This window comes from Sprattus sprattus, assembly GCF_963457725.1.
Source record: "Sprattus sprattus genome assembly, chromosome: 13".
In the NCBI taxonomy this organism is placed as follows: Eukaryota; Metazoa; Chordata; class Actinopteri; order Clupeiformes; family Clupeidae; genus Sprattus; species Sprattus sprattus.
In genome coordinates, this window is record NC_137911.1 from 6,351,583 (window position 1) to 6,423,671 (window position 72,089).

Sequence of the window (72,089 nt, forward strand, 5' to 3'; positions counted from 1 at the left end):
TTCCAGAATTATTAAAAAAAGCTATGAGAAGTTACAAGTGTAACAAGATATGAGAGGTTACAGGTGTAACAAGTGCATTTCTAAATTCATATGATAATCTAAACCTCATCCAATACCTATTTTAAACAGCATAACAAGAATATATTGAATATAAAGAAATACAATGCATAAAAGCCAAACATTCCCCTCAGCTCCAGAATGGGATCAGAGCCTTTGAATGCATTTTAGCCCTGCCCAATGAGGAAGTCAATGCATATAGTATAGGAAGGACGGATTGTCTTTGTTATGTTTGGAAACAAAAATTAGAGATTCAGTGGGAACAGGATCCTCAAGAGGAAAGCATATGATTCAGCACTTTTCAGCTGCAGATTTACCATGGACGAAACCTGCCAACATTCAGGCTGGTTTGAAAGCTACATTTTCCCAAGTAACTAATGCACGCTCATTCAGACCTTGATTTCTGGAACAGAAATACCACTTTTCTGTCAAATTTGAGTGAACACATTTAAATTAATTCATAACCTCCCCCTCCTGGAACAGTGCTAAAGAGTTGATGCTGCGTATGTATGTATGTTTCAATGTCATACCTTTCAGTTCCAGCTCCTTTCCTTCAGTGGCCAGTGTTGGCACAGGAAGCAGAGGGGGTGGAATCATAGTCCTTCTTGTACCTGTAAAGACCATCAATACAAAAATTAGATCAAAAGCTTTAGGATCTTTTCCTGTTATGATCGTTTTGCATTTATTACTTGAACATTTCCTTTGACATGTAACAGAGTGTGCAGGAGTTGGAGTACAGTCTTCTCACCTTTGCAGCGGCCACGATGTGCAAGTGTTAGTGTGCGGTCCTTGCACTTCGCCCTTTGAAGGTCACAGCCAGTTTCGTAGCTTTGACCATCTGAGCCACACACCGGCTTGCCATGACTTCGGGAGCAGATGATGCCACAGTGGCTCTCCCTGTCACCAATCAGCCACTGTATGGAGGCAAAGCACCATCAGGACGGAGCTCATGACATGAGGGATTTTTAAAAATTGTAAAAAGACAATCCGAGGTGAAAAAACAGTTACAGTCTTCATTCACTGAGTGTTAACCAGTGAAGCTCAGATTTACAGTAGGAAACGGCACCATTTCTCCTTTGCTTATGATACATCACATTGTGTGCCATTGTATTTACCAGTACTATCAACAAATGACAACAAATCATTGACATAGTTTTTTTTGCTTCATAGCTCTGCTTATCCTAATAATAGTAACCTTATGAGCATAATGTGTACCCACTAAGCTGTTCCACATCCAATACTTTGAATGCTGGCCCTTCTCCGTAGTGTATATATGCCGCATGCATGTTTTATCCTGATGCATGTATGTCCCCCCTCTTTTCTATCTCTCTTCTCGGCTGGCCCCAAGCACTTGGGTACCCCCTTATAAGCTGGGTTCTGCTCAAGGTTTCGTCCTGTTAAAAGGGAGTTTGAATGTGAAACGGTAGCCAGCGGGTACAGTGCCCTAGGGCCAATGTTATATCCCATGTTATATGTTTAGGTGTACATAGGCAAAGTAACCGCAATTTTTTGGAATATATAAATACATTCTACAAATATAAAGGCTTACATCCGCAAAAGGCACCCGCATAGTACACTGTCAACATTCAGCACAGCCCATGATGTTTAATGGGATGTTTTAACATGTCACCTAAACAGAGCCAAGCGACAGACATTAAGAGTGTGTGCGTGTGCCCAGAGGATAGAACAGACACAATGGACAAGTCAAGGTTGTTCCCATCACTCCTGCGATTAGAAACAAATGCTTACCGCATTGCTTTAAGAATGAGGAAAACTCTGTCCTTGTTTCAAAGACCACTAGAGACCAGAAGCAGCTATAAAGTTTGCTTGTTTGAAGCCTGCTGGGCTTCAAAGCAACTGTCAGACAAAGTGAATACACAATAGGCCGTTCTCCTCAGCTCAGAGTTAGAGCTGGACTTTCTCTCCCTGGAGTAGCTTCACCCTGACAGGCATAATGATTTGAAATAGTTTGGAACTCTCTCTCTCTCTCTCTCTCTCTCTCTCTCTCTCTCTCTCTCTCTCTCTCTCTCTCTCTCTCTCTCTCTCTCTCTCTCTCTCTCTCTCTCTCTCTCTCTCTCTCTCTCTCTCTCGTCAGCCATATTCTAACCCCCCAATCACTGGCTTCACAACTATATTGCATATAAGTCTCCAGGATTTCAGCAAGGCACGAAAGAGAGAGAGAGAGGGAGAGGGAGAGGGAGAGAGAGAGAGAGAGAGAGGGAGAGAGAAGGAGGGGGGAACGGGGGGATTCTCTTGTTTTCTACAAACACATGGGGGAAGCAGTGAAACCGAATCAGGGTCATTTTCCCAGAATGCCTATCCAGCATTAGCATGGCAAAAAGACCCTCTCTGAGAGAGACAGGAGAGAAGGTAGGTGCCATACATTTGGAACTCTACAGAGGGAAGGGGGGCCTGGAAAAAGAGACGAGGTGTCAGCCAGAAGCACAGGGCACAATTTCCATCCTCCCTGAGCCAACTCCTATCAGCAGTACAGACCTGACCATTCTTTAAGCAGGCAGCTCCAACAAACGCACACACGTACACACACATTGCTGAGCACAACAGAGTTACTTTAGTGAGTAAGAGGTCTGAAAGCAAAAGGCACTGCAATTAATTAGCCCAGCCGAACACCTTGTGGTGCAGCTATGTGCCAGAGCGATGATGTCACTAATGCTCTGGAGCGCTGCTGAATGACCCAGGAAATCACATCATGTGTCAGCACTACAGAACTCAATGCACTTCCCACGAACACACTGGGTGTTGCTACCTTAAGTTATTTAATCAACGTGCGAACAATGACCAATTCATATCGCCTGAGTGAGCACTTACCCACAGAAAGACACAATGGCCATGAGAAGAGAGAGAGGAGGCTCCAGAGGAGACGCAAAAGGAGGCCACTGACTTTAAATCAATTAATGAAAACTAAAAATTAAAGAAGAAAAAGAATCAGAGAGATTTTACTCATTCCTCTACAGCAGAGGGCCTGCATTTTTCTTTGCTTTCACATGAAGCATATGCTCGTCACTTTGATTCTGTGACTCCCAGAAGTGACAGCAGATATTCTTTGAGTGATACACAACGCAGATGACACAAGCATCTACCTTTCTGCAGGTTAGATGGATGACAATATGGAAAGAAGAATGAAAACATCCACCTCCTAAAGAATCTGCCAGAACATCTTCAGAGCAAAATCTCAGAGGACAGCACATCATGCTGGTGGACTTGGGAGTTTCTGCTTCGACTGGTTATAGGGTACGCATGCTGCACAATGTAGCCATCTGCCAATGTACAACACCAAAAGAACACAAGATGATTAGGGAGGACATTACACTTTTATCATTTGAATTATATTCCCTTTTCACATCATCAACAATCTGATAGCAGCTGTGTTTTTCCCTTGAATTCTAAGTAATCCTATTCATAGGCTATGAAATCACCATGCTGTATGGCTTTAATTACATTCTTTCACCACAGTCAAAAGAGCCTATGTTGGTTCATTGACACTCGAATATCTGCCGGTGTTGATATCCTCAGCAAACACACAAGCCCAAGCTGTCAGTTTCAATTGTAACACACACTCACACACAAAAAGAGTATCAAAAAGAGTGTATTTTTTTTATAACCTCTTTTCACACAGCACATTCTTGTGGAGCAGGCCAAACATTGCTTGTAGATCAGCTCACATAATGAGTAATGACCACATTATTGATTGAGGTCTTTGGCTCAGATTGAACAGTAAAAAACAAGTGAAGGCATAAATGATTTTGAAAGATATGTCACTTTAACATTTGTCCAACAAAACACCCAATCCTCCTCATTGTCTCTGATTTACTCCCTGTGTGAATGATGAAACTGGCCTTGAGGTTTCTTGCATGAGATCAGTTCCATTTGATAGAAATATGATCTGCGTTTCAAAAGCCTTCCAGGATATTTGTCCTCTTCCTAGAAAGACTGCTTTCTCCATAAATACAATGAGCTATTTTTGACGGAAATCTAATAGTGAATAATAATAATAATAATAATCACAATTATACCTAAAATATTGTTATAGTATTATAATAATTTCACTCATGTCTAAAAGTTCTTGTCATCATACTCACTCTATATACTGTTTGAATAGACAATATGTGTGAAATTTCTTGTCATGGTTAGCCTGTGCTTATTTAGAGAAGTGATTTGATCAGTGCATGTGGATGGTGGTGACAAATGGACAGAAATAAGTAGGTAAAAGTGACTACTGAAAACAGACCCACTAAAAAAAGGAATTGGTGAAAAGCTGCAGATAGTTTTTATTTTTTATTTTATATCATCCTCCTTGTTTTGGCAGAGGAAATAACCTCTCTATAAAATAGCATGAAAGCAAACTGAGAAAGTAGTTTGGGGCAGGCCAAACTGCTCTGGCAAAAGAAGCATGGTCTAAACAAGGCAATGAAAACAGTATCCAAAGCAAGCTTTTTAAAGGTGATTTAAAATGCTCTAAAGGCTCCTCAAGACCAACAACACTGTCTGCTTTTGTCTGTCTGGACCAAGAGGTGAAGATTGCAAAGGCATAACAGCAGGAGAGGAGGACAAGGTGATTCGAAAAGGAATGTGTGTGTGTGAGAAGCCGTCATAGCCATAATAGTTTTACAGCTATGGGCACTGATCCCTTTGGGCTAATTAAGTGCTGATTATCTAGTGTGAAAGCCTGATGCCTATTCAGCACCATTCCCTCAGGGCTGGAGGTAACATGGTGTGGCTAGCCGAAGGGAGAGACCATAGGGACACTAATCAGCAGTGACAAGATGTTATGAGATACCCCAGAGACCGATCATTTGGAATCAGCATGGCCCAAAACAGCCACCTAAACAAGGGGGAAAGACCTGACCCTGGATGATCATGAGCATTGACAAATGAGGGTATTAAAAGGCCAAATAATATTAAAATTGTGCAGGTTGAAGTCTGCAGTCTTTTCATTAGCTGTAGATGAGTCTGCAGAGTGCATTGCCTGCAGATAGTGTAGCTTGAAATTCAGCCGAGCTCCAAAACAACCACCAAAACCAAAACGTTTCAGGCTGCCACATGTGGTACTGGTTTTTATCACAGAACCATCAAATCCTTTTTTTCTCTCTGCTCATCTCCCTCATTAAACATGGATCGAGAAGGTCTGAGAAATATTGCATGAACTCTATTTCTGCAAACACACTGCTCTAGACTGCAGGAGAGCTCTGGCTGAATATGAAAAGTGTACCTCAAATCCAAAAAGATTTGCAAAAGTTCAACCATAGATAATACAGTTTTCTTTTCAGAATAGGAATTGTAGGAAGGAACCGTGTAGCCAGATACTCTCCTGCTGACCAAAACTAATTAGCTGTGTGTTATTCAACCCAATTGTGAAACAATTACCATAGAAACAACCTTTTTTTAATAATCACTGTAAGGGAGTTTTGTTGACATTTCGTCCCAATTTAGTTCAACAATGACTCATATGAGACTGAACACTCTAAAACAAATAGTTTTTATGTCTGTCTTAAAATGCTGCACAATGGGGCAAATTGTCTCAAGGGGCGTTTAAAAATAAATAAATATTATTTAAAGGTATTCATCTTTTTGAAAGCTTCCAAAACCACATCACAGGTGTCGACTGGGTAATAGTTCTTTGAAAACAGTAAAAGTGAGCTTTCCAATTGATTTGAAACACGTTAAACCAGGTTTGTTTCTCTGAATCGCTTTCTTCAAAGGAGGTACAATTCACAGTAGGTGAAATCCTTTATAGCCTGGTCATCCATGATATAGTCATTTATTATGGTTTTAGTACTGGCTTTCAAGAGCCTGCATGGGTGATTTTGCCTAACATAAGTTCCAGCTTACTATTGGAGAGCAAATGGAATAAAAACAGCCAATTAAATACGGGCAAACACAAAAGAATGAAAGGTCACTTTGATCATAACAACTACAGGAAAAAATGTTTCCATGACCTTACACAAAGATATCATACAATATGCAAAACTCTCAAAATAATGTAACAGAAGTGATTGGATGAACTATATGAGCATGATGCAGTGAAGCCCTACCTGCTCTATATCATAGCCTCAGGTGTTGTATGAATGTGCATTATAGCTTCTGTTGCACACATTGATTGATTTACATACAGCATGTATTCTTTTAAGTTTGCCTAGTAACATCCAAGGGGTGAGAGAGTACGCTGTGTTCTTGACAAACACCTCACCATGGGAAGCAGGTGCCAGCAGTGTCCTAACGTGTGAGGGAGTCATTACCTATGTCCACAACAGGAAACAAACAATAACAGCAACACAAACCGCTTTTTTGATTCAACCCTGACATGAAAGAGGTCACTGGCAAACCTTGTGAGCGGGAAGGAAAATGTCCTCCCTAATCAGCCATGGCATGATTTCACCACAAGGGAAAAAGGAGAAAACAATTAAATGCTGCAGAGGAGAGCCAAGAAGAAACACGTTTTCTCCTCATGGACACTTAAGAGAGTTTCTCAATTCCAGCTCTAATTGTATACAGTATGTAGTTTTAACAGGCCTATGTAATTACTTTGGTTCATCGATAAACATTCTGCTTTAAGGAAATCTATAACATAAATACCGGCCCTCTCACTGTTTCAATTAACACTCTTTACTGAACTCTGTCATAAAAAGCGGGAGGACAGAAATAGGAATGCTTGGATAAGCTGAGCCCCCTTCTTCTCAGTTAAACATAATTGGGTTCATTTAAAAAAAAAAAATGTAATTAAAGTTGTATGTTATATGCCTAAACACCCATCTAAAATAAGAATGCAGGCTATGCAGAACGTTACACAGAAGGTGTGAAAGATCAGGTTCCCCAAGAGCTAAAGACACAGAACCCGTGATGCTGCATTGGTACTGCTACCATCAACCTGAGGCGTAGTGAAGTGAAGTTAGTTGTAGAATGCTAGATCTCAGGGTGAAGAAGAAAAGAATCCCCTTCATAGTTTTTCATAATCTTTTCCTGGATTAATGAAGAAAAAACTTCCTAACATTTCCGTGGAGAACGGAAATCTTATTATCGACATTCCTGGTTTGTCTTTAATGCCCCATCCTGGCTAGGGAACAGTCACCTCGGTTTGTCAAAGGCACAGAACCCATTTTCCCATCCTCCAAGCTGCCAGGTAGATATCATGGGACTCAGTAGAAAGAAGTGCCATGCAGAGTCATAAAAAGCATTGCAGAGCTTGTAATGTTTAATGTAAACTACAAAGGGCAAGCATTGTACTTCAAATATTGTATGTTTTTTCTACTGCCACTACAATGCCAGCCATTCAGAGAGAGGCAGAGAAAAAATAATTGGAAATACAGAAAGAAAAATAAAGAAAGAGCTAAAAGACAGGGTTAAGTATGGCACGCCAGAACTAAAGCAGTCCTGTGAATAAATATAAGTAATATTCGCGAACCATGATTATCATGCATCTGCAGTACAGGACAGAAAAGCTGTGCCCTTGCAAATGACAGTGGCCCCATACCAGTGCTCTCGGCTGCACTTAGTTACACTGATTAAAAGAAACTAAAATGAACCGTGAAATACATCTGTTTCAACTGTGCAACCATCACATCAAAATGGCAGCCACTTTGATTGGCCATTGCTGCGGCCACAGGAACTTGTGGCCTGTGGAATGTGGATTCATATTGTATGTCCTGCATGCTCCAAGAATGTTGCATATGTACAAGAGAGTACTTGGGCAAGGGAGTGTGTATGTGTGCTGATGCAGACATTTGTATATGTGTGTGCCATTTTATGTGATGTTTGCATGCTAATGTACGCGTGCGTGCGTGTGTGTGTGTGTGTGTGTGTGTGTGTGTGTGTCTGTGTCTGTATGTGCGTGTGCGTTGTTTGTTCACTGAACCATACTAATCCATTATTTCTTTTTACAATGGCAAGGCCTACCATACTCCCTTTACATACTAATAAATATCTGTTTTGTGAGGATGGAAGAAGCTGTACTCACGTGGTCTAGTTCAGGGTACTAGTTAATTTAAAACTCTGGAAACACTTCACTGGCAGTGAACCTCAAACTAACAATTTCCTTCCCACAATAATGTGCCTTGAAGATGAATACAAGTGTCAGATTTAAGGGCTTAATGTTCGTTAAATGTGGACACTTGCTCTCGGTTCATTGTTACTTTGTACTTTTATTTGAAAAGCTTGTCTTAAACAGGAAAGGTTGTGTGTATTGAAGAGAAACATTGTCACTGTGGTTTAACACAAGATGGGTGTACTTCTTTTATCACATTTTAATGAAAACCCTAGTAGTCTGCTAGTCTGTCATTCTGGTAGAATGTGCGATATCACTGGATGCTGATACACAGCGCTATCTCTCTCCACTCAAATGCTTTCCTTCTGACCCGGCACACATTCCCTTGGTAAAACAACTCTCCCTTATCCAAATCCCAGCTGTCCTACAGTACACCCCGCTCAAGGCTCTGCACAGCCCACACATGCAGAACTCCCTCTCTTTACACTCCGACTCTCTGAGGGACTAAGCTCTAACCGCCAAGTTGCAAATTAAGTCCGTATACGGTAGGAATGCTTAGACACACATGAGAATCCACACATTAAGCACTTCTCACATCACAATACATATGTACGCTTATAAGCACATATACAAACATGATGATACACACCCTATGTAATGACTCATACGGAGAACACCACTTTCATACAGCACATCTGAGTAAACACACACACACACACACAGATCACTCACACCTGCACCTAGGGTGTGATCTAGGCCTGGGCTAATAAAAAAGCCAGAGGGGAGAGGCTCAGATGTGAAGCTGCAAGATGGCAGTCTTGGCATGCATGCTCATGTTTGCTGTTTTACATGGCTTTATGAGGTTGCTGTGATACCCTCAACCAGCTTTGCCATAAGCCGTGCATCTGATCTGATCTCATCTTGTGCTTGTTCAACCCCTCAGCCCTCTCAGCCCAGCTGTGCTGGAGTTCACCTCTGCAGGACAGCCACCATCATACACACTCTACAGAAACTCAATGAATGAAAATGATTAAGTAGGAAGGGTTCAGAGGTTAAACAGTAAGTTTCCACCCCTGTAAGGCCTCATGCCCATACAAATATACAGTATTTGTAATTATAAAATGACTGCTTTCGTTTTAGAAAATAAAGAATTCATTAATAACTACATATCACAAAAGGCTGCCTTACAGGCCCAGAAAGCTATACACAGAATGTTGATAATATTCAATTTAATATCTGTGTTACTCAACTTATGAGATTATTATTGTTTAGTTGTTACATAGAGGTATGCTACACACAAACCTCACAAAGTTTAAGTAATGTCTGGAACAATAAATAATTAAATAAGGAAGTGCAGCACTCCCTTCTCAGTCTTTAGAGTCCCTACACATGGATTTCCCAATGCTTTGTCATGTTAAAAGCTTTCACACGCCAGCAAAGCACAACTTCAAAGGACAGGAAATATTAAAGCATTCCCTACATTTCATCTGATGTTTTTTTTCCCCCTTTCCTCCTAATGGTCATGTAACAATACACTAATGAGAATGGTGTCTTAAACACTGCACTACTGCAGAGCTCACAGTGCCTTTCCCTAGATTCTCATAGCATTTAGTATGTGTTTACACCTTATATTCCTAATTAGTGAATAGTAATGATTCTCACTTTAAGCATCTCATTTATACATCTCAAACATGGCATTCAATTGAACTCTAAATGTCTTCACTTACTATGTCTATAAGTTGCATTATTGTTTGTTGCCACAACACAGTAAGGGGCATCCCTGTTAAATCGTGCAGTGCAACAGATGCATTTTTTTCTCTAGTAGACTAATCAACAGATGCATAAATTCAGCACAGACTTTAACGTTGAAATATGGAAGTGTCGAACACATATTTGCATGCATCTCTCTAGACATGCGACATGAGCAGTGTGATGGGTTTTTCAGATGTCTTTATCTTGGCTGTGTGAAGTAGTTTAGTGTTATTCATTTTACAGCTGGATAGCTACAACATAGCAGATGACTCATTGTGGGTAACAAGGTTAGGGAAGCACATCCACGATTTATCTTCTGAGATGAGGAGGAAGCCGTCATATTTTCAGACCAAGGACATTGCCTCCTATCAGTGCAGGACATACTGTGTCTTTGCTGTCATTCTTACACCACTTACACAGCAATGTTGACTATCAATGGCCCAGAGTTCAGAGACAGATGAAGTGGGATGTCTGACTGTCAGTTCAGCTGAAATCAAGCAAACACTGAGAGGTTTCCTCTGAGATACTACTGAGGTATTTGTATAAAAAAATTCAGATCACAGAACTTTTTTATATTATATGATGAGTAACTTTCATAGTTGGCCCTTTCCCCTGTCGGGCACCGTGATAAGGGTTATGTTTGTATAGTTGTGAAAATAAGTCAATAAATGGGTTAGTTCACATGTGCTCAGTTCAGTAAGAAGAGCAAAGGTTGTTCTAGCACAAAGGAAATGCTATGGCTACTGTCTGGCTCACTGTCTTATTTCATCTTCACAGCCTTAACAGTGTTGCTATGTTTAATACTGAACAAATTCAATTCAAAATTTTGCTGAGAAATGGAAAAAATATATTTAATTAAATGTCAGAAACAGGTATTATCTAAATAGCTTCAGCACCGCTGAAAATACAAAACCTTCCTCTTTTACTATTACGCCTGTCATGCCTAAATAATTATGAAAGCATATATTACGTTATGATGGAAGATAGATTAAGTCTGATTAAACAGGGAGGGCAAACTGTACATCTGAGATTTTATTCAATAGAAGGCTATTTTTCAAATTAGCAATACTTCGTCAGAGAGCTGGGATTTTCTGGAATATTTCTCCAGCAAATTCCAGAGGGGAGGACACTTCTTCTTTTTCCCTTCTTGTTACTGGAATTTAATAAATGTAACTCTGATCTTATCTTAAACAGTGATAGCAGGTGCAATGCTGCTGAGGGATATTGTTGCCTCTGATTTCATTTCAAACGGTTCAGCAGTAGCCTATGCAAGCATATTTCATCCCCTGGAGAGGCCAGAGTCTGCCATGTGCATGTGGTCATATTGACTAAGGACTCTATCCATTAGTTCCTGGCAAGAGAAAATTGGTGTGAACTACGTAAAGAGAAAATTAGGGTTTCCATGACAGGAATTATGGCACCCAAATCCGATTTGTCAGACATGTGCACATACACTAACTTATTTTTTCTGTTTCTCTCTCTCTCTTTCACACACACACACAAACACACACACACACACACACACACACACACACACACACACACACACACACACACACACACACAAACACACACACACAAACACACACACACGCACACACTAACACACACACACACACTCACACTCTTTCTCTCTCTCTTTCTCTAACACACACACACACACACACACACACACACACACACACACACACTCTCTCTCTCTCTCACTCACACACACACACACACACACACACACACACACACACACACACACACACACACACACACACACACACACACACACACAAACACACACACACACAAACACACTTACACACACAATTACTGGGGGTACTAACAGACAGGATTTGTAAAATAGATATACATTCACAAAAACTAAAACATGGATTGGCATTGCCGGCCTAACAGCTTTTTCACATACACACATGGTGTGTTTACTTATAATAGGTTTAATGTGTGAGCATCAGTGATTCATCTTATACTGAATCATCCACCCCCTCAAGACCACAAATATGACAGTCCTGCTGTGGTTTCAGTGCTTTCTCTCCCTCTCTCTCTCTCTTTCTCTCCCACTTTCTCTCTCACTCTCTCCCTCTGACTCTCTCTCTCCCTGTCTTGGTCGCATAATTACTGTATTCCCCTCTCTCCCAGCATCATTGACATTTACTGAAGGAGATGTTTAGCCAAATCATATTTGTGGCCAATTTTCTGTCAGGTAGCCTACTAAGAATGTTTCTGCGAGTGGAAAATGGTAATTTTGCCATTTTCATAAAATCAAAACAAGAATTTAAAAAAGACAACTGAAATAAAGCAACTCGTCTTAGAAACAGACGAAAAAGATGAAGTGAAAGCTCATCACCACCACAGACACTGACATCCACTTCTTCTAGTGAGGGCAGCCCTGCAGGGACACCATGACGTTTGGTTAAGGAACAAAAGCCACAGTTTCAGACTCACTTATCCTGGGGATAACAAATTCAACTCAGCCTGCATTCAGACCAATTCTGAAGGGGGACACACAGAAAAGACAAAGTTGTCTTTGTTAAAAACTAATCAAACTGCTCTGGTAAAGCAGGGGGTCTCCTTTTTATTTCAACATGGGGGGTAGGTGGGGGGGGGGAGTGAAACAGAAAAGAGCTCTATGAAAAAAAGCCAATGACAGATTCTCTGACATGCTCTCTTGAAGAAGGACAACTTATCTCATTCATTTCCCTAAGACGCCAGGGTTTATTCATCCACAGACGTCAGGTCTAGTTCAGCTGAAAGCATATTCAAAAGCCATTTGCCTTTATGATAAAAGTTAGTTCAACGTAAAAATAAGAGTTTGTTTAGGCAACGGATTCATTTGACTTCTTCCACATAATGGAGAACACTTATTTAGAGAAAACCTTGAGATAACGTTCTACAGAGCCCAGCTGTGTCTAATAAACCAGCAAAGGAAATAGGTTACAATGCACCAACACGTTAAATCTGCTGTGTTGCTTACCTTCAGTTAAGTAAAAAGTATATGCACCTGACGGTCAAAGAGCAACTCTTAGCGTACCTTGCGTTACTGACAGCTTCAGTGAAGATGTTGCCGGCGTAGATAAATACAGTTTTAAAATACAACGACCAAGAGTGTAATAACTGAGATGTCACATATGAAATGTAGCCTACGCGATACACAAGGCACATCATTTTAACAGCCTGTAGTGTGTCTCTAAACAACTTCAAAGCCTGAGTACACTAACTTTAAGGATGGTGTCATGAGAGGAAACAAATGCGTAAGTCTCGTGAGGTGCATGAGATGTCAGAGAGAGAAGGGAAAGACTTACCCTTGGACCAGTCGATTTCTGAGCGGAGATCCGCTGCGGAAGGCTCATCAGCACCAACGTAAGAGGAAGTAAAAGGATAATGTTTTTTGAAAACATGTTATCTTCAGAATTAACACTCAACGGTGAATATAAGGCGTGCTCAGTTTGATTGCCTCTCCTCAAAAGTTGTTAATTATTTCTGGTTCCAATATTTCCTAATGACAAAAGTCCCGTTGCAATCCAGTTTCTCCTTAATTACATATGAATTTTAATTAAGTATATTCACAAAATGCCAAATAAAAGGCCTGACTTTTTTTCAATTCACGGTGAACATAGTGTCAATGTTGTATCCACTATCGCGTTGCTGCCTACAGAACCCGAAGACAGCCACAGGTTGAATAGCTCGGCTTCCATTTGAACACATTTTAAAAGCCGTGGAGGTGGGTGAATTAAAGGCGTCTGACAGCAGGAGTGGCCAATGGCAGGCTCACAAGGGGGAAAACGTCAAAACTGCTCTATGAAATATCTACGCCACAAACGTTATTGTGGCTAACTAATAGTAACTAGGGAGTGAATGGAAGCCCTTCTGTCATTAACATGTGTTTACTTAACATTGCTGTATTACCTGATGAAAATCAATAATTAAGCAATAGAACTGCTTAAAATGGCAAAATCTAACATTGTTTAATAACCTATTCATCTATCAGCATGAGGAAGATTTATTTCTTTAGAGAACACATTTTACCATTGGATTTGCATGTCATGTATGCTTCCATAAAGAATGAACAGGACTCAATATATGTGCCTTAAGTTATAGCAGATGATCATGCGGGCCATCTAAACCGTTCAAGTTAACCGCAACAACCCTGAAGAGGTCATATTGTGTATTCCTTAGACTTTGTCTCTCAACTCTCATTAAACAAAATTATGACCTGTATTCTTAACTCTACAATTACTTTGAAGAAAGTAAAGAATTATGTACCAGTACAACTCTTATAACTGACACTGACCCAAAATGATGTTTACCCAAAATCTTTGTATTTAGTAAGTGCAGATTACTATAACTGATACACAGAGATTTCTATTTATCTGGGAAATGTGATATTTGAATCACTCTCTTGCAGGCCCGCTGTGTGTGTGCCTTGGGCCCAGGAACAAGATGAACTCCAAGCCCCCCTAGCCCCAAGGGACTGACTGCTGAATGCACACCCAACGCAAAGATAGCTGACTGTCGATTTGTGCACAGCAATGCACACAGCGCATGTACCATTTACGTATGTCTAAACAGCTGTCCTCTCCAACACCACCCCCCCCCCCCCCCCCCCCCCCCCCCCCCCCCCCCCCCCCCCCTTTAATCATGGACCCCTTCGGCTTGGGGTCATCTGTACCCTTTGACCCCACGACACCAGCCGGCTTACTTGTTCTCTTGTTTTAGGCTGTAGCTACTGTCTACATTAATCTCAACCTCTAACATATTTTATTTTACACACTTTTCAACCATTGTATATGTCATCGGATCTCCTGCTGTTACTGAAAACTGCAAGTGTCAAATATTTCTTGCTCACGTTGCCAGTATTTTAAAAAGCTGAGAGGGGATGTTCAGTTTTTGTTCAATGTTAGACCATTGCCATACCGACCCCCCACCCTCTTGCTTGTGTCCCTTTGGATATTATTTAATTGTTGGCTATGACAGTTCAGCGGCTTTTTGAGTAGCCCAGTGTGGTGGCTTCTAATTAGAGCTATTGAGTGCTTTGAATTGGCACAATTAGGGTCAGCATTAATGATTACTGTGTGGCTGTTTCAACAGTGGAGCTTTTTTCAAAAAGGGATGAGAGGGGGTTTAAAGAGGGAGGTGGTGAGGGTGGATAAGGTCAAAGAGAAGGGGACAAAGAAAGAGCACTTAACAGGAAGGAGTGAACAAAAAGGATACAAAATATATATATTCAGGAGGAAAAAACTTTATGCTGTTAGTGTAGAATTTTGTGTTAGTATGCTTAGATATGCACCAAAGATCCAAATCTTAACTCACTGATGAGGGACTTCAACAATGATACTACATCTGCATAGGGGGGGGGGGGGGGGGGGGGGGACCTTTTCCAACACTTAACCCACTGCCAGCTGGTCCAGTTGTAGCACGGACTGTGCTGGGGAGGGGGTGGAGGGTGGGCAGGAGAGTCTCATGGAATGTTAACGAGATCACTTAATGTCTTGCATCCATTTTCTCCCCCATCTCTCCAGCTACGGCCCTATCCCCACAACAAAGAGAAAGCGCTTTCTGGGGTGTGAAAACTGTTGTAGGCAAAACGTTGCCTACTCAGAGGGCTGCTGTCATTTGGCTGGGTTTGAAATGCCTGCTTGTCAAGGAATGGAAAGCAAAATGGAATAGTTGAACAAACTGAAAAGGATTGTGCCGTCCAATTACCGAGGCGGCGTTCCACAGATCCTCAATAGACATCCTCTGCCAGTTTATACCAAACACATCAGAAGGAAAATTAGCAGGTGTCTGTAGATAGAACCAGGCCACTGAGGCCAGCAGGCTGCCTAGCCATTTGTGCCAAACCAGAGAAAAGCTGCAAGCACTCTGCACCCCTAAATGATGACAAATCTGTCAATTAGGGAGGGCCTCCCTGTTCATGTCACTTTTGTAAATGGAGGAATTGACCTTGAGGAGTAGCATATTTATGAAATGATTATCAAGAAAACTTTAAAAGAGTTTGAAAAGTGTATAATTTTGTCTTATACTGGTATGTACAGACTTAGTTGTAATATTCTGTAGTCTTTTTTTCTTATGGTAACATGCTGTATTTTGTAGTACATTGTGATGATGCTTTTATGGAGGTTTTATGGCGTTTTATTTTTTATCATATAACTTTGAACACCTTCAAAAAATAAATGATCACTATTCAGAATGAATTACGTCAACAATGTCAATCCTTTCCCCTTTTTGGTCAACCATGCTAGACCTGTTGGGAAAAGAGCACACCAGTGCAAGGAAGAGGTGGAGAGAAGGAGGGAAAGATGGACAGAAAAAGGACTTCAAACGGAAAAATGTGAGGTCAGATGGAAAGCCCTCTGCCTTTAAAGTCCCTCATCTGGATTTCATTTGATAAATTCCACATCTTTTACATGTACTGGCTGCAATTTTCACTAGCTCCTGAATGTGCGGAGCCACACAACATCATGGTTGGCCAAATGATCTGGCCTGCAGTCACAGCAGCTAAGCTTCTCTTTATCTCTTACCTGCACATACTCACAAACACACAGGCGTGTGTGTGTGTGTGTGTGTGTGTGTGTGTCCTGGTGCGAAATCAAGAAAAAGAGACAGGGAGTGTCTGGATAAGAGAAGTCTCCAGAAACAGAACATTTCAGAGAGAGGTACATCAGCTGTTCAGGCAAAGATCCCTTGACATCTCTCTCTCTCTTCCCCCATTCTCTTTTGTCTATCTCTCTCTACATGTATAAGTACTCACATGCACATACACTGAGAAAAAACAGGCACACACAGGTGGCAGCCACACAGTCATACAAACACACTAAATTGCCTAGTTGTAGCACCTCTCATACAAAGTAAGTAGGCATGGACGTAAGAGTGACAGAAAACGAAAGAGACAGAGAGAATGGGAGACAGAGAGTAAGGGAGGACGGGTGTGAAAAGGGCCATTGAGACCGGCCTGGGGTGTCCCGCACCTGCACTGCCTATTCACCCTACTGTTTACACACTGTCATCCACAATTAATGCTCTTCCCAGGGGCTGGGTTGCCTGTCCTCTTCAGGGCCCTGGGACCCGTCCCAAAGCCCTTATGGATGCCTAATTGAGCATACTACCCTCCTGATTGAATTAACAGCTTGCTCCCTGAGACCTTTCCCCCTGCTATGAGGGAGGAGGGATGCCTCCACAGTCGTGTTGGACTAGAGTGCCATCACACATGGAGAACTGAGAGAGGGATTAAGGGTCAGGGGAGCAGAGTTGTTGAAACTGTCAAGAAAATGTGTCCCATTTTGTTGGCAAACCAACGCTGGAAATGTGAACTAGGGGCAATGAGAGATCCTTGTCTCCACTGCACTGGCCTTCCTGGAAATCACTGAGTGTCCTCATTTAAAAAATCTGGCAGCTTTTTTAGAAATAAATGGTCGGTTTTATATGGAGCAAGTAAAGAACAATAGAGGTAGAGAACATTGTCCCCTAGATACAACTATAGATCCAGGACGACGCCTCCACAGTCCTCATCTGCAAGTGTTTCTGTCCAAAAAAGGGTGTATGGCAGCGCAGATATGGAAAAGTTGTAGGAGGAATAATGGGAATGTTTGTGGAAAATTCAATCATATTTTTGAAAGGCCAAGTCATTGGACTTGCAACTGTGTGAAACAGTTATTTTGTTTTTAATCTGAGTGAATGTATTAAAAATTGTATATTGACCAACAAGTGTTTTGATAGTATACGTCACTATCTTTAGAAAAGACATACCTTTTGAAGTCCACATTTCTATCCTACAGTAGGTCACATCCAATCTTGAGGAGTGCTTGTTTGATCTCTTTGACAGACGACCAATCACTTGAATGAAAAGGAAATGGACATTTGTATGTAGTCCATAGTCAAGCTGTTGGTTTTGAGACAACACCATGCCGCTCACCTCTCTATGACCCCATAGTCCAGCTTTGGGGAAACATACCCATGCACCAATGAACTGTGCAGTTAGCCATCCCATGCCCCCGCTTTTTTGTTTTACAAGCAAGCCAGCACGTTCCCTGTTGTCACTTTTTACCCATTGCTCTGTTGATATGGTCCATGGGTGGGGCCAATTAAACTCGGACTGTTCCTCGGGCAGGTCAAGAGTTTAGTGGGTCATCCCTGCAAATTCTTGTGAAAATTAGTTATCTAATCCTGTACTCTGCCCTCTCTTCCTGTTCATAATCTTTTGGGGTGCCACTCTAGGTGGCATCCCATTTGCAGACTGTCATGTGCCGTTCTGAAGGTCTCTTACAGGATGAGCAATATGCTGAGCTGGCTCTTTACTGACAATAATGATCAGTTTAGTGGGATACAAGTCTTCAAAAACAGAAACCATGACTATAATTCAGACAGATATTCTATAGATGATACAGATACAAATTAAAAAAAGAAACAAAAATAACAATTGGATTCTCTTTTTTGTGTATTACAATCAGCTACTGCTGGGTTATATTTTACATGGGTGAAAAATATATTTGGAGCGACTGTAAATAATTGGCACTGAGATATTCCCGGACAGTCGGCTTATTCCTGAGATATTCCCGGACAGTGTACTGTAGAAAATGTCAAATCTCAAGGGTATCCCAAGTGGAGAAAGTTCTCTTTTGTATAAACAGTAACCTTGTGTTCTGGAAAAAATGTTATGTTTAAAAAAATATTTACACTTTTTCATCATTGGTGGAATAATTTTGTAAGTGCCTATTGTAAAGATAGAAATGTCCTCAGTTTCCCCTCACTGTCTTGGTTTGAGGCAACTCTGAGGAAAAACTGTGAGCTCATACTAGTTGTGCAAGGAAAAAAACGAGATTGGAGTTCAGATAATAATAAACGATGATGCTGAAGGAACAATACATCCATAACTTTGTATAAAATTAAACAGTCCAAATAATAACCTTTAGAGAAACAGACCTCAAGAACTTTGCAAATGCAGCAATATATGGATTATTAAGACAATTGCAGTATGCCTATTGTTTTGCATAATTATGATCAATTTGTATTAGTCTGGGTGTAGGGAACAGAGAGTATATAGACTCAAGGCACAAGGCCAAAGAAACACAAGTAACTCTCTTAAAACAAAGCCAAGCACATCAGGCATTCAAGACGACTGCTTATTCTTATCAATTGGGCTTAGATTATGAGGCTATTAGCTGTACATGAAAAAAGTGAATTGAACCCTTACAGCTAAAAACAGTGTGCATGTAGCACAACCTAGTGGATTCTTCGATTCATTACCACTGCAGTTCAGAAAAACTAAAATCAACGTGAAACTTAGCGCCTCACCTCACAGTCATTGAGGCTACAACGTCATTGTTATTACTACACATTTTTAAAAAGCTATTTGTTTGCTGTTTGCTCGGTGGGCTAATAACAAACAAACGAACGAGTTTTTAGAGGGGAACGTTCAGTCCAATCAGCCTTTGAATTGCCTATTTGAAACTGAACTGTCCACCACTCACTGCTCTCAGATGGACATAGACTGTGCTAATGGCATATTTCTCTTTACAATGTGACGTTTTGCATGTGAATCTGAGAGCAGAAAATAGAGATGCAATGTATTTCGTAGGCTACATGTGAAAGGCCACGGACAAAGGCAAAAGTGAAAGATATTTTTAGCATAGCCTACTATACTGTCACATAGAGGCGGGGCTTGGATGCTTGAGAATCAGGGATGCGAGCACCCAATAGCAGGTGGAGACTGTGGAGACAGCATTCGCCGTGCTGAAGGAAAATGAAATGAAGGACCGCAGTTAGAGCGATTAGGCCGCATGAAGTAGCCTATCGAGCCAGCAGTAATACAACGGGCTATTTTGACAAACCACAAGAGAAGTGCACAGTCTGTGCCGCGTCGCTTTGGGCAATACACGTTATGCCCAATTTTTACGAATTGTCGAGAGAAGCTTTCCATCTGTAACCTGATATTATGCAGGGTGCAGAAGGCACTTTACATATTGACTTCAAACAAAGCATCGATTCTGAAAATAATCGGCGATCCGGAAGGTCAGTTGGCTGTTTATGGTTTAGACAGAGTCATATAGGTTGTTTTCGGTCTTATTTATCTTAAAAGTAGCCTACACTTGAAAAGCTGTAAGTGCTTTCTTGTAGGTTATATAGATGAGCAGAATGTGGGATCAGCTGTTCCGTCAAGGGCCTAATCTGTATTCGTTTTTTTGTAAATATGACGAGTACATATGATTGATGTAAACAGCAAGAAAATAAGAGTGGCGATTGTAGGCTATGTAGCCTCATGTAAGATTTTAGATAAGGTTCCAGATTCTTTAAATGTTTGTAGGCTACAGAGAAAAATCACTGAAATGATTGAATTGGTACAGCAAATACCATTAACAAGGTAGGTTGGATGGTAGTGACATAGACTACAGGTGCTAGTTGTGGGTTGCCTTGGAAGGATGTGTGACTGGGATTGACACTGATGTAAACTTGAATGGCAAAAATAGAAAATCTCAATCATAATAAATAACTGACCGTAAATAATAATTTCCTTTTGGTTGATTTTCCAGCTCAAAATAGTGCAATTGCCCAGAGGGAGAAAAGACATAACAGAGCGTAAAATATGCATGTATGCTCTAGATGTGCATCATTCGTCCCCATAGATTTTTATCAGTAGTACACACCGAACAGTATAATCTCATAGATTTACTCTCAGCATATCAGTCTTGTTTTTTCCTCATCCACGTATCACAGTGCATCATGTACCCATTTGTGTTAATCCTGTTCGTATTGCATTTTCACTCTGTTATTTTCACTCAGAAAACCATGGTCGATCCTCTGGAACCAGAAGATCCCTGTAAGACCGGTGACCCATACATTGCGACTCCATCAGCAGAGGCGGATCTTCCTAGAATTCCAGAAGAGAATGGCACAGTGGTCACAGGAGCAACAGAGAATGACTCAGTCCCAGCCACTCCACCCCTGTCGGAGCCAGCATCTGGTCCAAATGAGAACCAGCAGTCGAACTCAGAGCAGCCGAACTCAGAGCAGCCGAACTCAGAGCAGTCGAACTCAGAGCAGCCAAACTCAGAGCAGCCGAACTCAGAGCAGTCGAACTCAGAGCAGCCAAACTCAGAGCAGCTGATCTCAGAGCAGCCGAAAAAGCTACACTTGGATCTCTATAACTTTGACACACCAGTAGCAGAAGGGAGTCGCTACGTGCTTACAAGTCCTCGCTCTTTGGAGGCATGTGCACGGTGTGGGGTCAAACCCGTGGAGCTGCTGTCCCGGCCTCTGTTGGATTTTGCCCGTGAGGCTCCAGGACGTTCAATGCGTGTGGCCACAGGGATGTTTGAGGTGTATGAGAGGGACCGGCATGGAAAACTTAGGCACTGCAGGGAGGAACGAGAGAGAATCATCAAGGAGGAGAAGAGACGCATCTTGCAGGCTGCACTGAACAGCAACAGCACAGTGTGGGAAAATCCTGAGAGTCAAGTCAACGGCACTCAGTCAGCTAAAACCAACTCTCTAAGCTCCAGTACAACCCCCAAAAATTCATCCATGAACACCCCAATAAGTGCAGGACTGACATCCAAAACGCCTCTGTCAGGCTCAGGTCAGTTAGATAAAACAATCCCCTCCAGTTCCAGCTCCTCCAGTAAGTCTTTTACAACATGCTCAAATCAGTCCTCAAAACTCAGTCCAAAGATCTCTATGCTTGCCTCCAAAGGCATCAACCCTGCTAAGCCAAATAAGCCCACCTCTAAAACTGAACCCTCTGTAAAAGCAAGTGCTGTGTCTCAGACATCCATGTCATCAACAGGTGGAAGATCACAGTCATCTACAGGTGTGGGTTCAAAAAAGACCTCTGGTAGCACATCTAAGTCTTCAAACACTTTTCCAAGGTTAACTCCCAAACCTAGCTCCTTTCCAAGAACATCATCTCTGGCAGCAGTTGTCTCCAAGTCTGCAGCACAAAGCCCGGCTGCTAATGGCACATGTGGTCCCTTCACCCAGCACAATGGGCACATCTTATCTCAATCAAAAGGCCCTGGTAGAAGTCATTCCCTGGAATCCTTGCAAAGGAGACGAGAGACAGTATGCACCTCTACGACTCCAACCACCACCACCCTAACCACATGTGGTTCCTCAGAGTCAGGAGCATCATCCTCCTACAGCTGGGACAGCCCACGGGATCATTGTGGCAAAGTCTGTAGCCCCAGAGCCCGCACCCTGGCCACCTTCAACTCCTTGATGGGTCGGAGCCTGAGCCTAGGTGACCTGAGTCACTCGCTCCAGACCACACAGAAGGTGGAGCGCATCGTTAAGGAGGTTAGACGCAAGGGGTTGAAAGCTGTACCTGAACGAGATCGCAAGATTGCTGCGCTGATGCTCGCCAGGTACCAAGAAGAGGATATCATGAGTCAGACACGTTACGTGGCCCACCTGCAGTGGGACAGCGAGCGGCGCCTTGACGAGCTGAGGCGAGAGCGCGAGGAGAGGGAGAAACAGCGGGCAATGCAGCAGTGCCAACGGGCATGGCAGTCTCAGGTGTCCACCCGCCAGCGACGTCTCAGCCAACAGGAGCGTGATTCGTCTGCTGCAAAGCTACGGCTGGCAGTGGAGAGCAAGGAGCGATGGCGGGGGCAGGCGGAACAACAGGAGCGCAACAAGATGCAGCGGCTGCAGCAGGCAGCACGTGAGGAAAAGCAGAAGAAAGCCCTGCAAGAGCAAAACCTGCGTGCTCTGGAGGAGGAGCGAGTGGCCATTTTAGAGCAGGAGAAGCTGCTGCTGAGAGAGAAGCTGACCATTGCTGAGCTCAAGAGGCAAGAGCGGGAGCACCAGATACAGGAAGAGCGCCTGGGGCTGAACCGCGCCGAGCGGAGACGTCACGCCGCGCTGACCCAGGAGATCGCCCGACGAGAGGAAGAGGAGCGCGACGAGGCCCGCAGGCAAGCCAAGGAGAAGCTGAACCGTTCTTTGGAAAACTATGAGCAGATGGTTGAGCGACGGGAGAGAGAGCTGAAGGAAAAGGCCAAACGCGAGGAGCAGCAGAGTCAGAAAGCAAGAAAGACTGCCGAGCGGAGGGAGCGGCAGCAGAAGCAACAGCTCGAGGCAAGAGTGCGGGAGACGGAGAAGAGGGCGCAGCAAGCGGCCCTGGTGGCTGAGGAGCGGGTAAAAGAGAAGGCTCAGCGAGCCGTCCAGAGCAGACAAGAGAAGGAGAAGCTCCAGAGACTGAACCGACAGCGTGTGGAGGAGGAGGAGAAGCTGAGACGCCTGGAACTCCTTCAGTCCATCGAGAGGAAGCTGGAGAAGAGCGAGCAGATCTTCAAGGAGAAGCGTGCTATCCTGGAAAGCGCTCGATCTGTGGCACAAGCCTCTTTTCATGTTCGGGACAAGGTGCGGGAGGAGACCAACATGCGCACATTTGATAAAATGGCCCTGGAGGCCCAATTCAAAGCCAGTCTGGATGAGAAGTGTGAGAAGTGAAAACCCTCAACCCTGCAAACTGGGTCTTACCACTGCTCCTTTGCAGGGAGTGGTCTTATTGTAGCTCAAGCCTTCATGCAAGCCTCATAATCGCAAAACCTTTGCAGGACATGTCCTAAAAGATCACAATTCATGTATTTATTTTCCACCAGTGGGCTATCTTCATCATGTACAAAAGCAATGTGTTCCCTTACTTTTGATGGTTTTGACTGGTTGCTAATCGGACAATCATCAGTTCATCATTGGATTTGTTTTGGACAAGGACTGAGTTTTTTTTTTAAGCTTGGCATGAAGCCATTGCTCAACTTGAAGACGTGCTGAAAATAAAAAGAGGACTGTTGACTTGGAAACCAGACACCATGACAACCGAAATGGCTTTTGACGAAGAAAAAAGCTTCTGTTCCTGTGGCAGTAAAGACAAAAAGGGGAGTGTCTTTAAGTACAAAAAATAAACAAGTTCTCTGTCTGAGACCCTATGTAACAGTGATGTTCTAAACTGCTGACAAGGCAGCCGTTGAAAGTGACATCGTAAGGATTCTCAGCACAATGGAGCTGCTGAGATAGCATTACTCGTCTGGTTCAGAGTCAAGGATGTCTCCAAACAGCACATCGCAGTCAGCCTCCTGCCTCAGCTGGGTATGTACAAATGATCATCATGTTATGCCTCTCCTTACCAATGTGTATTTTCCCCTGAGAACAGAGATGCATGTATACACATGTGAGTTCTGTTAGTTTAATGTGAAAGCCTTTGGCTGCAACTATAAAACAAAGTCAGAAGCTTTTTCTGTACTATATGTAAGTACATAAAAAGGATGAACAGCTGATACTGTCTATCAGCACAACCCCCCTCTTCACCCGTACATAAACCCTCAGCATTCTCACTGTGGTAGCCAACTGGAGTTTACAGAGACAGAATGCAAATCTGCAAATCTCCAGATTAAATGGAAAAAGGGAAAGAAAAAAACAGTCTCTGGGTGTGGGTGTGTGTGGCAAGGTTCTGCTTTCTCATGTCAGAGTTGCCATGGTAATAAGCGACAAGGATGGTAGCTGACTGTGAGCCAGAGAACATGGAGGGTGCCAGGGAAGGCTGCAAAGTGGGGGGCGGTGGTGGTGGTGGTGGTGGTTGTGATGGGGGGAGGTGGGTGGTTGTTTTTGTGGACCCATACACTAATAGTAGTGGTGGGGTTATTTATCCAGAAGAAACTGCCGTCTCATCCTGTCTGCCTGCTGAGGCTCACTGGCAGAATAGCCTAGATTGATTCCTGATGAGGGAGACATGGTAGTGCTATCTGCACATTCCTGGACATTACACCACGACCCAGGGTTGGTTTAGCATGCACACTGCCAACTCATGCATCCATCTGTGCTCAGGTTTTTCATGGCCAGTGATTAGGCCAGAACACACACACACAGTAGGAATAAAAATATCCAACAGACTAAACACACATTTGAGCCCAGCCGCATTATTTTTGCTTAAGCCCAGTAATGCTGGCGGCTGATTGTGAGTCAGGATTATTACACAACCATTTCTCTTGTCCTTGAAGGAGAGTAAGGACAGGTGAGGTAAGGTTAGTGTTTATGCAGAATGTCGTGAATTACAGTGAAGAATCATTTCATTTTAAACAAATTGTCCCAAAAGGACTGTTTTCATGTAAAAACAGTTTATTGTGTGTAATTGAAAATAAAATGGCAAAGATTAGCACACGGTTGCAACAGAACACAAGATATTCAGGCAATTTAAAAGAAATTATCTGGTTGGATGCCTTGCATTTTCATACATTTATGACTGCAATTGACAAATTTTACATTAACTGTCGGTTCCTCATGACCTCCTCCCCTCCCTCTCTCTCTCTCTCTCTCTCTCTCTCTCTCTCTCTCTTAGATACAGGAGAACAGGTGGCACAGGTGACCATCCACTGATTCCAGAAAGTCCTCCCTAATTCATATTCACACTGATCGACACTCTTGTTTTCGGTAACCAAGTATAGAGTGGACTAGACCACAGCTTTATAAACACTTAGACAAAAAGGTAATCAGTACAATAACGATAGTTTTCACCACACCACCAGACCCTCTGGTTAAAGAATCTTTAACACTAATAAGTACCTTGGAGTACAATAACTTCAACAGGAGAATACTGTAACATCCATACTGACTAAGTCTTTAACCTGAGCATCTACCAGCCCCTTAGCAACACATTAGAGAACAGGGAAAGGATTCACAACCAACAATGTGCAGGGTAAGCTGCTATTTCAATCAGCACTGACAATTAAATACAGTTTTTTAGAACATGCTGAACAGTGTATTAATATACAATACAAAGCGGAACAAAATAAACAGACCTGTCTTTAATGGGTTATGTTGTGTCTGGTGTCTGTAAGGAGAAATCACTCAAAACAATTAAATCATCGGTCACCAAATGGGAGTTTTGTTATTAAGCTAGATATTTTTGTACACCTTTGATGTCTCCATGACTTCAATCCACATTCTGAATCAAGCAGGTTTCTAGAAAAATAAATGAAGAAAATTATTTCAGAGTCGGTTATTTGACAGTCGGTTATCGTTATGAGTATTGGATCCTTTGAAAATAATGTTTAATAGTTTTTTAAAGGTAAGACATTAAAGAGGACCTACTATGCTTTACCGGTTTTCCCCTTTCTTTTAGTATGTTTTAAGCGTTCTCTGCATGTAAATGCTTGGGAAAGTTACAAAGCCCAAAGTACACACCAGAGGGAGTAACTCTCCCACAGAAAACACTTTTTTGAGCTGCCTCAAGTGTTTTGTTGGAATTCCAGCCCTTTTTCTTTGTAACAAGATGACTCAATCTCGTAAAATGATCCCTACTGCCCGCCTAGTATTTCCGACAGAGGGTGAATAGAGATGTACAGTATGAGAGAAATAATGTGTTTTTGGAACATTGAAGCATGCAGATCTATTTTAGAAGACCTCAAAAGTCCTCTTTCAACGTTTTGTTCAGATGTCCAAAATTAATTATATCTTTGCTAGTCCTTGTGGAATATTATATCATTAATATACAGTATGTAATCCAAATCTGTAGTTGGTACTAGCCTATTGCAATCAGTGGTTTTGCAGTAACATACACTTAATATATTCCCAAACTTTAACTGAATCTGATGAGGGAACTCTAACCATACCAGTCATCACCAGATTCAAGGACCAGTTTAGACAAGCCACTGTGTATCTGCCTGCCTCTGCCTCTCTCTGTCTCCCCCTAAAAGTGTTCCGATTCACGAGAATCTTGGCGAGCAATGATCTGGTAGACCTTCTGTCTGAAGCTGCTGTCAGAGGTGAGGCGACGCGCTGTCTCTCTCAGGTCCTCCAGGCTGGGGTTCTGGTCAGTTGAATGGACAAATGACTGGGAGTGCTTCACTAACAGATAGGAAAGAAAGACAGGGACATTTGTCAATTTGTTCACTAGATTTACAAACTACTCTAGGAGTATACATTCATTTTCCAATTTTATGTAGAAGTTTTCCTGAAAATGGGAGATTCCCTTGGAGACTTTACACTGTATGTTTAATCCCCAAACTCCTTATCCCTGAGAATGCAGCAGCTTTTAGTGTAATGTTTTAACCACAATCTCATGCAATCTCATTGCTAGTTCTCATGCACATGCAATCAATTTAATTTGTGATGCAATGGTGGTGGTCTTAAAAATGTGCCCATGGCTATACAAGCTGAAACAGTGTATATAAAACAGCTATGGTAAATATGGCTGTAATACTTGCCATCTGACAAGCCTGTAGAGCACAGCTGTACATTTGACACACATTATGTTACGGCCATTGCCAGAATGGTTAAGGAGTGTAAAGATTAATTTCTGTGCAAAGCAGTCACCCATAAAGAGACATACCTTTATTCTGCACATATTAAGAGACATATTTAACCCTTTATACTGCACATATTTAAAGGCATATTTATAATTGCTAAGCTAAAGGTGAGAAATTGTTACTTTTTCCTTTCTGTATTTTAGCGACCGCAAGACTGCCCACTATGATGAATAAATGTAGCCTATGTTTGTGAACATGTTTGGATGCATGAATGCATCTGGATATCCCTGTGGGTGTGTTTTCATGTCAGTACAGTTTGTGAGTATTTTTGTGTGTATATTAAGCCTGTGCATGTGTGTGTGTGTGTGTGTGTATGTGTGTGCCAGATGAATCAGATGTTGACTCACGCCAGTGCTGTCTGGAGGCTCTCCTCTGAACACGGCAGCTCTTGATGCGACGAGCCGCAGCTCTATGTAGATACACAGCATTCTTCATGATAGCAGGCAGTTTGGCCTCAATTTCTGCTGCACAGATGCAATCCTCAAAAAACTCTAAAAGTAAACAACAAACACATTTTATTAACAGTAGAAGTAGATAGTAGTGTGCTGTAAAAGTGCACAGTACATTTGGTTCAATCATGACATTGGATTTCACATTCATCACGTCAAATTCATCACGTCATCCATACGTAGTCATAATCTATAAGATTATTAATGAACAAACTATTGACGCTCTTTACTCTCACATAGAACTGTACCTTCCGGCATATTCTTTGCATTTCCCTCCATAGCTCAATATGACTGCATGGCTCCAGTAGCACATTAACTTCTTAAAATAGCCCAGCATCTACTATGTAATTACCAATGCCTCAGGGACACTCAACGTCATCCATAACCCTGTATTAGAAACAAGAGTAGTGGGGATGCCTTTGTTGGGTGTGTATGTCCAAGGCTGCATGTGTGTTGTGCATATGTGTGTGTCTGCATGCATGAAAGAGTGCATTAGAGCGTGCCAGTTCCTGGTAGAGTTGACTCACTTTTAAGATGGCTGACATCTCCACGCATCCTCTCGTTGCGTTCGCATGCTGGCTCTAGGGTGGTGAGACCCTGCTCCAGCCTCTGCAAAGCCTCCTCGGCCAGCTTCAGTCTGCGCTCCAGCTCCATACGGGTCTCCATCTCCACCTGAGCCCCACAACAAATGAAGGTAAACAGAGGGAGGGAATAGTGAGGAAGCTGTAGCACTGCACAGCACAGCCCTTCTACTGATTTCAGTGACTTCATTATGGTCAATTGAGAGGGTGGCAGAAGGAATGGTTAAATAGCTCATGGATCTTCTTTTTGTAATTGGATTCCTTGCTGGAGTCCATTAGTTGGACCTGTTTAAACTGCTGAAGGCAATAGAATAGCCCATTATTAGGACTGTTGAACTGAGATGAACTAACATAACATAACCACAAGAAAATGAACCTACAAGCAATATGCCTCACAGTGCCACACCACAGTCTAAATCAAACTTCCAGCAGGCTAAATGAGTTTGATATTTGTCATTGTTATTGCAGCTCAATATTTGTTTCAAATGTTGGGGTTGTTTCCCAGCACTGTGGAGTGCTTCACCTTGAGCTCGGCCTCTGTCTGCTGCTTGTCTGCAGTGAGCTGCACCAGAGACTGCTGCAGTGTCCGCGCCTGAGCCGAGTAGAACTCTCGCTCCTCCTGCAGCACAGACGCCTGCTTCTCATTCTCCTTTAGCCTGCAGGGGGCAGCACATATCAGTAATGCACACACATGTACATCATATACAGACAGAACAGGCTCGTCACCTATTGTATAAAGTGGCTGAATTCACGGGGTTCCTCAGAGCAGAATGTAAAATATAGGCTGTTTTCTGTTTAACAGACTTGCGTGATTACACTCTTACAGCAAGACAATATCAACAAAATGGACATTTCTGTAGAACATTTTAACAACAGATTATTTTTTTTAATTTCTTAATCATGGAAAAACTGTAACATTAGAGTTATCAACAATAAATAGATTACTCTTTAAACTGCAGTGTTGTTTCACCATGAGCATTGGTCTGTCTTGTCGGAGGTTTAACTGATGTTATAGGGGTCTAGCTTGAAGAGTTTATTTGATAATCTGCCTTGCGATATGGCTGGGCCCTGCGCCCTCCCAGAGGTCATTCACATAACCCCATCAATTCAACCAGTACTTCTCAATGCTCGCTGGTGTCTAGTCGATGAGCAGGCAAGCTTTTAAATCAATGTCCATTTCCACTTTAGTACTCCCCATTGCTAAACTCCATTAGCCCTAACTCAGCCCCAGGACAGACTTTATGCCTGCCTGCCAACAAAACATCAACTGACTCTCCCTGATCTATAGATATCACAATAGGGTTTTAGTTCATGACACAATTGAACACGCACAATCTTCTTATACGCAAATGCATTTTTCAACGTGAAAAACATGCAGATACTAAGCACAAAGTGCAGAAAACACTTCCAGGCCTGATCCAATCTGACTACAGTCTTTACAGAATATTGCTCAGTTACTTATCACAGATGAGGTTAGAATATGTGTGAGCCTCAGTGTCACCTGGCCTCTGCTAGCTCCTTCTCTGTCTGCAGGATCTTCATCTGCTCCTCGATTAAACAGAGGTTTGCCTGGAGCTGACTGGTGTTGTCTGGGTGCTCTCCTGAGTCCTCCCCCAGCTCTGGTGAGGTGCTCCTGGCTTCATCTTCTGGGCCCCCTCCTTTGTCCTCCTCTCCATGCTCTTGCTTATGGAGGAGCTCCAGAGTGAGCTGCTTCTCATGAGACAGCTCCTGAGGGCACAAGGTCATTTCACAGAAGTTAATGCTCCTTGTCATAGCCACCAGAGTAAACTGGTTAGGTTGGACTTTTATTGCCCACACCACAAACTGGCAAATACAAATGCATTGGGCTACAGCCCAATAGACTCTGTATTTTGATGTTTAGAGAAAAACAGCCTTCTATCGTCTAACAAATATTTCCAGAATCAAGGTTTTGGTGTCCTTAGTAAAGCACACCCCATGCTTTTATCCCCAGTAGGGTAGACAATTGTAAAGGGGGCTTTAAATGGACTTCCCAAAAAGACCATTTGAAAGCAGCAGCTCATTCAAAATGTTTTATTCAGGACACAGAGCACACCTACTCCAGTTCTAAAGTATATACTGGCGTCAGGTTAGTTACAAAATAGATTTGAAAGCGCTGCTACTAGTCTATACAGTGCCCTCCACAATTATTGGCACGGGTGAATGTGACCAAAACAGGCTATGAAAAAATATATCTTTGCTGTTTATCAACTTGGTCTTTCCCTCAAAATAATCACAAAAATCTTACCTTTTCATCGGAGTAAAATTCTTGAAAGAAATATTTTTTTTGACATTACATAAAATATTTTTCTCCAAAGCATGGGTGCCACAATTATTGGCACCCCTAGAAAATCCTATAATTAAAATCTAACTGAAGTATATTACCAGTCATGTTTTACATTTTTGAGTTCACCTGTTTCATTAGGAACTCTTAAGTGGTCAACCATGGCTTCCTGCTTTTCTGAGGTATAAATATGAGGCGACACAGGCCAAATACCCTTAGTCATTTATCAAGATGGGAAAGACAAAAGAACTCAGTGTCAAAGTGCGACAAAAAGTTGTTGAGCTGCTAAAATCCAGATTTAGGGAAATAAGAAAATATCTAAACAGTTGGAAATACCCACTTCCACAATCAGGGCAATAGTTAAGAAGTTAAAAGCGACAGGAGATGTAAGGAATCAGCCTGGAAGAGGACCTATCTGTAAATTAACCCCACGCACCGTGAGGAGGATGGTTCGACTGGTAAAAGAATCTCCAAGGATCACAGCTGGATAAATGCAGAGGTTAGTTAAGTCCTGGGGTCAGAAGGTCTCCAGAACTACCATCAGACTGCACCTACATCACCACAAGCTGTTTTTGAGGGTTATCAGAAAAAAAGCCTCTGCTGTCAATCAACAACAAACAAAAGTGCCTACAGTTTGCCAAATGTAAGTCAGACTTTTATATTAGAGTTATATGGTCAGATGAGACCAAAATAAGGCTTCTTGGCAACAAACATCAAAGGTGGGTTTGGCGTAGACAGAAAGATAGCCATACAGAAGAGCACCCCATACCCACATTGAAGTATGGTGGCGGATCTCTGATGTTGTTGGGCTGTTTTTCTTCCAAAGGCCCTGGACATCTTGTTAGGATACATGGTATCATGTACTCCATCAAATACCAGTAGATATTAAATAAAAACCTAACAGCCCCCCTCTAGGAAGCTTAAAAGGGGCCGTGGTTGGACTTCCCAGCAGGACAATGATCCGAAGCACACCTCAAAATCAACACAAAAATGGTTCACCGACAGCAGAATAAAGGTTTTGCCATGGCCATCACAGTCCCCAGACCTAAACCCCATAGAAAATCTGTGGGAAGAGCTGAAGCCGAATCTGCAAATGTGTTGACCTCAGAATCTGAAGGATCTGCAGAGATACTGTATGTAGGAATGGTCTCAGGGCTGTGCCATGTGTTCACCAACCTCATCACGCATTATAGGAGAAGACTTGGAGCTGTTATCTTGGCAAAGGGAGGCTGCTCAAAACATTAAATGAAGGGGTGCCAATAATTGTGGCACACCTGTTTAGGAGAATAGTATTTATTTAATGAATTTTTTTTTTTTCTTTCAATTATTTTATTTCAATGAAAAGGTAAGATTCTTGTAAATATTTTGAGTGAAAGACCAAGAGGATAAACAGCAAACAAATATTTTTTCATATAGCCTGTTTTGAGCACATTCACTAAGGGTGCCAATAATTGCGGAGGGCACTGTACATCTCTGAATGGTTTAGACCCGTAATACATCTCTGATATGTTTAAAGAATATAAACCGAGTAGGGCTCTTAGATCCATGGACTCAGGTCAGCTAGTAGAGCTCAGAGTCCAAACCAAACATGGTGAAGCAGGATTTCGATGTTATGCAGCATGCAACTGAAACAAACTGCCAGAAGATCTTAAGTGTGTCCCAAATGGAGGAATGGAGACCTCTATTCGCTAAAAGTGACATCATGGGCTCATGGCTTAACGCTATTGGCGGGCCTATTTTTAGGCTCCAAGCTCTATTTTGTCGGGCTTTGTCAGGCTCTAGTTTTTCCTCAAAGGTTCTCTATCCGGAGTTCCATTAGAGATAAGTCGGTTGCTTCTTCCACTGTTCTTCCACTCTTTTACTTTATGTACTTTGTTCTTTCTTTTATTTACTTTTTTTTACATTTGTATTTTCCTTTTATTCGTGACTGTTGTTTTTTAGTGACAGTGGTTTGCAGTGTTGTGTTAACCTGTTCCCACAGACACAGTATGCTTGTCTCCCCCTGTTAATCTGTACCTCAAGTGATCGCTGCAGGAGTGTGGTCAAGCTATGTAGCTCTTTCTTCTCATTCTCCACTCCCTTCAGTGACTGAGCTGTGCCATCCAAATCCCTGCCAACACAGGGCAAAACAAGATATTAGCATCAAGCAAAAGACAAACATATTGCGTAAGGTTGTGGGCTTGCAGTTAATTACAGGCATTACAGTGGAAATACAGATAAGATAAGAACTGGCATAACCCCAGGATGTATCACTATATATCCTTCACCATAGTATTATAAGGGAACACCTGAAAAGTTATGATGCTTTTATTTTGGTAATACAAGGGGCAGAAAAATGTTTTCATTCACAGATTGTAATAAAGTGTAGTAAAAATGTCGTACATATTAAATATTAATAATTGTCCTCAGACTGACACGAAAACACCTCACCAATATTTGTTGCATAATGATGTCTAATTGTAAATAAAGTAAACTTTATAAAATCTTACAATTTGATCTGATCCTGCTCTGTTCTCAATTCGAGCACCACCTCCTCGAACCTCTGCTTCTCCTCCTCCAGAACCTGGTTTACTCGCTCGAGCTCCTGTGGCAGACACAAACAAACATACATACACACATGGCTGTCTTAAATCCTCATACAAACATTCATCAGAATAAGTTACAAAATAAAACTAGTTACAAAATAACACACACATGCAAGCATGAATATTATAGGAATGAGAGATGGAACAGAAATGGACAAATGTACTGTATGTGTGTTAGGCATTTAAGATGTCCTCTAATCCAGAGGGACTAACAGCACACTAATGCATGTTTTCCTTATCTCTGTGTTTTCTGTGAGCCGATTGCCAGACCTAAGCATTGCTACCAACATGCTGTTAAGTGTCAACTCACCTCCTTCTGTTCCCTTTGCAGACTAAGTTCTTCTGTCTCCTCCATTAGTTTATCTGAGTGAAGCATCCAACATTTTAAAATAGATTACTCTCTACAACTACTCCTTCCCTCCACAATAAACCTGTAAGAACACAGCACACACTTCCCATATCTCTGTTCATTTCATCTTTCTCTGATCCAGAATGACCCCCCTCTTACCCAGATACTCCTGCTTCTCTTTTGCCAGCTGGAGCCCTTGAGCCTCCAGACTCTCAATCATGGCTTCACCCAGCTGGGCATTCTTCCAGGTGCTGTGGGAAAACACAGTCAAGTACTTGGTGAAATACTGGAACCAAGGAAAAAACTGTCTGAAACTGCCCACTCAAAAGCAACACACAAAGGGACAACACAGAAGCCTTCACTGGAGCATAAAGACGTCAGTCTGAAGAGTAAGCCATTGTGTATGACTGGTACTGTATGAATTTGATGCCAGTGGTGTCTGTGATTAAATTAATAATGCTGTAATGGTCAGGTTTAGCATAGAGAACTTTAAAAATAGGTTCCTTATTTTGAAGACACATTAATCAAAGTCAGGCAATGCTATCTAAATGTCTTTGGTTAAATGGTATTTTAGTGTGCTATTAGCTATAGATCTTTTGAGGATGCCAGTATGTGCATATGATTACATGGCCTGTGGTACTTTCAAAGTGTGTAAGTGGTGCTTTTAGATGCGAACGGTTGCTGTGCCACTTACACTTTGCCAGACTCCTGCAGCATCTCCATCCACTGGTTCTGCTCTGCCTCAGCCTCAGCTGCCAGAACTATATTACCCTGTGGAAACAACAGAACTTTGTCATCATTCTGTGCAAAACAATATGAAAAGTAGACAAAAAGGCAAACAACTTACTGTGAAATCCTCGTGGTTAATCACCATTGCAAAAGGCATTCCCTGGTCTTCCCTTGGAGTTACTACACATCCTCCTAGTGGAATAACTCCCTTGGTTGGAGAGCAAGACAGACAGACAGACAGACAGACAGAGCGAGAGAGAGAAAGAGAGTGTGATAGAGACAGAGCGAGAAAGAGAGAGAGAGAGAGAGAGAGAGAGAGAGAGAGAGAAATAGATGGGAGTCAGGGCAGGATGAATGGACTCATTAATTACTAGGATAGCAACGATGACCTCCTGAGTGCATTTGTCCAAATGCAATTGGGTTTGATTAATTATGGGATATGGGTCAAATATACTGCCACCATCAGTACTGGCACTCCTCATTTCCCCTATGAACTATCAATCATGTGGGCTTTAGCTGGTGGCTTGAGGATAGAAGGCACAATGACACTTACTTTGGGATGGATGTTGAAGAATCTATTTGTCTCAAAGTTCCTTTTTTCATTTTCAGCATAGTAGAGCAGGAAACTGTCCTTAATAATGAAAAACCTGAAAAAATGTTTACAATTTACAAAAACTGCCACAGATAGTACCGTAAGATCAGAAAAGATTACATAGTTACAATGCAAGAGGGGTTCTGCAAAAAGGGCAAATTCTCCAAAAGCTGGTTTTACAATTAAATGAAGCAATGATTTGTTAATTTGTTAATTTAAAAGACAGTTCCCAGTATATCAGTACCCTTATGTAATTAATATGTAAACACATGTTCAGAATGTTCAGCAATCAGCACACAAGGCCATTTGAATGTAATATGTCATTATCAGTATTCATCATATTCTTTGTCAGACATCAGAGCTGCATCAGATTTGTTCTTAGTTTATGTGAGCTCGGTAACCTTAGCATTCAAATTAATGGTAGAACTACGCAACAGATAGATACAAGTTATCAGACTTAAGGATGAGTATACTTCTGATCTATACTATCTACTTGTATGCTCCGATACGTATATCTGGGACAGGAGAGAGATTGCCGTACCTGCGAGACCACTTGGCAGAAGGACGTCCGAATGGCCTTTTCCACAACACCCCGTGGATCTGCACCTTGGTGCTGATGTCCAGCACGTCTGTGTCCGTCTGCTCCATGGAGCTCCAGGGTGAGGTGAGTGACAGTCTGGAGGAAGAGGAGAACATGGTCCCCACTCCAAGCCAGGGGTAGGGTGGGTGGAGCGATGGAGCAAAATATCAATGAAGTAAAAATAGAAATGCACACATCAGTGTACATAAATTCCATAAACACACATGCACATATAAACACACACACACAAACTGACATACAAACACACACACACACACACACACAAACTGACATACAAAAACACACACAGAAAAATCTCCAATAATTCAGTGAGGTGGAATAATGTGGCTGCCAATAACTACATCGGCTGGCGGGAGAGAAAGATGGAAATAAAGCAGGGATATATAGAGGGAGGGCGAGGGAGTGTGCAGAGAGAAAAATGAGCTGGGGCGGGATGTAATAGCGGCTTTAGTAGAGTTTCTAAATCGGAGAGAAGGTCAATACCTCTCAGTGATCCTCACTGCCAGTAAAACACCATCATTGAGATTACTGCACTTCTAGCTGTGGGATCGCTTTAAACTCAAAGCTCTGTAATTGCGGGCTTCAAGTCCAGACACACACATGTAAAAGAGCAGTCCTCCCATTCTCAAACTAATCCTACATACAGCTTAATGTGCTGACATCATTTCCTACGTAAGTGCACACAGCTCAGAAAATATTCCATGGTCATCAAGTTTATCCGTGTATAACACTTGTGAACTTGAGGAGTCCATTCTGTTTTTTGGGTTGTTTACAGTAGCAATGGTGTGCTTATAGCTGGGATTAAACCCCTGGGACCACTTTACTGAGCTGGGAGGGATCTATGTTTTATAACAAACAATAACAAATGATAAACAACAGAAGAAAGCACAGTCATCTCTGCCCAGTGTCATTCATTGTAATGAGTGACTGCTCACTCAGTGGCTCATACTAACATGCTGTTGTCAAGAGCATGCTGTGTTTTATGAAAATCAAAAAAATCATACAATTTAAAAAACAGTAAGAGAGGTAGATAAGGTAGGTCAATAATGCATCAATAAGTGACTACACACAAGTAAGTTCCTTACAGAACCTTAAAAAAACTTTATTTATATAATTAACACATAGGATTTCAGCTGTTTGAAGTTGCACAATCAAGAAAAAGAAATAAGGCAGACTCCCTGTGGAATGATCACATAACGCTGTTGGCTTGACAGTAAGCCTAAACCGTTGCCCACCACCAGCATTCAATCTCCCAATAGGGCAATTCCCTTTAAAACACAGATATTTTCGTAAAAAAAAAAATTGAAAATATAGATTATCTACAGGTAATGGAACACTTAATGCCCTCTTGTTTGCTGATCCCACCACTGTATCTTTCACCACCCCAGTCCCACACACAGATGAGTGCTTCTAGGGGCCTCGAGAGAGACGGCAGAGGAAGCCATGCTTTTCTCTCAAACAGCCAGAAGATGGGGCTACAACGCCAAGGCCGTTCAGAGGACAGGACTCCAACACCTATGGTAGCAGATTCCTGGACATCATCCATTCTGTGTCCTTTACTCCATCAGTGTCCGATGCATCGTCAAATAATGGAGGCACACTTTCACCTGGATCCACGAAATGTGAATGTGTGTGTCTATGGGTAAATGGAGAATTCTGTGTAGAAGTGGACAACGCCAGCATTTCAAACTTAGAACCAACAATGGAACACCCTGGGATCTCTGTGACTGAAAAAGTGTTACGTTCACTTAATGTCTAGCACTTCATTTTTTCTGTTCAACATTTAAGAATAAAACTATGCGGTACCATCTCCAACTGTAAGCATCTGGTCATGTGAACAAAACTAAATTCTATTTTGTACAGTATTCGATATTACATATCCAGTGATGCTGGCAAGTTTGGGAACCCTTTAGAATGTTCTATACTTCTGCATAAATATGACCTATAACATCAGATTTCCACACAAGTCCTAAAGGTCAATAAAGAGAGCCCAATTAAACAAATAAGACAAAAATACTATACTTGGTCATTTTATAAATTATAAAAAATATTATACTTTGTCGATTTAGTGAGCCATATTACATATATGAGTGGCAAAAGTATGTGAACCTTTGCTTTGAGTATCTGGCGTGAGCACCTTGAGCAGCAATACCAACTTCTGTGCGTGGGTCGTCTTGCTGCCTGAACACATTCTCTGGACATTCAGTTCATGGACAGGGGTATGGACTTTTTCCTTCCAAATTAGAAGGTATAACTTAAAACTCTTTGTTCCATCAATGAAGGCAAGCAGTTTTGGCCCAGATGCAGCTCAAAACATGATAGCACGTTTCACAGATGGGATTGCATTCCCTCCATTTGTAGGTCTCTTCCTCCACACAATCTGTCTGACTGTGGACTAGTGGAGTCCAAATTCTTGAAGTTGTTCTGTAACCTTTTTCAGCCTGATAAGCATCAACTACTTCTTGTGAAGATCAGATTTTGATCGATCCATTCTTAAAACAAGGAACTCATTTACACCTGATTGTCATCCCATTGATTAAAAACACTTGACTTTAATAAATTAAGTACAATACTTCTTTCTCATTGGTTAAATTGGGTTGTCGTTATCTACTTTAAGGACTTGTATGAAAATCTGAAGTTTTTGGTAATATTTATGCTGAAATATAGAAAATTGTAAAAGGGTTCAAAAACGTTCAAGCACCACTGTATACAACTGCTTTGCTCAAGCTGTTTACCTTAAAGCTGCTGTAAGGAATCATTTTGTACAATACATAAGCCATCTTTACAATAGGATGGCCAACACTCAAACATATGCGCTGAGAAAAGCACTGATGGGCTTTGTGTTCAAGAAAAACAACAATCATAACACAGTCAACATGGATTAAATAACCAGAAAACTAATTAGGATGGGCAACTCTACCTGCCAATTATTCTGACTGTGCACAGCACATGTTAGGGAGGTGCGCCGCCCCTGTACTGGCTAAGTCTGGTAGACCTTACCAAAAACAGTTAACATATCTTAAAGCAGCTTTAATTTAGGTGAAGATGCCAGAAACTACCTCTAGGAAACAGAGTGCAAGTCTGTTCGAAAAGGCAATCAGTTATAGATGGTGAATGATTTATTGTCGTTTGAGTGATGGGAGTTCTGAATGAAATAAAAGACATACTAAGCAGTGTTCATCAAAGACCAGCCCGCATTAACAGTAGATCTGTCAATCTAACTCCCAAGTCTAACTCCCTTATGTAAGCACACAATTTTTCTTCCACTCGATGTTACCAAATTTAACTCTAATGAGAACAACCATATCTGCCTAACTGATCTACTTTCAAGGAAACCAGAGAGGCCTTTCCTCAGGTCTATTTAGAACATGGATATAAATGTCTGCCTCGAGAAAACCATTTATTTTACATGTTGTATTTTATGCCTCTTTATTGAGCTGTGGTTCCGGCCTATTCTTCACCGCTGCACTTTTTTAGTTTATTATGGTCGAGTGATTCAGTCACTAAAATGAAGGTGCAGGGCAGAAAATCCCTTAAAAGTGTTTAATAGACATGTGTGATTGTTCTGTAAAGCAAACATTGATGTGATGTTTGAACCCATGTTGGCTCCTTGACTGCTCACTGCACTTTGTTTAACCCCTGACCAGAGTCCATTGACTTATCTCTGATGCAAAGACCGTTTCCATAATTACATTGTTGACGAAGTTAAACTACAAACCCCCCTTCACCCAGAAAAAAAGGCCTAAGAAACAAATATGAAATGGAGCATGTCAGCATTCAACCACACAGCATGTTCACATTTCATGCACAGGAGGGAGGGGGTCTATACCATGGTGTAGGGGTCTGTACCATGGGACACCAAGTGGACACCCATCCCTTTCCTTCAACCACCTCATCTTCTTTACTCAGTTTGGTCAAAATGACTTGATTCCAGGAACGACGTATCCGTCCACAGGTCCCAGAAATGGCAACATGAGAAGTGCGTGTGGCCTTAAACACTGAACCTCTTAAGTCTTTTTCTCCTTTCCAGACCTTTACATCCATTCATCCATCCATCCATCCATCCATCGCCCAGCTCTTCCCATCTGGCTGATCTGATGCCCCGTCTAATGCTGATGTCCAATGGACAGCACCAAGGGAATGAGGCATCCCAGCACCAGGGCGCCTACCTCCACTTTACTCAGTCCTTTCCCAGAATTCCCTGCACTGGGCCCGTGGCTGTGGCCTGTCCCGCCCACCTCTGGCAGGACGTGCACAGTGGCCACATAGAGGAAGGTGCCAGCGGAGAACAACATGGCTACTCCCGTGGCATTCACATCTGACAATGCCTCTTTACTGCTCTGAAGGGGAGAAACACAAGCGAGACGGAGTCAAATCAGAAGGGTAGCAGTGAAGAGACAAGTGGGCAATCATTTGGTGTAGATTATTAAGTGTAAATTGTAAATGTAATTAAGAGATTCACAAAATCTGCTACACAATCTGTGGCATTGGGATCTGTGCTGCAGTCTGTCATTGGTGTGGAGGAGGAGGAGGAGGAGGAAGAGAGAGGTTTACCTGGCTGAGGCCCAGAAACGTGAGCATAGCTAGGGCTGGTGCTGCCAAGGCGAATACCAGCAGGTGCTTGCGAATGCGATTCCTCTCTAGGCCTGCATGCATCAGGAAAGACACGAGACCAAATGCAGCCGGAGCCTGTCACAGGAAACAAAAGGGAATTTAGAGGAACAAAGGCTTGAAATGATCAAGTGGTAAACTTTGACGAGTGAAAACTGAATAATGTTATTGCAAATCACACAATTGGGTATGCAAGTAGTTCAAGCAGGTTGGTGACACCGAAACCGTATGCAGAAAATCACAGAGCTGATCTCCCATATCACTTATCATGAGTTGTCAACCCTATTCATCGACTCATATGTGCAAACATGAAGAAAGCCCAAAATGCAGTAAAGGAGTCTGACAGTAAGGCGTTGTGTCTAGTTACCTTGTGCAGCATGATGGCCACAAACACAATGAGCTGAACGCTGGTCTGAGATGTGGAGGCAGCAGCACCCAGAGCCACCCCATCAGCTGGAATCAACAAACAAACAAACTCATTGGAAATTCCCTCAGGGAGACTGGTCATGCCATTGTGTTCTCTATTCTATAAAATATGTCAGTATAACAGATGTATTAAGAAGTAAAATCTTAATGTAACACACAAGATACATTCATTTTTCCAACTAGAAAATTCAGGCCCTCCACCTACCTGCAGCATGGACTACAAGACCCAGAGTTGTGGTGATCTTTGAGCTGGCTATTCTTGCAGACTCAGGATCTGTGGAGACAACCAAAAAATGTTCAGCTTCATCGATAAACCAATCACAGTCCAGTCACTGCCTGTCAGAGCATTATCCTGAGGATTGATTTTTTAGGCAAAGGTTGAGAGTTCAAAGGTAGTGTTGAACAAACTTACCATCACTACTGCTGCTGCTATGCATGTGTGAGGTACCAATCTGGTCCACCAACAGCATGAAGACAAAGCCCAGGACCAGGGAGACACCGATGTAGGCATGGAGTTGTTCATGCCCATGCTCACCACTAGTGCCCGCAACTGGCTCCACTGCCACCTTGGGCTCCGACACCCCTGACTCCAGTTGCCCGTGCCCATGATGCCCAGCTGAGAACAGTAGCAGAAGATCATCCCCATTATTCATTACTGGCTCACAACCACAACTATGTTCACAACAACCTATGCATTATTGATCTTAAGATATCTATGTAGTACTGTACTGATTTCATAACAAACCTCGGGAAAGAAATGTTAAGACAAAAGGAAACCTCTCTATTGTTATTATAGTCACAAGCTGCTCAAATGTATCTTTCATATCGCATATCCCTCTCATTTAGATAGCAATGTAAACAATAGGTCCTCTAGGCTTGCAATGGTTATTATTATGTCACAAAAATGATATGGTTATTATTCCATAGTTGGATTTGTCATTACTCAGAGTGTTGTATATAGACCCACCCTCCAGAACCTCCTCATAGAGTGCGTGGACTCCCTCTGGGATGATGACAGCAAGTGCAGTCCCGCATAACAGGCCTGCTCCCAGGACCGTCACTAGCTTCAATTTTTCCTGAGGGACAAATACATATTTACTTCACTCTACATTCCATATTAATAATTAGCCCAAAAATGTTAAGGGCATAAACAGTAAACTAAATGTGCATTGTACCGTGTGGAATCAGCGTCACTGGATCTGCTTTAGCACAGGAATGAGAGGACATGAAAGCTAACTATGCAGGACTTAAACTTCTGGTAAACTGTTTTAAGGCTGATAACAGTTTATTTTTTTTTTAAAGTGGGCTCTGCTTTGCTAAAATAACAGCCTACAGTAGAGCCTGAGCCACTAAGGGTATTTACAAACTAGACTACCCATAACCCATGCAATGAACTCAGAGTCCACTGCTCTTTGACCCAATGGCGTCCTATTTGACACCCCCAAAAGCAAAGACTCCAATTACAATTACATTTCAGAATCAGACGTGCTGCTCGTTGCAACAGCAATCATTTGTATTCAACTCGACACTCATTCGCGATGTAAACGTTAATGTTAGATTTGGTTTTCAAACAAACTAACGTTGGCTTGAAATGCAGGATGTTACTCCATGGACCGTGGTAAAGTTGGTTGGAAGTTGGATATTCAACAGACATTCGGACACCCGTATGTTTAGGGACCATCAACAAATTACACATTTAAAATTTCAAAAGTCAATAGCTTTTCAACAACATGAACTAAAAACATAAAAATGATGTTGAACTGTTCAAAATGTATGCATACATGTTGCACAGCCTTTATTTTGTTTATTTTCATATCAGGTTGTAACAAAATGTTTTAATTCAAAATAAATCTTCAAACTTCAATAGCTTTTTGGTCATGTGACTTATCATCCTCAAATTAGTTTCAGAGTGTTCATTAACTATGTATACATGTTGCACAGCCTTTAGTTTTTTCATTTTCACCTCACACTATTTTAAGTGAATTTTTGAAAATGTTAAACTTCAATAGCTTTTTGGTCATGTGACTTATCATCATCAAATCTATTTCAGAGTGTTCACTGACTATGCATACATGTTGCACAGCCTTTAGTTTTTTCATTTTCACTTCACACTATTTTCAGTAAATGTATGAAAGTCTGAAACTTCAATAGCTTTTTGGTCATGTGACTTATCATCCTCAAATTAGTTTCAGAGTGTTCACTGACTATGCATACATGTTGCACAGCCTTTAGTTTTTTCATTTTCACCTCACACTATTTTCAGTGAATTTTTGAACATTTGAAACTTCAATAGCTTTTTGGGTAATCGGTTGTGTTTTCTGGTTTTCAGAAGAAATGTCTTACAATTTGTATCGTCATCTCAATTTCCATGACCAGTTTGCCAGCTAACTTGCTAGCTATCTACATTGTCTGAGGTAACGTTAGTCTGAGGAGTTCGTCTGGAGTTGGTTGATAGCCAGCTATTGACTCAGCCTCATCACTTACTAAACTGATCAGATTTAGATAAAGAACATGTATAATTAAAAAAACTTCGTCTCTACTAGTATTTCAAATCCCTCCTTTGTTTTGAGCTGTAAGCTTATGGTAACATCAGTAGCTACAATCAATAGCAAGGTCATCATTGAATATTGAAAACCTCATATTGAAATGGTATTCAGCAGATTATTCGACAGCCAACTAGTAATATGTTGTGATGTTAAATTTTAAGCTTGTACAGCTTATATGCTGTAGAAAAGCTAATCACAATGAAATCAGGACCAAGGTATAGGACATCACTACTACAAAAATGTATAGAAGATGTGATATAGCTTGTCCGTATGTAGTACACACTTGGATATTGAGCTGATGTGGCATAAAACAATTGACATAAAAATGGATGAAACAATAATGACTTCCACTGTGATGGCTTACAATAATAGGATAGTTTTTATTCTTTTATGTGTGACAGGATGTCAGTTGTTCCACCTCATCTGAGGGTAGAGAAGTGAGTGAGGGTGCTGTGGCAGCAAAGAGAAGTGAGGACATGGGGGAGAGGAACAGCGAGAGGCCTGATGAGCCTAAGGAAGCTTCAGTAGGACATAGTAGGTTTCTCACTGACGGAATTGAAGATGGAAAGTTGTCAGCTTACAAGTGGTGGTGTTTGTATAGGTGGTCTGACATTATAGTCTGTAGTCTATAGTAGTCTGACATTAGATCCATTACTACCCTCTATCCCGAAACAAGATCAACTGCCACACACCCCTCTATGCCTGTTTATACATTGAATGCTAAACAGTATCCTTTCAGGAAGTCACAGAGACACCAAATCTTAATACCCCATCTGACGGGTTCCTTAGGCATATACTGTTTCCAAAGTAACATGCCGTCAAATTTAATCATGGCCTCACCCACTGAAAGATTTTTACATGGTCAAAGAAGTTTAAGGACGTAGTTGCACAGCATTTTGCTGGTGGTGAACATTGACTGAGACAGGTATCCATGAATTTTGGAAGTGGTCATTGACTGCATTTTGTATCTAAGCAATGGAAAAGTATCCCATTTAGTTGGTCTACTGCTGGATGTGTTAAGTGTTTTGAGAAAGAGTACATGGTATTGAACCAAGTGTGAAAATGATTGGAAAAAACTGTAATGGTCTCACTTTCTGAAGCTTGTCACCAGAGTCTGCTATCGTTGGGTTTGAACAGGGTAGGTATCTACATAACTCCTCATACTTATTTCATGGCATTGGTGTCTGCCACATAGGACACTTGTAAGGCTGGATCAGATGAACAGTAGTCAAGAAAAGAGGGTATATGATGGATACCCATGAGGATGTTTATCCTCACAAATCCTCCTTCTCTGTTTTTCGTGGGATTTTGCTGGAGTGTTCTAGAATTCTATTGGGGTATAGAGGGTTAATGAACACTCTGAAACTAATTTGAGGAGGATAAGTCACATGACCAAAAAGCTATTGAAGTTTGAAGATTTATTTTGAATTAAAACATTTTGTTACAACCTGATATGAAAATAAACAAAATAAAGGCTGTGCAACATGTATGCATACATTTTGAACAGTTCAACATCATTTTTATGTTTTTAGTTCATGTTGTTGAAAAGCTATTGACTTTTGAAATTTTAAATGTGTAATTTGTTGATGGTCCCTAAACATACGGGTGTCCGAATGTCTGTTGAATATCCAACTTCCAACCAACTTTACCACGGTACTCCATGGGCCGATTTGCATTGAGTAAAACTAATAACAATAAAACCAATGTTAAGATACTCACCTCAGAGAAATTAACAGCCAAAGGAATGGTTCCGGCAACATAACACCCCACTAACATTGCCAATGACAGCAGACTTATTGAGCTGAAATCATCCATGATTGCGTTCGCTCGTTACAGCAATCTATAGCTAACGTTGACGCTCTAAAAAGCTAATCCAAACAGCAGTGCAGAAGTTCTACTGACGTTCCCTGTTTAGTTAGTGCACTGTAAATTCAAATGTAAGAGAGCTTTGCAGCTGGAATGATCCTGACAAGTTACGTAAACTGAATATATCAAATTTACACGGCAGTCAATATTAATAATCAACGAAGACTAGATGATTAACTTAACCGATTGATTAATATTTGTGTGATATGATCTCCGGACAGTGAGCTACCTATCAGATAGCTAGCTTCGTAGACAAACTCTCACAACTAGCTAAGCTTAGCAGTCTTATAAAGCTGAAAGTCAACCGCCTTGGAGTCAGACAGTTTAAGTAAACAACATTCGACAACAATGTAAATACAGATACGTGGAAAATACGTGTATCCGTTTTTAAAAATGATACGGTCCACCAGTACGGAAACCCATCCTCCTAAACTGGTCGTTTGTTAACATAGCCTACCTACCTAGCCACGCTCAATGGTCCCTTGCCACAGTGGCAGAAATTACGCCAGATAACGTAAGCTAGCCTTCCTAGTTAGCTCTTGCTACTGATGTCACCTATGATGAAGAAGCTAAGATGGATGTATTGGTAATGAGCCATAACGCATTTTACAGTCTTATAGAAAATCTTTTTGTGCCTATATTATTCGAGAGCTGCCGACTAAACAATTAGTTGCTCGCCTGTCTAATATGAATAGTTGGGCTGATTCTAGCTAGCTGGCTATCTAGCAGTTTACATTCCGAAGCCACTCACAACCACTATGAACTCTGGGATATTTCCGTTTTACAACAGTCCATTCCAAGCGTTTGACAACAGTCCTTTGTCAAAGTAAAGGTTTCAATACAGAACACACGAACTGTCGGCTCTGTAGACGCTAGGGGGCAACAACAAAAATGCACCCAACCACTTCCCTAGTAAAATATTGGTCTGTTCACAATAGAATATATGAATTATTGTACAATATTCATTTATTTATACCTACCACCAGCCAATACGATTTAGATGGCGTCCTTCTCTCTTATTAGCCTGGACAAATATTGACTACACTATACTTAATTTATTGTTGTCTGGCAAGTCTAGGACAAGGACAAGTCTCAACTGGGATCTGTTGTGCCGCTGTATCTAAGCCTGTATGCATTATCTATTGATTCCTTACCCACAAAAGAACATGAAAATATAGCTTTCACGAGAGCTAGCATAAACTGCTAAATACCGAATTATCATATCACATAACAAACAGAAATTTGAAGTGATTTTTGAATGATCTAAACGGCATTAAATGAACTAACACGAGATATCTACTCACAGACAAATAATGTCCAAAGTTCAAGAGAACTTGATGCTCAAAATAAGTTCTGAAACAGCTTAAGGACATTTCGACTGGGAATTGAACTAGCAATTAAACTAGCAACCTTCTCATTGACATACGACCTCTCTACCCACTGTACTACCATTGATTGATATGGTTATACACCAACTGGTCTGTAGGTGGCGCGACTTCGAATATCCCGAGAACCGTAGGGCCTAGGAGGGCCAAATTGTTCTTGTATGTTTGTGTTAAGGAGCCATGTCAACCCATACCATAACCAGTCATTACATGTATAGCACCACCTAGTTAAAAATGTAAACGCAAAAATGAGGTGTTTTAATCGCATATATGTCAAAGTGCTCGAAAAATTACTAAATTTGCCAGGGACATCAAGCCTGTAACCGTCCATCTTCGGTAGAGTTTTTGTTCAGTGATGGAGCAAAATGGCTCTGTAGCGCCCCCTAGAACATTGCAAAAAAACCTGCGCATTGGGGTTATTTTGGCGTAGCTTGACAGAATTCGGTACACGTCTTCATCATGCTTGGACGCACCAAAAAGTCTCTTGACGCCATGGTGGCAGGTCATTAGTCCGAAGGTGTGGGCGTGACAGACCCTCAAACTTTGCAAACTTGCCAGTGCTTGCCACAAAACACAAAGTCTCTTATAACTCTTGCGTACATTGTTTGATCCAGAGAAAATGTCTTAGGGTGGACGCTGAATCCGGCCCGAACGCGTACATATGCCTGACTGATATCACCTATAGCGCCACCTGTTGGTGGTTGGAAACTTCACTTTGTTTCCACACCTCGCATGTGATTGAACTCCTCCTACAGATTTAATGGTAATGCCTTCAAACGTGGTCAGGTTACTCTTCAGCAATGGGGAATTAAAAGGTTTGAGAATCTTTTACAAAGTTTGAAGGGTGTGGGCGTGGCAGACCCTCAAACTATGCACTCTTCACAACTCCAGTCACTTATAACTTATGCATATATTGTCGAAAGTGCACGAAATTGAACAGTTCGGAGGTCATATTTTGTAACGCTTTGCGTTACGTCTAGTTACTGTTTATTTCTGTCCGTTTATTACATTCAAGGCCTTAAGTGTTAAAAGACTAAACTGTTTGAAATTCTACCCATCTTCCATACTTTATGTATAAAGAATGTCAGTGATACTATGATTAGCCTACTTGCTTTTGAATCCTCAAAGTTAGTGTCACTGAGTCTGCTGGTACAACTGTTTGCCATTCTTAATTTGCCTTTGGGTTGATGCCAAATTTTAAATGACCACATTGGCAGCCGTAACACCCAGCTAATCAGTCAAGATCTTACATATGATTCCCTCGGAAAATATAGGAACAAACCCATTACCATAGAAATGGGAAATCTTGAACATGGCATTACACTTGTGTTGAATTTGTTTAATGTACATAAAGTATAAACTAAAGTGTAAACTAAATTACTGTGCACAACATAACCCTGTACATAACCCTGAACCACTGACAATCCCACATGTGCAGACATGCCTGCAAGAAAAAACAGTTTTAAGTACACATTCATTATGTGCAATAATGTTACATACTTTGAAATCCTCAGTGTTGTTTCTGTTGTGGGGCTCCAAAGACTGTTCCACAAAAACAGCCAAACCACTCTTTAAGGACCTGATACACCAAAGTAAGCAGCAGCAGCCCCCCAGCCTACAATTTCATTTTTTATTTTAATTTGGTTTTTGGTATGTGATTCAATTGAATGTGCTAGTGATAGTGATATGATAGTTAACTCATGATAGTTATGTTACGTTGTGTCTATTACAAGCTTTTTGAAAATGTATATTTTGGGCATAACCCCACATTTTTAAATAACATAGATTATGCCTTAAATGTAAAATATAAAGTAAAAGCTTAAAGCTGTTGCTTACTACCTCACCAGCAGACCACAATACGTGAGACTGCAGGGCAGCCTGTCGGATGTGCTGGTGAGCAACACCGGCGCCCCCCAAGGAACTGTGCTGTCACCTTTCCTGTTCACCCTCTACACCTCAGACTTCCACTTCAACTCAAGTACATGCCACCTACAGAAGTTTTCTGATGACTCCTCCATCGTCAGCTGCATCACGGATGACAACAAGGTGGAGTACAGAGCTCTGGTACAGAGTTTTGTAGGGTGATGTGACACCAATCACCTCCAGCTCAACATCAGCTGGACCAAAGAGCTGGTGGTGGACTACCGGCAGAGCAAGAAGAGGGCCCCGACCCCTATCATCATCCGAGGGGAGGAGGTGGAGGCGGTAGACAATTACAAGTTCCTGGGTGTACGGTCGTGGCCAAAAGTTTTGAGAATGACACAAATATGCATTTTCACAAAGTTTGCTGCTTCAGTGTCTTAAGATATTTTTGTGAGATGTGACTATGGAAGACTGAAGTATAATTACAAACATTTAATAAGTGTCGCTGGCTTTTATTGGCAATTACATGAAGTTAATGCAAAAAGTCAATATTTGCAATATTTTTCAAGACCTCTGCAATCCGCCCTGGCATGCTGTCAATTCACTTCTGGGCCACATCCTGACTGATGGCAGCCCATTCTGCATAATCAATGCTTGGAGTTTTTTGTTTGCTCCTCAGCCAAGGGAGTGGGCTCGTTCACAAATTTGCCTAAGAACACAGCCATGAATAAAGAATGGTACCAAAACATCCTCCGAGAGCCACTTCTCCCAACCATCCAGGAACAGTTTGGTGATGAACAATGCCTTTTCCAGCACGATGGAGCACCTTGCCATAAGGCAAAAGTGATAACTAAGTGGCTCGGGGAACAAAACATCGATATTTTGGGTCCATTGGCCAGGAAACTCCCCAGACCCTAATCCCATTGAGAACTTGTGGTCAATCCTCAAGAGGCGGGTGGACAAACAAAAAAAAACTAATTCTGACAAACTCCAAGCATTGATTATGCAGGAATGGGCTGCCATCAGTCAGGATGTGGCCCAGAAGTTAATTGACGGCATGCAAGGGCGGATTGCAGAGGTCTTGAAAAAGAAGGGTCAACACTGCAAATATTGACTCTTTGCATTAACTTCAATTAATTGTCAATAAAAGCCTTTGACACTTATTAAATGCTTGTTATTATACTTCAGTCTTCCATAGTAACATCTGACAAAAATATCTAAAGACACTGAAGCAGCAAACTTTGAAAAAACTTTTGGCCACGACTGTATATATTAACTAGATGTTACAAAATATGACCGCCGAACTGTTCAGTAGGTTTTGGGACAGAATGAGTCATGGTTGTCAGTGTGTTTGTGTGTTTTTATGTGTTTTGTGTGTGTAAATTGGTTTGTGTTTCATTTTTATACATTAAAGGAATTATTTGTGATAGATTTCGATGATTTGTTTATGTAAAGTTTTGTGTATTACATTTTTGTGGATTGTTTTGGTATATTTTTCCTTTGCAATGTATTTTGTTAAAACAGGTTACATAAAGAGGTGTGGAAACAAAGTGAAGTTTCCAACCACCAACAGGTGGCGCTATAGGTGATATCAGTCAGGCATATGTACGCGTTCTGCCACGCCCACACCTTCCGACTAATGAGAAAATCTTCTATAACTTTTAGTCGCCCATGGCTGAAGAGTAACCTGACCACATTTCAAGGCGTTACCATTAAATTTGTCGGAGGAGTTCGATCAGATGAGAGGTGTGCAAACGCCGTCAAAACACATCTTCTACTCAAAATGGTCGACCTGCCACCATGGCGTCAAGAGACTTTTTGGTGCGTCCAAGCATGATGAAGACGTGTACCGAATTTTTTGCAATGTTCTAGGGGGCGCTACAGAGCCATTTTGCTCCATCCATGGACAAAAATTCTACCTAAGATAGACAGTTACAGGCTTGATGTCCCTGGTAAATTTGGTCATTTTTCGAGCACTTTGACATGTATGCGATTGAGTTATAAGAGACTTTGTGTTTTGTGGCAAGCACTAACAAGTTGGCAAAGTTTGAGGTACTGCCACGCCCACACCTTCCGACTTATGAGAAAATCTAATACAACTTTTAGTCGCCCATGGCTGAAAAGTAGCCGGACAACATTTCAAGGTGTTACCATTAAATCTGTCGCAGGAGTTCGATCAGATGCGAGGTGTGCAAACGCCGTCAAAACGCATCTTCCACTCAAAATGGCCGACTTCCTGTGGACCTGCCAGCATGGTGTCAAGAGACTTTTTGGTGCGTCCAAGCATGATGAAGACGTGTACCGAATTCCGTCAAGCTACGCCAAAATAACCCCAATGCGCAGGGTTATTTGCAATGTTCTAGGGGGTGCTACAGAGCCATTTTGCTCCATCCATGGACAAAAACTCTGCCAAAGATGGACGGTTACAGTCTTGATGTCCCTGGAAAATTTGGTAATTTTTCAAGGAGCACTTTGACATATATGCGATTAAAACACCTCATTTTGCTTTTTAATTTTTAACTAGGGGGCGCTATACATGTAATGACTGGTTATGGTATGGGTTGACATGCCCCCTTAACACAAACATACAAGAACAATTTGGCCCTCCAAGGCCCTACGGTTCTCGGGATATTCAAAGAAAACTGTGTCGCGCCACCTACAGGCCAGTTTGTGTATAACCATATAAATCAATTTATTGCATGCCCCCCCCGTGAACGGAATTCCAAGAAACTTAACGTGCAGTCAGAAGGTGTCATAATGATCCCACACCTCCGATTTCGTGCAGTTCTGACCTTGTCAACTTACAATTAACATTTTTTACAACACTCCATTTTTGCTTTTTCATTTGTAACTAGGTGGCGCTATACATGAAATAAGTGGTAGTGGAATGGTTGACGTGGCCTCTTAAGACCAACGTACAAAAAAAAATGTGGTCCTCCTAAGCCCTACGGTTTTCGACTTATTTACAGAAAACTGAATCGCCCCACCCTCTCTAAAAGGGCTCCAGTCCAACAGGGGTGCAACGGATCAAAACGAAAATCAATGGTTCCACGCTAATCTAGTGGGGCTACATGCCCACTGGCTTGTTAAGGCCAGGTGATTGTGGGGGCCAGGTCATCTGACGCAGCATTCCATCACTCTCCTTCTTGGTCAAATAACCCTTACATAGCCTGGAGGTGTGTTTGGGGTCATTGACTCATTGTCCTGTTGAAATACAATTGCTGGTCCTACTAAGAGCAAACCAGATATGATGGCATGTCGCTGCAGAATGCTATGGTAGCCATGCTGGTTTAGTATGCCTTGAATTTTGAAAAGATCACAAAACATTGTCACTAGCAAAGCACCCCCACACCATCACACCTCCTCCTCCATGCTTCACAGTGGGAACCCGACACGTAGATACCATCCGCTCATCTCTTCTGCGTCTTACAAAGACACGGCAGTTGGAACCAAAAATTCGGACTCATCAGACCAAAGTAGATTTCCACTGGTTTAATGTCCATTGCTTGTGTTTCTTGGCCCAAGCAAGTCTTCTTTTTGTTGTTCTTCCTCAGTAGTGGCTTCTTTGCAGCAATTCCACCATGAAGGCCTGATTCACGCAGTATCCTCTGAACAGTTAATGTTGAGATGTGTCTGCTACTTGAACTCTGCAAAGCATTTATGTGGGCTCTAATCTGAGGTGCTGTTAATTGGCGGTTTCTAAGGCTGGTAACTCTAATGAACTTATCCTCTGCAGCAGAGGTAATTCTTGGTCTTCCTGTCCTGGGGCGGTCCTCATGAGAGCCAGTTTCATCATAGCGTTTGATGGTTTTCGCAACTGTACTTGAGGATACATTCAAAGTTCTTGAAATTTTCCGGATTGACTGACCTTCCTGTCTTTAAGTAATGATGGATTCTCTTTACTTAATTGAGTGGTTCTTGTCATAATATGGATTAGAACTGTAGTCAAATAAGCCTATTCACTGTATAGAACTGTGTACCAACCCTGCCTCTGCACAACACAACTGATGGTGTCAAACACACTAAGAAGGCAAGAAATTCCAGAAATGTACTATTGACAAGGCACACCTGTTAATTAAAACCATTTCAGGTGACTACCTCGTGAAGCTGGTTGAAAGAATGCCAAATGTGCAAAATTGTCATCAAAGCTAAAGGTGGCTACTTTGAAGAATACAAATATATAAAACATATTCTGGTTTATTTAACACTTGTTTTGTTTACCACATGACTCCATATGTGTTCCTTCATAGTTTTGATGTCTTCAATATTAATCTGCAATTTAGAATTTTTTTTAAATAAATAAAAACCATTGAATGAGAGGGTGTGTCCAAACTTTTGACTGGTACTGTATATTCCATGGGGAAGGGCTATGGATGATTTAGTGTAACAAAAGGGGGCCATCAGATATATATGAAGAGAATGAAAAAAAAAACAGTATTCGCGAGGTTTATGCTGTTGGATTGTACTGGCAAACCATTTTTGACTTCTGAAGTTTTTGATGAGTTTTCTTGAACACTAATATCCAGATCTAAAAAGAGTGTTTACTTTACCACAAACCTACAAATCAGCCACGGCGATCCCTACAGAGTAATACATGTGTCTGTTAAGTTTCTTAGTAACATTATTTTTTAATATGAGGTTCACATACTGCAACTTCAGCTATGTTCCTTAATTATTTAACATCTTGGTAAATGGTCAAATGAGAATGAAGCCTAAACCAAATATCTAAAAGTCCTAGAGGACAGCAGGGGGAAGCCTGGCCTTCTCAGAAAAAAAATAAACTTGAGACATGAAAATCTCTGTAGCAATAACAACACGTAAAATACATTTTAATAAAACATTTCACGTGATAATATTCCAATTTTAACTAAGTGGCCCATCAGATATTTTATGGTGGTTCTGGTGACAGAAAAGCTTTTTAATGTATTTTTAATCGTTGTAGGTTTCTCGCTTAACAGTTGCTATGAGATAATAAAGAGGCTAACAACAGTGTGGCGTTGCATGCACAAGGGCGAGCAAGAAGTGACATTTCATGGGTATGACGAATCTTCTATTAGCCTGAAAAGAGGTTAATTCATTGAGCTTGTTAATGCCAGACAGCCATAGATTGTTTCGCATCAAAGAGAGGAGAATGCTACTGTTGTGCAGGTATTTTTTTAATACCAATCATCCGATGTGAAAGATTGTTACTTTGACAACGTGTTATAAGGAGCCTATTCCTGATGTTCAGTTTGAGTTGTAAGCCTAGTTTATGATGTTCAGTTTGTGTTGTAAGCCTAGTTCCTGATGTTCAGTTTGTGTTGTGGCTTACTTACAGTGTCTGGCAAAGCAGACCATTTGTCCAATCACTTATCATTTCGATAGCCTCAATCCTACACAGAATGCATTGCAAGACATTTGTCACTTGGATTTTATCGTTCTTAGTTTGTTCTTGGAAATACATTTTCTCTGTTCTTTGTCCCAAAGGCACTACAGACATGGTGGAGGTGGTAGAAACACGCAGGCAGGACACAAACAGCAGGCCTTCAACTCCAGCCAATTATTCCGTCTAGTTTGCTAGATCTGGAGAGGGCACCAAAGCCCTCAGCCTGAGACTCAGGAAGACATCTCTCACCTGGCAAGGCGTTGAGCATGAGAGCTTCAATTTCCAAGGAAGATCACTTTCAACATCCAACCGGACTGACTTTGTGATGTGGCCGAGGCCAGCAAGTTTGACCTGCTACTTCAGCTCACTGTCCAGTTACGACCTGGCTGCCGAGTGCAGGGAAGCTGACTGGAGGGCTGTTAAGTACGCTGTGGAGGTGGGTTTCATCAGCTCCTCAATCACTCCAATGCTCCTTGACATGGCTGTCACAGCAGCAGAACATTGAAAATCTGTGAAGGAGCTGTCTGAGGCGGCAGGAAAAGGTAGCTTCTGGTTGTAGCACATGAGCTGGAGGCCAAGCAACACCCAAGGCATTGGCAGGGGTTGGCAGGGAGAAATCTGCCATCACTTCACCATCAGAAGATGTACTGGGGTTAAAGGAGCGAAACATCAATGACTGGTGGTCCCCAGCTTAAATAAGCCTCAGAGAGGTGTTTGATCTGGCTTCCCATCAGTGGTGGAAGAAGTACTGAAGTTTAGTACTTAAGTAAAAGTACAAGTACCCAGGAAAATGAAAGTAAAAGTAAAAGTAAAAGTACTACATCAACAATCCTACTTAAGTAAAAAGTAAAAAGTACTCACTTTTAAAAGTAAAAGTAAAAGTACTCACGCAATGGGTTGTCTCTCAATGTCTAGGCTGTGCCATTTTGATAAAGAAATAGCAACTGGTAATAAATGCCTATGTCACTACTAGAAATAATTATAAGTCAACATTTGTTAATTGGAAAGGTTGGTGTACTTATTGGGCCTATTGTCTGTAATACTGTTCACACTCTATTTTACAATTCTGCGGATGACAATTTATCTACCAGGGATTATTTGCAAAGTTAATACCATTAAGCCAAACCAATAAAGACACAATTTTATATCTTTTAATCTTTTATTTAATTGTAAACGTGTAAAAAAAATGGAAATATGAAACATGAAAAACAAATGGAGTTGTTAAACTGGTCAATGCAGAGTTTTATGCTCTATTGATTGCAGAAAAGGAAAGAAAACATATTGAGTAACCCAAGACTGGGCATTAAGTTTGCATGCCAGGCAATAACCAGTCAATAGAAAAAGGCAAATCTTCACGTTAGCTTGACATTGCTAAACTACCAGCTTTATCTTACCACTACGTTAAATAAATAATCAAGGTACAATCGTGTTATTTTGATGCTATTGCTGTATGTCAACATGTATTTTGCTAGATAACAGTATAAAAACATGTCAGTAACCGCATACGATATGCCATAACTCGACGGGTTCTCCAAATTTGAAGGGGAATTTTTTTGGAGGTAGACAGGAAACGCACTGAAACCTCCACGAGTTATTCTTGGGGCCTCTGAACTTGAACATGTCCTCAGATGAGGCTGACTCTGAATCAATACTGAAAAGTTGTTTGTGAGTCAGGCTGTTTGTCGAAAGTTTAAGCAAAACAGGCAAGGCTACCTAGTGCTGCTGCCAAATACACACTCTGCTGTCATTAGAGCTGATAGAGCCACCTGATTGGTTGAAACGTCCTAAAGCAACGCAATCCATCTATTTGTGAAGGCAACAGTTTGGCGAAACTGTGTTCATAAAATGTAACGAATAACGACACATATTGTAGAAATGTAGCGGAGTAAAAGTATAGATAATAGCTGCAAAATGTAACGAAGTAAAAGTAAAAAGTATGCACTATTATTTTTACTTAAAGCAGCACAACGGAACAATAGCTATTCGCTAAAGCTATGCTAGCAGCTAAAACTAACGAAATCTCTTGAAATGTGCTGACTTTGACATTTTGACAAACTAGTTACTCAACGACTGTCCTTACACTGTCGAACATCAAGCAAGTGCAACATAAGACAAAGCAAGACGGTAAATAAGCTACTTACTAGTAGTAAACAAGTCAGGTCGGCGGGCTGCGGCAGGCAAAACTACAGAACGCAGTTATATGCCTATAGACCCTGCTATCGCAATGGCACGGACGCAATTCTCCATATTAAAAGTCATTGTAGCGCCCCAATTTTTTTTAAGCTGTTATTTTGAGGTTGAACTGCTTATCCTTACCCTAATCCTGAAGTATAATTGTTGCATATTGGGGCTTTAAGTAAAGTACAGATACGTAAAAATGTAACGAAGTACAGTAACGAAGTAAAAATACTTACCTTCCACCACTGCTTCCCATAGGTAGAGACCACACTGGAGAGGTACACTTAGGCACTGGTGGAGGTGCAGCCAGCCTGTAGAACTGCATGTTCTTGCACCAACATCCCTTAATGTAATTATCTTAAACCGTGTTTTACCATGTCTATGACAAAAGTCAAAAGGCTTAGCACCACATAAAGTATAATTTGACCATCGATTATTCTCCTCACCTAGTTGCCTATTGCTTGAGAAACAATAATGGCAAAGTAATTACACAATCCAACAAAGTGAAATGACATTTCAAGTGGACGCCGCATCAATTTGGACTTGAATTCGGCTTCAGGGAAATGCTGCAAATTATACATCAGGGATCTCCTGCCAGTGTGGCTGCTCTCATTTCTTTGGGCCCACATAAGGGGCACATTTGTTTCTTCTAGACAACAATAGAACCAAAATGGAATCAAAATGTAGGCTTATATCTCCTGCTTTTCAGATTTCTATAAAGATAAAGGAGTTCTATATGGCGTTAAAGGAGAGAACTCCACAGGTTCACAAATCATGCTGGATGTCTGGATGTAAAACTACATAGAATGCTCTGGCTGCTTTATTTTGTAAGACGTTGGTTTTCTTATAAAAAAAAAACTGTGAAATACTTGAGCAGCCTTCCCTGTGCTCTGTAAATAAAATAGATTTCCAGGATGTTGTATAACATGTTTGGGCGTCAGTGAACTGCTATCAGACACACAGAGTGTCACAAATTGCAGGCTAGACACAGACTTAATTATAATGGAGTTTAGTCAGCCAGAGACAGATAACAGGCAAACAGGATTATAAGGCTAACTAACACAGACTGGAGATTGCACAGGGAACTGTACAGGGAACTTAATACTAAACGCTCTGAAGATTTAATAAAATAAACAGAAAAGAGTCCATGGTATGGATAAAACTAAGGAACAGAATACACAATGCTCAGAAGTTTTCAGAAAGAACAAAACTCTTGGAAACCAGAACTAACAAAGCTGTGGGGTATGAAGGAGCAGGAGCGAACCCGGGGAGGTGATAGTCCAGAGCTTGACGAAGGAACAGGAAACAAACACAGGGAGCTAGTAATACACAGCTTGACGACGGAACAGGAAGATAAGTCCATACACAACGTGACGAGACAATAAGTGAGGGGAGTGAGGAGTTTTAGTAGACTGGTGGAGGGAGTAAAAGGTGCTTGTGATTAGGCAATCAGGGGACTAGGAATGTGAATGAGGCAGGTTAGTTGAATTAGGAGGGGGCGTGGCAGGAGTAGAGTTCAGCGCTGGCGTGACCTTACCCCCCCTCCAGGAGCCGCTCCTGAGGGCAGGGCTCCCCGACATCGGAGTCGCCGCCTCGGTCTACCCCCTACATCATGGTGCTGGATTATCCTTGAGGACGCTTCTACGTTGTCGGGAGTCCAGCAGGAGCGGAAAAGGGGGTATCTGCAACTGCGCTTGGGGCATGTGGGCATCCTGGTTTTCTGGAACTTGGGGTTTAGCATATGGACAGCCACCAGACACTGAAGGAGAGTGCCGGTTCTGGCCGGAGTTGACCTCCTTTGGGGTGGCGTGGTACCCAGGGCTGGTTTGTGGGACGACTGGAAAGACCTGGGGCTCAGGATATACAGAGCTTCGGGAAGAGGCGCAATATCTGAAATGGGTGAACAAATTTAAAATATAGACTGCAGCTAAACCGTTTAAAGCAAACAAAAACTAAAATCTTATAATCAATCCTAAACTTTACTAGGAGCCAGTGCAGTGTAGCTAAAACAGGGTTGATGTGATCAATGGCTTATTTTTCCTGAGGGGGAGTGATGTGTGTGTGTGATTGCCAGAATGTCCATGTGTGTTTGTCATATGCTGTACTCCCGGTGTTTCATGTGTAGAGTCTAATAATTTGATTTTAGTGTTTTAATTTGGAGAACTTCCTCTTATGCTAATGTCTATGTGTATTTTTAGTTAGCGATTAAGAGTCAGTGTGTTGTTTAAATGATTTCCCTGGTGATTTAGTGTCTTTGTCTATCCTGAGCCTGTACAAAGATTGAGGCATATTTAAGCCTGCTCCATTGGCCATTCTGTGTCAGTGTCTGAATGCTTGTGCCTTTGTGTTAGGAAATAACCAGGAAGCCAAAGACACAACTGACTGAGATTGCTAAAATATTGTCAAAACGAACTGCCTACAAAACATGTGAAACAAAACATTAAAAAACATTACAAAAGTCATGTCACAGTGGTGTGGTCTTTGAACAGGTGTTGTTTCCTCCAAATTAGCTAATGAGAATTTTAGTATGTGACTCATTTCCTGTTCATAAAACACATTCAACCCCCACACTTACCCCAGCCCTGTCTTCTTAATCAGAGTTAGAGCACCTCTGCGCCTCCTTGCTGTTCTCCATTATTTGACTTGTGGCCCTGCTTAAGAGTGATTAATGCATGTTCAGTCTAATAAACAAAACATTTCATCAAAATCTTGCCACAGCCCCCTCCTTGTGCCCCCTCTCACTCATGCACTCCGCCATTCTCACACACAAGTGGCTGCTTTTCTCAATACTTGAGAGCCCTCTGCCTGCCAAAACTCCTTGTCATCGTCACCATGGTGCCTTGATTTGTTTGCAGAACTTTGCTATAATTGAACTACCTGGCCTTAATGAGTAGAAGGAATTGAAAGTTCAAGTAATTTCATTGCATGTTTCCTCTGTCATGTATAAATGATAATATTGTTAATATAACAGAGTTAACACCTGTACCTTATAATACAAACAAGATCCAATGGAACATTTCAAAGGAAAGATTATTTTTTCCTTCTTGGCTCTGTTTTTCTTACTAGCTGGGTTTGAAGCCAAATTAACACTTAAGGTGAATTTGTTCCATTCAGGGTTCTTCACCCACACGCCTGTTGCTTCTCTCTTCCTGTAGCATAATGTTGTGCACCGAGATAACAACCAGGGTGACAGAAGTATCTCGATGGCAGAGATGAGTAGGTAGGGTACAGAGCAGAGCTCCTTGTCCAGCGGTGTGATAATGGATGAATTGGTGCTCGGTCAAGGACAGGACCGTGGAGACCAGGGAAGCTTGGTCCTGAGTGGGGTGATGGGTTGCTGGTGCGTGTTCGAAATGACGTCCACTTAGGACACAGTGGGGCTCTACCCTGCTCTCCCCTATAAATAACTCAGGCAGGTGTCTCTGAAGTAATTGGATGCTGCAGCTGTTTGCTCATTTTGAATCATTGCTCTCTCTCTCTCTCCTTCTCCCTCTGTGTATACGTGTATTTTTCCCCTCTCGCCCTACCACATCTCCACACATACATCCTTATCCTGCTTGTGGGGGGAACAAATGGAAAAGGGGTAAAGTAAAAAATGCATCCTCAGAAAATACTTTCTGAGTTGAAGGTGATGCATTTTGTATTGAAGCCTCACATCAGGTATATCCTTGTTTTTTTCCCCCAGTGCTGCGGTTGTAATAGACTTTGTGTGCAATATCCTGTTCAATTATCTCAAGCAACAAGGAACAATGAAGCTGCAATAATAAGAAAATAACAGGGTTGCTAAAGAATATAATGTTCCAGTCAGTTTTCAATTAACATTTACTTGGAACTCATAGTACGGTCTATTAGAGGAGGGAGTAATAAATAAACCAGAATGTTGGAAAATGAGATGGAAATACACAGAGGAAACCGAAATAACACACTGTGAATACAAAAGGATATTGCAAGGATTTTCCATCATGCCATTGAAAGGGAGGATTTTACATAGAACTAATAACATGGAAACTAATTGTACTGGAAGTAGCATTCAGTGTGAATTGTCCCGCATTAGCTGAAAATAACTTGTTGTTATTTCGCTTTTCCATAGATGGTAAATCAGTTTGGACGGAGAGGGCAGAAGATGCATTGCCATAATTTTCTCAGTTTCCAAGCTTGTGAGTGTATGAACACACACACAAGCACACACACACATCATATTCACTGTGAAAAGCATTATCATTATCAGCATTTCCTCATAATGTAGCATTGACACACAGACTAAAAGTTGTTGAAATTGGCAAGATTCCTGTTGTCGCCTACATGCAGAGATGACTATGATCACAGAGCTTGCTGTTACTTTGGAAAACACACAAAAAACATGCAACAGCTCAGCTAAAACAGACTTCATGTGCATCCAAATGCTCTTACTTGTTTTACAAATGTCCTCAGTTGGTTATTGGGTCATCCCATGTGAAATAACCCTAATGTAAATACATCAAGACATTTTGATATTTTGCATGGTAATGTAAAGTATCCTGAATTTTGTATCAGGGGTGTCCTGTCCACAGGCTACTGCCATATTTTAGGGCCCTCAGTGTGTACAGTATTGGAGTCCCCTTAGATGCACCTACCAACTAAGGGCCTGATTTACTAACAGGATTGCGCCCATTTCTGGCGTAAAATAGCGGTCGTAAATATAAAACGGTATTTACTAAGGGGGCGCATTTGTGTAGAGTCGCATATTAACGCTTTGAGGGTGTGTACCTGCAAACAGGTGGGATGGTTCGGAAACGTGGGTGGTAACGTAGGCGTGAAGCGCTATTTAATGGGAGGAGTGCGCCTAATGATGAACTGCGTGGTATTTACTAAACTGCCCGGCGAGCGCACATCTCTGATTTGCAGGCTAATTCTCCTCCTCATAAAAGCACGTCTTAACCAGGAAGCGCATTTCCACTGAGTTTGAAAACGTTGATATGGCAGCAGCAAGGCAAAGACATAGACAGAGACAGCGAACAGAAATATTTTTTTCAACTCGTATAATTTATATGAAATTAAACTTTCCGAACGTAATTGGAGAAATTGATCGCACCCACATGCAAACAGTCCCACCTTCAATCCACGAACACGTTTACCGAAACAGAAAGCACTCATATTCAATGAATGTCCAGGTCATATGTGATGCCAACATGACCATTACTTACGTGGTAGTGGTCTGTCCATGACAGTTTTATCTTCCGGAATAGTGCCATCTATCCATGATTGAGCAACGGTGATTTTGGAGAGGCCTGGCTACTTGGTAAATGTATTTGTTTCAGTGGGGATATATTGTAGTGAACCCATGTCCCTTGAAGAACGTATTAATCTCGCCATGTACACATCTATATTGTTATAATAGACAGTTTATGCATTAATGCCACCAATAGCATATTATTTATAATCGTGTTCTTTTAAACATCTCGCTGTAGGTGATGGCAGGCAAAACAACAATATAACCCATTGAACAGGTTCAGTGATTGAGCGAACGTGAACCAATATATCTATCTCGCTATCTATTCGCTGAACCTTAGTTTTTTCTTCCTCGAATCTCCATGGTGGCAGTAACTTGCTGGCAAGTTCTCCAGTCTTTTAACGGTGCGCTAAATAATGATTGCCCAGCGCGTATCTGGCTTGATAAATATCACAGAAAATGCGGGGAATCACCGTGCGTTAATGTGCGCCTGGCAAAGGCGCAGATTAAGATGCGTTCGCAAATCAATCTTAGTAAATCAGGCTCTTTGAAGGGTGGAGTAAGCACAGTTTGCCCAGCGCAGATCTGGCTTGATAAATACCACGGAAAATGTGCAAAAACACAGTGCGTTAATATGCGAACGCAGATTAAGCAGCGCTCGCATATTAGTAAATCAGGCCCTAAGTGTTAGTTTAGATCAAACTGCTCTAAGACAACATTTTGACTGACTGAATGTGGCCCCATACATTCTTGATGTTTGATAGATCGGTCTATGTTTACTGTGCCAAATTGTTTAAAAAAAATGTTTTAAATACTGCCCTATTTAATGTGAACTGGAAATCAATATTGAGTTTCTGTAAAGTGTTATGGTGGATTTGTGAAACTGAACTTGATTAGCTGTTCTGGAACTAATAATCAAATTAAATTCAGTTGTATTTATTTATATAGCAGCGACAACTGTTGAGAGCCCAGAGCCTGAACACATAGAGCAAGCACTTAAGCAACGATGACATAGGAAAATGTAGAAAGAAACCTTGAGCAGAACCAAGGTCATAAAGGGGAGACTCATAGAAAGATAAAAGGAGTGTTTGTGTGTGTGTGTGTGTGTGGGGGGGGGGTACTTTTACCTACTTTATTTTTTTATCATACTCTTTAAGCGATGCCACTCTCTCCGTATAGGTCTTCATTTGAAGGGAAACGTCCTCATTTTTCAAACTGGGACCTATTTTAGATATTTTTGGGTCCAAACATTCACTAAGGACAAATTGACCGTTCGCAAAAGCCACGCCCCCTTAGTTAATGTTAACACGTCCGACAAAACTCCCAGGACTGTCAACCCAAAAGCATGGCGAGGACTGGGACAAGCGCTATATCTGTCAGTGTCAGTGATTCTTTTTGGAGTTATATCTCTGCGATATCCTCCAGATCAAGGTAAAAGGGACTGCAATATGCAGTGGAAGGATATATCCAAAACATTAAGATCAACAACGAAGGGGACACAACAATAATCAAAGCAAAAGCATACAGGTCTCAATCAAAAAATTAGAAACCCCACAACCTCTTCATTAAATGCAACCAGCACCAGTGTTGTACCTGAACGCGTTCATTGAACGAAAGTTCATGAACTCGTTCATAATTTTGGTGAACGTGAACTGAACGTTCTGTATTATTGCCTGATGAACGATACTGTGAACGCGTTCATTCTGGTGTCTGTGAATGGCAGGTTCACTCTTTTTAATTTCGTTCAATAAGGTGCCAGATTTCTAGACTTCCAGGCGAAAAACACACATTTAACAGTCCTGTTTCTTTCTTTTACTGTCAATGGCTGGCAAGTGTGAGAGCGCCGAAGTTGCATAGAGGCCGAAAGCGGTATTGCAGACATATAGAGATTTAGATTTTTTTTTTTTAGCTCGCAACATATTGAAAAAAATAACTGAAATAGTTCATTTTTTGGAGCTGTGAACTTAGTTCAAAATTTTGAATTATGAACTATGAACTGAACTAGTTCATTTTAAAATTTGTGAACTATAAACTGAACTAGTTCGTGTAGAAAGTGAACTTTCCCAACACTGACCAGCACAACCTTGTAGACCAGTCATGTTCTTTCACAGCTGGGTAAGATCTGTATATAATATTTCAAGCTAATAACCTACAAAGATTCTTTATTCTTATTCTTTATTCTGTATCTGGTGAGAGACTCTGGGGAGGTATGTATCTAGCTAGCTAGTAACATTATTGTTCAAGGGATGTGTGTGCATGTTACTGAAAGTATTTCACAGTTGAACAGGTTCAGTGATTGAGCGAACGTGAACCAATATATCTATCTCGCTATCTATTCGCTGAACCTTAGTTTTTTCTTCCTCGAATCTCCATGGTGGCAGTAACTTGCTGGCAAGTTCTCCAGTCTTTTAACGGTGCGCTAAATAATGATTGCCCAGCGCGTATCTGGCTTGATAGAGAGATTTAGATTTTTTTTTTTTAGCTCGCAACATATTGAAAAAAATAACTGAAATAGTTCATTTTTTTGGAGCTGTGAACTTAGTTCAAAATTTTGAATTATGAACTATGAACTGAACTAGTTCATACCTCTCGCACTACAATGACTTTTAATATGGAGAATCGCTTCCGTGCCATTGCCATACCAGGGTCTGTAGGCATATTACTGCGTTATGTATGTTTGCCTGAAGCCGCCCGGTTTCTACTGTCTGCCGAACTAGTAAGTAGCTTATTTGCCGTCTTGCTTTGTCTTGTGTTGCACTTGCTTGATGTTTGACTGTGTTAGGACAGTTGATGACTAACTAGTTTGTCATAGTGTCAAAGTAAGCACAATTCAAGAGGTTTCACTAGTTTTAGCCACTAGCATCTCGTTAGCGATTAGCAATTGTTCCGTTATGCTGCTTTAAAGTGGCATTATGCAGTAATTGTACTTCAGGGTTAGGGTTAGGATAAGCAGTTTTACCTTAAAATCACAGCTTTAAAAAATCAGGGCACTACAATTACTTTTAATATGGAGAATCGCTTCCGTGCCATTGCCATACCAGGGTCAGTAGGCCTATTACTGTGTATTTAGGTTTGCCTGCAACCGCCCGGTTTCTACTGTCTGCCGAACTAGTAAGTAACCTATTTGCCGTCTTGCTTTGTCTTGTGTTGCACTTGCTGATGTTTGAATGTGTTAGGACAGTTGTTGACTAACTAGTTTGTCAGAGTGTCAAAGTAAGCACATTTCAAGAGGTTTCGCTAGTTTTAACCGCTAGCAACTTGTTAGCAATTAGCAATTCTTCCGTTATAATGCTTTAAGCTTCTTGCCACTTGCTGGCGTTTGTTATCGCTAGCTATAATAGCTCACCATGCAATTTTACAGAAGGCAACATTAACATTTTGATTTTAACATTTGTTGGAGAGACTTTGTACTAGTAGTGGTAATAATACTAGTTGTCATTAACCATAACTTTTTTTGGATGTTCTCACAACTAGATAGCTAGTTATCATACCTAGCGTAGTTCGCTAGATAGTTAAGTCCAAGCAGCTTCATGGCGCAGACATATGTGTTATTGTCGATATATTGAGTTGGGTGTGTTTAATCCACAGCAGGCAACTTTCCTCCTGTGTTTTGGGCTTTGGAAAAAAACGACGCATCCCTCTAATCTCTCAGGATACCTTGTGTCAGATCTACAAGTCCTGTAGGCACACCGTTTTACCATGCTGCTCAGACCTCAAAGTTGTCAGACCCTCTTCTCTTAGTAGCGGTTGCTAAGGTAGGATTGGACGAGGGCCGTTCTAGGGAGGAACAGTCTATTAAGGATCGTAGTCAGTCGAGTTTTCATTTGGAACGCTAAAACCCGCACCCTCAACGGCTATAAAATGGATTCCTGTGAGGCAAGCCAGCACGTCAAAGTAAAACTAGTTTTAGACACTAAAAGGCTTGTTATTATAAGAGTCTGATATGGAAAGGATCCTTAAGGAGATCAACCTGCGTCTGTTTACCTCAATAACTGTAAAGGAAATGTAGAAAATTACTTTTGTTCTGTCAGTGTTTTAACTTTCTCTTCTTCTTCGTCTCATGTAGAAGCACCCAATTCAGTGCTGGAGTGGGTGCTTAAAGGGGAGCGCCTCCCTTTGATAATCAACTACCCCGATAATCGACTACTACTTCAGGAAAGTTTCTCTAACTGGACCTAAGACATTGAGGACTATGTCCTACCCGATTTATCCAAACATCTAAATCTGAAATGCTTTTTTAGCATCCCAAAAGCTAACTAATCTCACATTGACAGCTCGATACTTTGTGGATCCCATATTATGAAGGTGTTCTGTTTGTTTAGCGGGTGCAATGTATGCCGTCATTAGCCATATATTTAATGGATACCTGTTGTCTCCTTACAGCCAACAGTTTAAGGGATCATCTCCCTGCATCACACACAACCCCGGGTTTTAATAAGTTGCATGCCTTTGCAATCTATATACACCAAACTGTTCTCACGTGAGTGCAATGAGTTCACTACGACTCCAGGAAAACCGCACACCTGGGTGAATGTCTGTTTAATTGTGCTTCGGTCTTTGAGAGAGAGTGGAAAAAAATCCGGAGGGTAACTCCACCACCTCAGGGTCTGGGCTGACCAAGAGGGCAGACGAGGCGAAAGGGGACTGACAGCTCTGCCTGGGGCCGAGGAGGCGACCAGCCCGACCGGGGACCGCTCCCCGGTTGGCACTGCAGTCGCTGTGTCATCGCGCTCCCATAGCGCGAAACGTCTCCTGGCCCTGGCTACGGTCATCGTAGCACAAATTTTGCACCCGGAGTCGATGCCACCCACCGCCGCCTCCGCGTGCTCCCTACCGAGGCAGAGAACACAACGTCGGTGACGGTCGCCCTTCTCCTTGGCATGGCAACACCCCGGGTAGCTCTGGCGCGACATCTCTGTAAAAAAGGAGAAATGTTAAGCACACAGAGAAATAATAAGCACACTATCACCAACACGAGGTTAGCAAACCCCGCTAGCAGGCTAGTCAGAGACTAGCTAGTCTAACACGTTGCTGACAGTGAACTTGACTTTCTAAAAGCAAGTCGTACTTGTAGCACTCTTGAGGTAGTGAAGGTTAAAATAACCCGAAACTCACCAGCTCGTAATGAGTATTAATCAGTTGAAAATAGAAACAAGTATTTATACGACCAGTTATAGCGTAGAGAATATTCTTGGAGTCCAAATCTTACGCGAAGATTTTGAAAAGAATGATGGAGTAGCGGGCTGTGGTTTATATAGGCTCCGATGGGGGCGGGGCCAGAGCACAGCGTGCTTCTCCCTGCCTAAGCGGCGTGAATGAATAAGTTCTTCGAACCAGTCCATGACACTAGGTCAAGTCCCTTTGTTATATCGCAGATTCCTGCGATAAGGAACCTTATGTATTCATTTGTGTGAAGCACGACTAATAGTGACCACGTGTAGATGTACTGACACCTCTCTCAGGGGCGGAGATCCCATTTAATTGCAGAGGGGGACAATGGAGGGGGAGTAATTCGGGGGGGGGGGGGGGGGGGGGGGGTGCATGAAAAAAATTGCTGTCACGAGAGCTAGCATAACTTAGCTGCTAAATACCGAATTCTCTAATAACAGTGACAAACTGAAATTCGACGTCAGTTTTAAATTCTCTAAACGGCAATACATGTCCTAACACACAATATCTACTCACAGACAAATAATGTTGAAAGTTCAAACGCAAACCAAGGCTCTTCAAGGAGGAATTCAGCTGCATGCAAGTTCCCGTGATAATCTCCAAGAAGCCTGTTGGTTTGAAACGCAGTGGTCCAACCAATATATATAGCACTTGTTGCCTCACAACATCTAACTTATGGTGTATGATGTTACTGATTTTTGCTTAGCCTCCTACCTTGATCTAATTCTTTTTATTCAGACTTTACATAACTTTCATGACCAAAAATATAAATTGGCCAGCGATTTAATTCGTTTTTTTGTTCATAAATTAATGTAGGATGGTCGGAGCAAAGCCTCATGGGAAATGCCTTTATCCAGTGAACGTAGGGCAGGTCAGAGCAGGTGAAGCGGACCTGATGGAAACAATGAATGTAGACATATTCTCGTATTTATTATTGTTTTATTTGTTTAAATCCTGAGAAGGCTTTAGAATCAAAAGCACACTGGGTTAAGCGCTGGTTACCACGCCAGCAACCCGAATTCGCATCCTGACTTTTTTTTTTTTTTTCAATTTTGTTGGGGGGGGGGACAACATTATGCGAGGGGGGGGACGTGTCCCCCCCATCCCCCCCGGGATCTCCGCCCATGACCTCTCTAAGAAATCCTGGCCACAGTGCTCAGAGTGTGTTGGAAAGACCCCTATGTGTAGAACGCAAGAGCAGTAGTGACCTGTGCAGAGATGGGGGGAGGGCAAACGGGGGCAAATGTAGCCTTTATCTGCACTCTCTTGCAGTCATCCCCAGAAAACTCGCTCTCTGGCAAAATATGTGCTCTTGGTGCTGGCATCTCCTTTCTACTCTCAAACCTATGACCTACTCCATTGTGTGTATAGAAATGATAAACTATAACATAACCAGCGTTATTCAGTTACTTGCAGTATTACCTTTAAGTCGGACACATTACCTTATTAAATGTGATTTATCTTAGTAATGAGCTTTAAGGCGAGACACGGCAGGTGAAATATCGATTTTTTTCATGCCCTGTTCAAATTTGAGATTTTGGGCTAGTTTGCCTCTTTAACTTGTTATCTTTCTTACTACCATAAAGAAAACGTAAAAATTACACATTTATGTGTCTGTTTCACTGCATTTAGCTCAGCCGCGGCATCCATTTTCTCCTAAATTTACCAAGAATTCTTCCTTCGAACCGTGTTCAGCAATTCGTCTTCTTACACGACATCTGTCATGTCTGGTATAATTTTAAAGCTCTGAGCCTCGATCAGAAGGCTGTGTAATCCAAATATGGGCATTTCCTTTCTTTTAAAGGGGCTTTAAAGAACTAAAGTCGATTAATTGGCTGACGGCGCTTTTCTGCTAACGTGATTCGCTCAGTGCCTCACGTGTAAATCTTTAAATGCCGTTTTCTCAAAATGAGTGTTTTTTCATTTTTAGGTACACATTTCTCAGCCTATGTAGAACCTAGGTACACGACACTTCCCAGCTCACAAATAGCATTGTTATGAAGACATCTACACATTCATTTATTTATAAATTGTTCCTGGCCAGATTTATGGGTCATTTTACCTGGAAATCATGGCGAAAATAGGGTTTTTAAGGCCATGGATAGTATATTTTGATTTCCCAGGTCATAAAAGCAGATATCCTAAAATCCATATGCGGATTTTTTGTCATTTGATATATAAACAAAATTAAAAAAGAATTTTGGTCCTGGCTTTATCACAGTTTAAAATTCATGCACCGGAAATATATGCAAAAATGTGCATATTTAATGAGATCCCGCCTAATTAGCATAATTAAATATGCAAAATTCAAAAACTTGTAATACATTTTTTTCTTATAATGATGTATGTAATCAACTGGTAAAGTTTCATGGTGATCCCTTGTATTTAAAAATGTTACCCTATTCACCTGCCATGTCTCGCCTTAACCTTTAAAGCCCCATTATGCAACAATTATACTTCAGAATTAGGGTTAGGATAAGCAGTTTAACCTTAAAATAACAGCTTAAAAAAATTGGGTCGCTACAATGACTTTTAATATGGAGAATCGCCTCCGTGCCATTGCGATACAAGGGTCCTTAGGCACATAACTGCGTTCTGTAGTTTTGCCTGCCGATGCCCGCCGACCTGATTTTGATTACCTTCTGCCGATCTAGTAAGTAGCTTATTTGCCGTCTTGCTTTGTCTTGTATTGCACTTGCTTGATGTTTGATTGTGTAAGGACAGTCGTTGAGTAACTAGTTTGTCATAATGTCAAAGTCTGCACATTTCAAGAGATTTCGTTAGTTTTAGCTGCTAGCATGCCGTTCGCGAATAGCTATTGTTCCGTTGTGCTGCTTTAAGATCGTGGGTTTTACATTTTTCCAACGTACTCAGCTGGGTGAGTTTTTTTTCTGGCTCCTTCACGAATGTTCTACAGAATGTTCTACAGGAACATTCTACAGTCATTGTCAAGGCTGCAAGGAAATTATAAATGTTTGCCTGATCTGACACTGCATGAAATGTGGGATTTACGACAGTCTTCGACCCTGTGTAATGCCGTAGAAGCCCACATTGGTGTGAAAGCCCCCCCACCCCTTCCCCTTGGCCAGGCCTAGGTTTTGTTATGTTAATTGAATTGACCTGGATTGAAAACAACTGTTACGATTTTTTTTATCAGTTCTCACCACACAACGACGTCTCATCTTTGCTCCTTGAATGTCCAGTGGTGTAGTCCAGTGTATACGCAGGTATACGGAGTATACACACTTATTTTTCAGTCAGCATTGGGTATACCCACTTCTCAAAACAGGGTGTTTATCCTGTGCTGTATGAATAAATAAAGAGTATACCCACTTTTCCAGGGACCACTACACCACTGTGAATGTCGATATGTAATGGTATGGTGTTATTGAAACTTACTACGTGTAAAAAAGACTAGAAATTGAACTTTATTATTCGAGTCTAACGTTTCTAATGTTGCCTCGGACGCCTTTACGTGAACATACATAATTAAAACGTCACATAAGTCCACTAAACAATTCCCAATTTGCACGCTCCAGTACAAAGAGAAATACCCCAGAGGAGGGAGGAATGATAAACCAAGTACTTGATCGCACCGACGAGCTAGAACCTTACCAGCAAAGGTGGCTAAGCGGTTAGAAACAGCACCTAGGTGCGCAGTACCATTAACCTGAAGAGCGCAGGTTCGGATCTCGCGAAGCTCGCGTAAGATTTCAAAATCTACCTGAAAAGACACAGGTTAGATATTTACGAGTGGCAAACATGTTCCAAGTTGCGAAATGACTATCTCAATATCAGAGTAAGCCCGACTCTGTATAATTACATGACAAAAGTGAATCTCAAGAACATTACAGAGAGGAAGCTCCGGAATATGAGTGGAACAGCCTCGAAAGTACATTGCAACCCTCGAACTCTGAAAATGAAAGGCAAAGCAAGAATCGTGATATCCCCGAAATCAATACCCTCAAGACAGAACTCTGAAAACGGAAGGCGAATCAAGAAATGTGATAATCCCGGAGCAAAACCCTAAAGACAGAATATTAATTAAATTATTATCGTGTACATTTTAATTTCATTTTTATGGGGCAATAGCTGTAAATGGGAGGGGATACGTTTTGTCAGTTGAAAGCTGACCTATAGACAGAATCTCATTCCGTCTCATCACAAGACGTTTTAAGTCAATTCCTTGTCGTTTTCAACCAATGGCTTCAGCAGGGTGTGTGTGGCTAGACTGCTGACAGTCAATATGCTAATAAGAGCATTTCGCACCCTTGTCAGCGGGAGGTGAGAATGCTAAACACATCAGCCCCCCTCCCCTCGCAGGTTCCTTTCCGGGAAATTCCGTTCGTATGCGGCAGACAGATATTTCGGGGGAATGTCCGCGATCAGCCAGGAATGGTGATCATTCGCGGCTGTATCACAGAGTATACGATAATCGATACCGATAATCTTGCTTTTCGTGCAGTGTGATGTGCTACCTTCACATTTTTATCAGCAATGCATTCGCTAAAATATTTTACTAATATCAGACTAACTCAACAAGTGGTTCTTTCTCAATCGTGTTTAACGTCATCGTAACAACGTAGGCCAACTGGTACGTGCACGTTTGAAACAAGGACAAAGTCGTGGCCATAGACATGTATAGGTCGTGGCAGTCTCCAGCCAGCCACACACGTGGATTTGTCGTTACCTCACTTGGCACAAACCATTTCCTTTCCATTCCTCTCCTCGCATGGCTTCAACAAAGGGTAAGTGATCTTATGACTGATTTATTTATCCAGAAAACCTCAGAGTTGTAATTTAGGCTATAATAGTCTATGTCAAACCGTCTGTATGCCAATAGAGCTAGCTAGCGAATGACATGTGTGAATGAAAAACAATACAAACGTGAATACAATCGATGTCGAACAGATTGTAGGCCAATAGAGCTAGCTAGATGTGAAAGAAAATGTGGTCCAGAAAATAAACGTCTTATTACATCCGTTCAACAAACAAGCCCATCCTATTTAGCACAAATCCACAGCTAGTCAGATGAGGCGAACGAGGAGAAGGTGATTCACAAGGTGATTTTTAGTGCACATATCGGAGTATTACTTTGTGAAGCTAATGTAATCAATCCCAAATAGAAGGAGGTTGATTTTGGGGAGATGGTACGTGTCGAACCGTAAATGTGATTTTGTAAATGTATACTGAATTTTGAGGAAAGGTTATTATTTAGGTAATTATTTTTCAAGAGCACTTTTTGATTCATGAAACAAGTAACCCTAATTGTCAGAAGAGGCTAATTACACGTGCTCGTGTGCATGGACACGCACAAACACGTGTGCATGCACACACGTGTGAGCAATGACGATTATCATTTGATTCAATACGTATTGAGACATTAACTTCTCTGTGGGTTTTTTGTTGTCTTTTCCAGACACAAGGGGATTCTGCGTACATGTCAACGCTATGGGCCGCTTATGAATTACGGTTGCGAAGGCCGGCTTGCAGGCTGCGTCACGTAAGTTCATTGGCCGACCGAAAAGTCACGGTGCTCCCGATGGCCACTCCGCCACTGACCCATAGTGCTAGCCCACACACAGTCATTGTTGCGCACCCATTGGAATACTCGTGTAGCTACATTCTAAACACACTGGTGTGACCGTACGCTTTTACGGAAAATCAGCGGCCGTCACACCAGTGTGTCCGTACGTTCTGAAAGGTTAAAGGACTTTTCTGAGGCTGCTGACAAAATGAGCCAGAGGTTCTGGCTAAGGCCCTCACAAACTACTTGGGGACATGTAAATTAACCTGTGTTACGTGAGAAATTTGTTGTCGGAAGATGTTTGGTTGCCTAAGGTGACCAGGGTTCCTGTATCATTTTATTCCCTTACCCTAATCCGTGTTCGTAATCCTGGGAGGCTCTCCCACCCCCAACCTCTTCCCTTATCCGAACCAGGGTTCGTACTCCAATGGTAACCTCCCACAACCCTCCCACTCCTTACACTGGATAGCCTTTGGCATGCTAGAGTATACTGAAAATGAGGTTTAGATAAATAGGCAGTGTATCATTCAGACACTGAGATATGCATATAAAATCCTTTTGAGGTGTTGTTGTCCCTGGTATTAACATGTGTCCTAAACCATCATGAGTGTGGAGGAGGTTGGGTCTGGGTCACTGCCT

General features: G+C 41.6%; 4 protein-coding genes across 4 annotated transcripts in view; 1 reads left to right on the top strand and 3 right to left on the bottom strand.

The window, feature by feature from the left end:
• The window catches only part of smoc1 (SPARC related modular calcium binding 1), a gene marked incomplete at both ends in the record, with an annotated part of 36,434 nt that extends 23,216 nt beyond the window's left edge, over nt 1-13,218 (bottom strand). Inside the window, 3 exons of the mRNA XM_080850145.1 lie at nt 588-668; nt 806-971; nt 13,123-13,218. Of these exons, the coding sequence (XP_080706271.1) occupies nt 588-668; nt 806-971; nt 13,123-13,218 (343 nt within the window). The remainder of the gene's footprint in view (nt 1-587; nt 669-805; nt 972-13,122) is intronic.
• Nucleotides 13,219-16,055: 2,837 nt separating this feature from the next.
• ccdc177 (coiled-coil domain containing 177) lies at nt 16,056-23,266 on the top strand (the record flags this gene model as incomplete). Its single annotated transcript, XM_080850146.1, is given in 3 exon segments — nt 16,056-16,156; nt 20,597-20,760; nt 20,763-23,266. Coding segments are annotated over 3 exon segments (2,769 nt in total).
• Nucleotides 23,267-25,615: 2,349 nt separating this feature from the next.
• Nucleotides 25,616-35,400, bottom strand: plekhd1 (pleckstrin homology domain containing, family D (with coiled-coil domains) member 1; the record flags this gene model as incomplete). Its single annotated transcript, XM_080850657.1, has 14 exons — nt 25,616-25,771; nt 26,550-26,656; nt 27,465-27,608; nt 28,094-28,238; nt 28,671-28,803; nt 29,649-29,875; nt 32,466-32,559; nt 32,939-33,033; nt 33,345-33,397; nt 33,543-33,634; nt 34,078-34,154; nt 34,231-34,320; nt 34,666-34,759; nt 35,246-35,400. The coding sequence occupies 14 exons, from the start codon at nt 35,398-35,400 to the stop codon at nt 25,760-25,762; spliced, it is 1,518 nt and encodes a 505-aa protein (XP_080706783.1). The 3' UTR covers nt 25,616-25,759.
• A 1,082-nt stretch (nt 35,401-36,482) lies between these two features.
• On the bottom strand, nt 36,483-45,482 carry slc39a9 (solute carrier family 39 member 9). Its single transcript, XM_080849676.1, has 7 exons — nt 44,608-45,482; nt 41,310-41,418; nt 40,755-40,958; nt 40,548-40,616; nt 40,284-40,369; nt 39,860-39,994; nt 36,483-39,645 (listed from the first exon to the last, which is right to left on the bottom strand). The coding sequence occupies exons 1-7, from the start codon at nt 44,701-44,703 to the stop codon at nt 39,412-39,414; spliced, it is 933 nt and encodes a 310-aa protein (XP_080705802.1). The 5' UTR covers nt 44,704-45,482; the 3' UTR covers nt 36,483-39,411.
• Nucleotides 45,483-72,089: the final 26,607 nt, after the last annotated feature.

What these genes read in the sequence shown, in the direction of transcription:
- slc39a9 (XM_080849676.1), bottom strand. Translation starts at nt 44,703, where the DNA reads ATGGATGATTTCAGCTCAATAAGTCTGCTGTCATTGGCAATGTTAGTG. An exon ending in CTATGAGGAGGTTCTGGAGG is followed by an intron (nt 40,959 to 41,309) that starts GTGGGTCTATAT and finishes TACTGTTCTCAG; the next exon opens with CTGGGCATCATGGGCACGGG. An exon ending in TAGCAGCAGCAGTAGTGATG is followed by an intron (nt 40,617 to 40,754) that starts GTAAGTTTGTTC and finishes TTGTCTCCACAG; the next exon opens with ATCCTGAGTCTGCAAGAATA.